This window comes from Strongylocentrotus purpuratus, unplaced genomic scaffold (genome assembly GCF_000002235.5).
Source record: "Strongylocentrotus purpuratus isolate Spur 01 unplaced genomic scaffold, Spur_5.0 spur5_contig_816, whole genome shotgun sequence".
Classification (NCBI taxonomy): Eukaryota; Metazoa; Echinodermata; class Echinoidea; order Camarodonta; family Strongylocentrotidae; genus Strongylocentrotus; species Strongylocentrotus purpuratus.
The window spans coordinates 2,207,513-2,279,601 of NW_022145520.1; the positions used below are offsets into that span (position 1 = coordinate 2,207,513).

The 72,089-nt window shown below is 36.7% G+C and overlaps 4 protein-coding genes across 4 annotated transcripts in view; 2 read left to right on the plus strand and 2 right to left on the minus strand.

The window, feature by feature from the left end:
* LOC115921547 (cytochrome P450 2J2-like) overlaps nt 1-1,382 on the minus strand; it is a 3,424-nt gene extending 2,042 nt beyond the window's left edge. The window contains exons 1-2 of the mRNA XM_030979052.1: nt 1,308-1,382; nt 319-978 (exon numbers count right to left, since the gene is read on the minus strand). Coding sequence (XP_030834912.1) covers nt 319-978; nt 1,308-1,382 — 735 coding nt within the window. The remainder of the gene's footprint in view (nt 1-318; nt 979-1,307) is intronic.
* A 9,576-nt stretch (nt 1,383-10,958) lies between these two features.
* On the plus strand, nt 10,959-18,828 carry LOC115921551. The gene is made up of 7 exons (XM_030979062.1): nt 10,959-10,980; nt 11,447-11,779; nt 12,557-12,804; nt 16,790-16,949; nt 17,487-17,523; nt 17,818-18,101; nt 18,818-18,828. The coding sequence occupies exons 1-7, from the start codon at nt 10,959-10,961 to the stop codon at nt 18,826-18,828; spliced, it is 1,095 nt and encodes a 364-aa protein (XP_030834922.1).
* A 2,236-nt stretch (nt 18,829-21,064) lies between these two features.
* Nucleotides 21,065-31,690, plus strand: LOC105436970. Its single transcript, XM_030979066.1, has 9 exons — nt 21,065-21,092; nt 21,510-21,803; nt 23,823-24,080; nt 24,560-24,895; nt 25,272-25,489; nt 27,024-27,177; nt 30,363-30,396; nt 30,958-31,256; nt 31,680-31,690. Exons 1-9 carry the CDS (start codon nt 21,065-21,067, stop codon nt 31,688-31,690), a joined length of 1,632 nt encoding a protein of 543 aa, XP_030834926.1.
* A 7,304-nt stretch (nt 31,691-38,994) lies between these two features.
* LOC585134 (cyclin-L1) lies at nt 38,995-54,515 on the minus strand. The gene is made up of 10 exons (XM_784971.5): nt 54,267-54,515; nt 52,698-52,772; nt 52,249-52,358; nt 50,765-50,885; nt 50,035-50,099; nt 44,721-44,820; nt 43,974-44,078; nt 43,105-43,255; nt 42,449-42,566; nt 38,995-42,103 (listed from the first exon to the last, which is right to left on the minus strand). Exons 1-10 carry the CDS (start codon nt 54,480-54,482, stop codon nt 41,572-41,574), a joined length of 1,593 nt encoding a protein of 530 aa, XP_790064.3. The 5' UTR covers nt 54,483-54,515; the 3' UTR covers nt 38,995-41,571.
* Between the last annotated feature and the right edge of the window lie 17,574 nt (nt 54,516-72,089).

A 72,089-nucleotide genomic window follows, 5' to 3' on the forward strand; every position in this document is an offset into this window, starting at 1 on the left:
GGGGGTAGTTGTCTGGGGGTAGTTGTCGTAGGGGGTAGTTGTCCGGGGGTTGTTGTCTGGGGGGTAGTTGTCCGAGTGGGTAGTTGTCTGGGGGGTAGTTGTCCGGGGATAGTCGTCCTAGAGGGTGGTTGTCCTAGGGGGAGTTGTCCTAAGGGGTAGTTGTCCTAGGTGGTAGTTGACTGGGGTGGTTATCCGGGGGTTGGATGTCCAGGGGGTAGGTGTCCTAGAACCCTTGCAAAGTCCATGATCTAGTGATATCATGATTTTAGTGCTTGTACTTAAACTTGACGAATAAGATCAATAAATCGATAATTATACCTTCTTCTGAACATCTGGGTGAACAGCTAGGTAGAGTATCGCCCATGAAGTCACCACCGCTGTGGTTTCAGTACCCGCGGCAAAGAAGTCCAACACAATCCTCCAGAAGGTGTCCAAGGAGTAATCCTTCGAGATGTCGTGTGCTAGAAACGCGTCAACAAAGTCCCGGATATTATCTTTCTGGAAAGTTTCTTGATGGTTGTGGAGATGAGACATGACGAAGTCCCTTAGCTTGAATATGCAACCGCGGTAGGGTTTGTACCACGGAGTATGAACAAGTGATTCAAAGACAATAACTGGATCAGTTTCTGAGACGAGACCAAAGGCATCCGCCAATGCCTCCAGAGCGCCAATAAATTCGGGATCGTCGTACTCATATCGGCGACCGAAGACCAGTTGTGAAATGACATTAGCAGTTGCTTTATTCAACAAAGCCGATAGATCCGTGGGTTCACCATGGAGAGCCCTGATTTCATCAGCCAGATAACGAGACTCAAGGTTGATCTGAGGGACGAGGCTCTTCTTACCAAAGCCGAAGGAGCGAAGAGCAGGAAGAGAGAATTTTCGCTGGTCATCCCATGGCTTGCCATTACTCCAAACAATGGAAGCTATAAGAAAGATAAAGCAGATTTGGTTAAAAATAAAACAGACACAAACAGCCTAAACTCTGTTTGCCTTCATACTCATTGAATTTTGTAAACAAGAAAAACTTATACGTTTGCAAGGTAAGTTCGCTTTTAAATCGTAAAGATTATACTTATTATATACAAATTTCATGGGCCTTTTTGAGAATCCACAAGCGGGATGCGGTACATGGGCCTACTTTACCATTCTTTTCAGTATCTGGAATTCCCCATCTGAGATGCCCAGGTATGAATCGGTCTGAAAAGAATTCTCCTGACTTCACCAGAGCTTGTTTCATACTCTCCCTGTCGTTCAAGACAACAAAGAGAAGAGGGCCTCGCCGAACGCTGAAAACGGGCCCATACTTCCTCGCCAAGTCCACGAAAGCCTCGTGAATTAGACCCGATTTGAATCGGTATCCGATGATTGGCAGCGACCATGGCCCGGGTGGAAGGTTTTTTGGACGCCGAACGAACCATAAACAGAAGAGAAACCCTATAACTCCGAGTAATACTGACGTTGATGATAGGAAAAACATATTTAGTCTTTGACGAATGAAGATGACATTAAAATGATGAGTATACTATGAATAGTGTACGAATAATGTATCCCGTCAAATCGTAGCGAATCTGTTAGGCCAACGCACAACACCAATGTTCGATATTGCCAATAAATATAACAAACACTCCAGTGCGCTGTTCAAAGTAACAAACTGGCATTGATAACACCCAGTGACATGTGATCTGGTATTTTCACAGGCATGTGAAGATGACTCCACATATTATCACGATGGACTGGGAATTTATGTCGTGTTTTTCTCTCCATTACGGATGGCACACATCATGTGCTTCATATCAAAGTCCGACTCATTAAAGTGCAGCGTGTACCAGGCAGTGTTCGAAATTATGTACGGCATCTCCATTTTACTCAGTTGTATGTACCTAAACTATATTATATGTGATCATTTTATTAATGATAAGGGATAGATTATGATAGTAATACAATCAAGATATCCATTCTTTTAACATGCATGATTTGCATACATTATTACCTTTGAAGTGAATGTCTAGACATCAGAACAAAGTTTTTGATAATTGATCATTCAAGTTTAGACGCGGGTAACTGTGGTGGTTTATTTCTTAAGTATGATTTGTTGTAATGTGTAAATGAATAGTACGTCAGAAAGACCCTAGATGTTATGACGATGGCCTCGGAAGTTATTGTGTTTTTTTTCCCTCTCCTTTATGGATGTAAAATGAGCTTTACCTATCACGTACTTCGTGTCAAAGTGCAGCGTGTGGTAGGCAGTGTTCGATTGTAGTATGTCTGCGATCTCCAGTTTCTATTTGTTCAATAATAGTTCTTTCAATTGTTACTATCATAGTAACAATTCATAATGAATCCCCTGTTCGCGTTTAAGAATTAAAAGTCGGGTTGCTGATCGATTGCACGTCGCTATACTAATAAATAGTAACACGATTTATAAGAACTTCTTACTCCACCAGACCAGGGGCCTGTTTCATAAAACTTATTATCTATAACAACTGCTAAATTTCTATGACAAATTTGCTCTCAGCCAATCAGATGCCATGATTTCAGTAGCTTATAACAGTAGCTTGTAACTTGTGATTGATATCACGTTTTATGAAACAGGACCCAGGTCCCTCTTTCGCCGTGTCATTATTGAAAATAAAGCACCTGGGGCAGTTGCCTCAGACACCTACATCCAGGCGCGTACGCAGGGAGGGGGGGGGGGTGTTTGGGGGGTTAACCCCCCCCCTTTGGTATTTTTATGGGTGTAAACCCCCCTAAAAATCGCTAAACCCCCCCCCCCTTTGGATTTTTTTTTTTTTTTTAATTATTAAAAAAAAAAAAAAAAAAAAAAAAAATACCCCATGGCTGACCTAAGAAAGGTGACCTTACCCCCCCCCCCCCCCAACGGAGCAAAATGTCAAATTTTCAAATTTTGAGACCAAAAAAAAAAAAAGTGTCCTCTTACCCCCCCCCCCCCCCCCCCCCTCCCCCCTCCCCCCCCCCCCCCCCCCCCCCCCCCCCCCCACTGAGCGACTTTTTGGCCGGCGCGATTTTCAAATTTTCCTGAGTCGTTGCGAAATTTTGGACCCGATTTTAAACCCCCCCCCCCCCCTTGAAAAAAATCCTGCGTACGCCACTGCCTACATCAATTATTCTTTACCCTTCATGATTAATTGGTGTGTACAGAGAGGAATTAGTTGGTTGGATAAGGAAAGAATAAGAGGGCAAACTCAATCTTAATGAAAAGTCCAATCTGGCATGAAGTCAGTTTGAATAAAAGCATGGCAAGACTAGAGAGACAGGTCAGAAAAATGTCTATAATACGATCCTAGTTCGTTCGTAAACAGTCCTCAATACGTCCATCTCGTTTGTACCCCGTCCACAGCCAGTTCATAGTAAGTTCAGATCGGGTAGATTAGGCAGTCCAAGCCAGTCCGTAGCCAGTTTAACTCCCATTATTAACTAGTTCTACCTCGTTCCCAATACGTCCAAACACATTCTTACTAGTTCGCCACCTGTTCTAACTAGTTTTTAACCCGACCACCCCGTTCAAAGGCAGTTCAACCATGGACGTCTAGTAAGTCCATGGTTCAACCCCGTGTGCAATCCCGTCCTGACTCGGGAGTTATAAAAACCCAGCGCGTTCTCGCCATTCCTCATTTCCGTTCAACTTCAACGCTTTAGGCTTTGCAGATCAAGACGTTCAAGCATAGGCGCCGGAAGTGGGGGGGGGGGGCAGCTGCCCCCCAATCAAAAAAGTGTGGGGGGGGGCAAAACGCATTTTTGCCCCCCCCCCCAAAAAAAAAAAAAAAAAAAAAACGCCCCCCCCCCCTCAAAAAAAAAAAAGCAGTAAAGGAGTAAAGATGGTTTGTATTTTTAACCCAAAAGAACATAACAATAATAAAAACCTGAATTAAATGACGTATGAAATTCCATTCAAAGAAAAGGAAAGTTAACAGGAATTAAATTTCCTAAACATTGCGCATGCTACCTATATTTATCAATGTAGGTTTTTATAATAGCGATACGCGCATATCGTGGACATATTGCGAGAGAATGGGAAAGCGTGTCTGTTTTTTGTTATAGGGGTGAGAAGCTTATGAGCCCCTGAACGATGGCGTACTGATGGGGGGGGGGGGGTATTTTTTTTTATTCGATACCAGTGATGTACAAAATATGTTGCTGAAATGACATGATTTTTCGGTATATTATTTCATTTTTTTTGTAAGTCATACCTTTTTATGCGTTTGTTGGAAAATTAAAAAATTCCCAACTAAGTTTACAGTCGGGCGAAAAATATGCTTATTTAGAAGCATTTATGTTAGGGTCTGCAGAACGGCCGGGCTCGGGGACTCGTGCCACCCTCAATTGTTGAAAAAGTTTGTTACAGAGAAAAAGAAAGAAAGAGAGAGAGAAAAAATAAGTGACCTGCCAATGTCACAAATGAGGTATCTAAATATGCTTATCTGACCATAATTTTAATGCCTAAAACCCCTAAACTTCTGGGGGCTCAGCCCCTTGACCCCCTACCGGGGCCCAGGCCCTGGACCCCACGCCAAAATATGCTCATCTGACCGTAATTAAATGCCTAAAACCCCAGAGCTTCCGGGGGCTCTGCCCCGGACCCCACCAAGGGCCCTAAGACGGTCCCCTGTATGCTCATCTGACCGTAATTAAATATCTAAAACCCCAGAGCTTACGGGGCTCTGCCCCCGGACCCACCATGGGCCCTAAGGCGGTCCCCTGTATGCTCATCTGACCGTTATTAAATACCTAAAACCCCTGAGCTTCCGGGGGCTCTGCCCCCTGGACCCCACCAAGGGCCCTAAGGCGGGATCCTGGATGCTCATCTGACCGTAATTAAATGTCTAAAACCCCAGAGCTTACGGGGGCTCCGCCCCAGACCCCACCAAGGGCCCTTAGGCGGTCCCCTGTATGCTCATCTGACCGTTATTGAATACCTAAAACCCTCGAGCTTCCGGGGGCTCTGCTCCCTGGACTCTCCGCCAATTAGTAATATACCTAAAAACCTCGAGCTACCGGGGGTTATGCCCCCTGGAACCCCACCAAGGGCCCTAAGGCGGGCGCCTGGATGTTCATCTGGCCGTAATTAAATACCTAAAACCCCTGAGCTTCCGGGGGCTCTGCCCCTGGACCCCACCAAGGGCCCTAAGGCGGCCCCTGGATGCTCATCTGACCGTAATTGACCCAAAACCCCTGAGCTTCCGGGGGCTTTGTCCCCTGGACCCCACCAAGGGCCCTAAGGCGGGCCCCTGGATGCTCATCTGACTGTAATTAAATACCCAAAACCCCTGAGCTTCCGGGGCTCTCCCCCCCCCCTGGAACACGTCATTGACCTTAAAGAGGGCCCCTGGATGCTCATCTAACCGTAATTAAATACCTAAAACCCCAGAGCTTCCGGGGGTTATGCCCCCTGGAACCCCACCAAGGGCCCTAAGGCGGCCCCTGGATGCTCTTCTGGCCGTAATTAAATACCCAAAACCCCCCGAGCTTCCGGGGGCTTTGTCCCCTGGACCCCACAAAAGGCCCTAAGGCGGGCCCCTGGATGCTCATCTGACGGTAATTAAAAACCAAAAACCCCTGAGCTTCCGGGGGCTCCCCCCCCCTGGAACACGTCATTGACCTTAAAGAGGACCCCTGGACGCTCATCTAACCGTAATTAAATACCTAAAACCCCAGAGCTTCCGGGGGTTATATAAAATAAGATGCACGAGTTATGAAAACATCCTATTTCGGTCATCTTTTTATTTCATTTTTATCATTCATTCAATCAATCAAAAGGCTCATTGTCGCAAAAACAATTCAAGAAATATCAGACTGGTAGGGAAAATAGTTTTTTTTTTATCTCTATATTTTTGTATTATACGTTCATTCAGCTTTCCTTTGATAAAAAAAAATTGTATTTTTTTTATTAGAAAGGGTCTTTAAGGTCCATCATCATCATCAACTTCAGTTGGCGCTGCAAAGCGCTGCTGGGGCCTTCACGAGAGCAGCCATGCAACTCTTTCACCTGCCATTTGTGATGCACCTTTCATTCCTTGTCCATTGTCAAAGTAAAAAAGGTCAATAAAAATCAGTATAAAATACAATTGGGTGTGCTTACATTCAAGATTATATTTAAAAAGTCCTCCCCTCACACACGCACATATACGAATGGGTAGCATGTAATTGTAGTTGAAAATTCATTGAAAAAACAGACCTATAACCTGATCTCCTTTATCTTTGTTACTGTCAAATGTTAATGTAATTTTATAATCATACTGGTTATAACCTGTTCCATTTGTCTAATTCTTGAACGGGGTCACAACGGATAATTTTTTTAAGAAGTTTATCCTCATCGTTCCACAGCCAGGCATTCTACCATCTACTTTACAAGTTCAGCTTTTTATCGCTCAAATGTTCTTATTTCCAATGGTTTCTATGCCTTTGGTTGAGCTTATTGAATGTGAATTCATCCGGCGTTTGATTTATTCATTTCTACATTTCATTTCACCTATAACGACATTTTTTCTCTCGAAACGATTGAGTTCAATACATTGTTAGTCGTAAATAAAAAAAAAAAACGAAACCTATTTTACTTCGTGAATTCTATTTTGTCACAAACCGAATAACAGAGAGGTTATAATAATGGAGTGTACATAATGCACAATGGTACCCACTTCAGTATTTGAAGCGATGCCAAAAACAGGCGCAACATTATAGGGGAATTTCAAAAATAAAAATTACTCTAAGAATAATAGGCAGAATTATACATTGGATTTACGAGGAGGGTCTTTACAAAAATGGTTTAATGACACATTATGGGTTATCATTACAAGAGTGGGCATGAAATCACATAAAATCATACAAAAGAAAATTCTATTGATCTGCAGTAGACTTGAAAGGTGTTTGCGCTCTTTCCAAACAATGTACATGTTTTCCTTTTGTCATGAATGACATATATTTGAATCATGATTTAGCTCATTGCATTGGACTTTGGAACTTGGACAAAAATTACAGCTGCACAATGCGAGAAAGAAAAAACAGTGTGGTGTATGCTCATGCTTGTAACATGCAAATGCAACTGGTTTATCTGCTACAAAAGATTTAGATTCTTAATTGTAACATTTCGGAGTCGAACGTTAAGAGAGAAGTAGACGATTACAAGGAACTGTTCTTTCTTCGGATGTCCGATAAACCGGTGCTTCTTCGAGTATCGAAGACATCAGCAGTTTCATGACGTAGCATTGAAGGAGTAAAATCAAAAGCACCAGAAACTGCTAAAACAGGGAACATCATAAACCAGACAAAGATTGAAATAAAAGTTTACATAGTGCGGTGAAGAAGGCTATACAATACTGAGTATCCCATGAACCAAGGTGCTAATGCCGAGAAGGCGAATCCAGACGGACAAAACACGAAATTCTTGCTGCATCAATCGGGCGCCTTAAAGCAACGAAAATTATACTCATTCATGAAGCTAATATGGAAAAAGAAGCATTATACCGCGCTGCTTTCAATGGCAATCTCGATGTCACCAAATATCTAATCAGTCAAGGAGCTGATGTAAATAAGGGAGTCGTTGACGGTAAGACGGCATTACACTTTGCTGCTCAGGGAGGTCATCTTGATGTCACCAAATATCTAATCAGTCAAGGAGCTGATGTAAATAAGGGAGGCGTTGACGGTAGGACGGCATTACACTATGCTGCTCAGGGAGGTCATCTTGATGTCACAAAATATCTCATCAGCCAAGGAGCTGAGATGAATAAGGGAGTTGTTGACAGTAGGACTGCTTTACACTTTGCTTATCAGCAGGGTCATCTTGATGTCGCCAAGTACCTCATCAGTCAAGGAGCTGAGGTGAATGTGGGAGATTTTCGCGATTGGACATTATTACACAGTGCTTCTCAGGATGATCATCTTGATATCACACAAGATCTGATCAGTCACGGAGCTAAAGTGAATGTGGTAGATTATACGGGTAGGACACCTTTACACTATTCCGTTGAGAATGGAAACATTGATATCGTTAAAGTCCTTCTGGCAGGCGGAGCGAAATCAGACGTTGTAGACATTCAAGGACACACACCTTTACAATTGTCTTCAATTCTCGGGTACCAAAGCATCGCTGATCTATTCATCGACGGTGTAAAATCGAAGGTAAAACTATTAAAACACACTTTATTTTGAAATTATCCACCTTGGTTTATTCAATACATGCTTTTGGAACAATTAAGTGAATATTAGGCATAGGCTCCCTATCATTATTTGTTCAGACTTAAACAACTCAATTTTGTATCACCAATAGTAACCATACGTAATTATAACATCAGTTACATCTCGATGCTGTTTTTATGTACTCTATAGACAAGTTACAATGTTTGCTTAGAACGTATTCGAATTATTGGATTTAATTGATCACATGAAACTACTTGTGTCCCTTGTGTTCAAAGAAATTTGGCTTTCCGAGCATAACAAATAATTAGTTATCATGTTTTCATGCTGCGTATTTTCTTATATCCAGCTCGTCCAGAAAGATTTAACTGATATCCATCTTGCTTTACAACACGGCCACACGTCCGTCATTGAGAAGTTCGTTTCGGAGGGAGCTGACCTCAATGTCCAGTCAACCGACGGCCAGATATGTCTCCATGAAGCCATTAAACTCTGCTATAAGAGCGTGAAAAATGTGCAAGAAACTGAAACACTAAGAAAGGTGAGTCTTTCCCCAGTAACACTAACGAGACCGACACCAGACCAACGAGAGTCTGAACAACAAATTAACATTACGGCCAAATATACGTCAGTTCTGGAGTCTACATGGAGTCGTTATGGCGGTGTCACTGACATAAATATACTGCTCCTCTATAGGTTATTAGTGAAAACAAAAATCTGATACCCGTGATAGGCCGTGAATGCCCCCCCCCCAATATATATGTTGGTGTGTGGGCGATTGTTTGTGTGTGTTGGGAAGTTTACAACGAAAATAGGGATTTCCACTGCCATGATTCCAAGAGGCAGCGTTAAAGGTGAAATTCAAAGAAAATCACAAATATGTCAACTACATGTAACGTATCACTAGAAACTGGTAAGCTAACAGATGGCCATCGTACAATTTTTTTAGGTCAACTACATATCGGGTGATTTATAAAAATACAAATACAACCGCCTCCATAGTAGCTGGGATATACGAGAGATTCGCCGGAAAAATAACGATGTTTTAATGACGTCACTATATGGACCAATACTGCCTAAGCAGACGACATCCCATAAAGAATGAACATAATTGCAAAGCTATTGTTTTTCAAATTATATTGAGTTTAGTGTATATAAATGTCATGGCATGTCAAACCATTCAAAAAGGGATATGACCAGATTCTAGCTGATAACTAAAATCTTTTGCTTGTAAATACACAGGATAGGGGTTAATTAACAATCAAAGAAACCAGACTTTCAAATTGAAAAACCACCGGAATGATATCAAGGACGTCATTTGTTCCCTTTTAAAACGCCGAACATACCGCGGTGTGTGCAGCTGAATATACAATGGCGTCTTATTTTGTTTTCAAGCGACAGATTCCTTTATTTTTGTATCGCTGCATTTGTCATCAAAATAAAACCATGCGCGGGGTTTAGAGTGAGGTAATAGATTATACATTTAGCCTGACGGTAGTGAAGTAAGAGAAAGAACTCAAGAGAAGATGAAAACACAGGCACTGAACATGTGTGAGATGTCATGGGACATCGTCTGCTTGTGCAAATCATGTCCATACTGTGATCTCACACATCTCAGCAGCGTTCGGAGAGCTCTTCAGGTGCTTTGCCGGTCTGTATTTAAGCGTTTTGTAATTTATAAAAATCATTACTTCGAATGTTTCCAAGCATTGAATTTTGATAACCTTGTGGAATTAAAGTTTCAACTTTGCAATAATGAAAATAAAGTTAATTTTTAAAATCAATGAATATCTACTTTAAACTGTGCGTATGATGCTCCTCCACCCTGACTATTGATGAACAAAACTGTTCTAATAAAATAAACATTATATATGTTTGTATGTTTCAGATCTCTGATGACAATTACAATGGGGAACTATCTCCTGAGCATGCCTTAGTGTTTTATCTCCTAGAGAATGGAGCCAAGTTAGATGTGAAGGATGAAACAGGCAACCTACCAATCCAGTATGCCAAGGACGAAGTGATCAAACAAATGATTTTGTCTAGGTGAATTGTTCAGGTCTAACAAATAACATTCCCGTCAGCCATGTCACTTGTAAGACAGGAGATTTATCAAAAAGCAAGGAAATAATGCGTATTTCCATCTTGCTCTTTTGAGATTAGGTAACGGAATGACATATTTAAAAAAAGAAAAGTCCACAAAGTGTTACTGTCAATCTTAACAGTTGGTCGTATATGTTTTGTTCGGACAATAGAATTGTACATTATGCGACAACAGTGACAATTAACATGTTCGGAGCTATGAATCAAGTGTACTAGGTCGACTACTTCAGCTTTGTTTTCCTTCTACTCTTCTACTCAGATAGACGATATACATTTGCTTCCAAATTCGTTTAGAAGATATTATCTAACTGTGGTTCTTTAAATGTTTGAATTTGGGTGAATTGTATTTTACGGCATTACCAGATGTAAAGGTATGTATCATTTTCCTCTTTTCATGCGTAATCGAAGATTAGAGCCTCGTTTTTTTAAATTAATGGGCCTCGATTAGCGTCTAACATTCAACAGTTGTTCGTATTTTGCCAGTATCATGTACATGTATGTATTTCTGCTTTTGGTGTGAAAAAATACAAAAAACAACCTATGCTTAATTTCAGATTAACTTCTTTAGAGGAGATCCAGTTCTATCGAGGTAAGAGCATCATTCAAACACAAACAGCTTTTCTTAGTATGATAGCTAAAAAGTGATTCTGATATCTTTTTTTCCTTCTCCGATCCATTAAGTCACGGATTAATGTCTAGCGATGATTAAATACGACATTTCAGGTGTTCAATCAGAAAGAACAAGGGATTTGACAATTCATCGTCTGGGTATTATACTTAATTTTACTACATTCGTGTTCATGTATGTCAAAGCCTCTCTTATGTTTACATTAATTAACTAAATACGAGAGATAAACGGATAATGTGCCCTAATGAAAGAAAAATAGGAAAAACAGATACATATTGTTAAAGAAGTGTTATGGATAAAACATTATTGATTTGTCATAGGCCCTAATTAAAATATTAGACACAAATATTATATATATCAGAGTTTGGGTAATTAACATAACCTTTGGAAACGGTAATCAAGTCAATTACTTTTGTGGAAAAGATCGAAATGAAAACTATATTAATAAGTTATTGTTTTTCCATTTCAAAGATTATCCCAATGTGCATATAAATTGAATGTTTATTTTTATATGTTCTTATTAGCGTGTCATTTCCTTATCATGTTTGAAAAAAAAAACAGATGAACCATCAACACCTGCCATTTTCTCTGTTGAAGTCGAAAGGAATACAAGTACGGAAATCGAACTAGAAGACCATGGAGTATCACTGTTTATTCCTCCGGAGGCTGTTCATCATAATGACCCGTGCAAGATCACCCTGACCCTCCTAAGGGATCCTCCTAGTGTTGACATCCAAGATGATGAATCAATGGCCTGCTATGGGATCAGATGTGATCCTCCAAACATGACCTTCCACCAACCTCTTAAGATCAGGATACCACACTCTACCTTGGCCATCAATCCTGATCAAGTGAAACCAGACATCGTTTCTCATGTATGGGATTCAGTGAACGGTAAGTCCATCTGGTCAGATACATAAACCTACTCATTTTTTTTTTTTTTTACTGCTGGAGTAAACGAAAATTGATTCCCTGAGATCCCTTTTCAGCAAACCAGGCAAAGCACATTCGGGACAACACTGAGAAGTTGCGATATTGCTAAAGTGGAAGAGATTGGTCTTGTAACCGGGTAGTTTCCGGTTTGAAATCAAGTCGATGTGCTAGTGCCCTTTGGTAAGTCATTAATTACTCAGTGGACTTAAAATGCCTTAAAGATGTTTGTCTCATTGCCTTTGTTTAAAACAAAACCAAGCATACTGCTTTCCTAGCAGTCGGATAAAAAAAAAGCAAAGCAAACGTATATATATTCTCAGTATGCTATGCCCTGTTATGTTCTACGTTTCCATTGCAGGTGCATGTAATAGAAAGCAAAATATTCATGGTTGAGGACTGTGAACGCTTACTAAGTAATCGGGGGTTAGTAGTTCCAGTTCTAGGTATCGTTGTCATCACAGCGCCATGACGTCGTGAGGAACAATTTATAACTCCAATTATTCTGTTTAAATTTTAATAAAGGAAAACGGGTGAAAGGGGAAAGTTGGTGCTTGTTACGATGGCTTATTAAACTTAAAACCATTTGAAATAATTATTATCCACAAGGACACCATTACTGATAGAAATATTAGGTGTCACCATATTCAGGTGCTACAGTTTAAATGACAACTTGGCCCCATTGCGCAATAACACATCTTAAAACAAACGCATTTTTGTTTTGTTACCCACTGGCAATAGATCTACCAAGAACATCAAGAATGAGATCATCCAGCTCACCAGCCGAACCACCATACTGCAGATTGTACAAGAGACATCTTGAGCTGTACATTGGTCACTGTGCAGAGTGGTGGGTTCTTATTCCTCTTGAACAGCAGGTGATCCGACACCAACTTATGTGCACTCCATACATCCCAGAAACCGTAGAAAGAGGCAAAGAGATTGAAGTTCATCTCCATGTGCATGCCGATGTTCCTGGCATTGATGCGGTCAGTACTGTTAAGGTGTTCGATTAGTAAATTGTTAATTTACAGTTCTGTTAAAAGTGTCAACTACTGCACATTTCCGGAAGAGCAATAGGGTGGTTGTTTAAAATCCGTCTCTCTGGGGTTATTATGTGCAAGGATTCACAGCTTGCTTACACCAGACTTGATGGGATTTTTCTTGAAGTGTGATTAAAATTGCTGTACGCCATTAAAAATGTCTTGAGACATAATTTCATTAAAAATTACTCCGAGCATGGCCTGTATGCCAAAGCCTATACAATTCATTTCAATTCAATTCATTTATTCAACAATATAAAAATAGTAAATGTACAGTACAATAGAAAATACATACAGATCATAATCATAAACAAGGCGAGATATGGTGCCATAATCATATATAAAGTTAACATATCGTTAGGGGCAGCCCAAAAAAATTGAGATCTTGTGTACTAGTGCCCCTTTAACAAAATTAAAAATCACACGCAGACACATCCAACACACACACACCGCACATACACACACACACACACACACCACATACACGCACACACACACACACACACACACACACACACACACACACACACTCATCCCATTTTACTCTAACAAAAATGAAGAGAAGGGAAGGAGGAAGAGAGACTACATGTACAGTATACATAAATAAGGTAAATTAACATTATTATTTTAAAAAAAATATGGAAATCAAAATGTATATCGATCTATAAAGTAACTTTTAAGTAAAAGTTTAAAGCCGGGAGGAAGCTGTTGAACACGGTCGAATAATTGTTTTTAATTCATAAATAAATGCTGGTAAAAAGCTGAATTTTCTCTGATAATAACAAGATAAAGTACAGAATGACATTCTAATGTCCTCAAGAGTTATCCATTAGCGGCCTATGGGTTTTTCCGAAATGCCATCTGAGTAAAAGTTGGGTGAACTCTAAATGTTCACCAATCGATGTTTTTGAATTCCATGGAAATAAAATCAAATGGAATCACGATAATGATTCTGAAAATAGTGTTGTTTATTGGACCCCGGGATTAAACCCAAGACAAATAGCCATGAGGACCCGGGACACTTTCCGATTCATTAGGCCCGTGTTTTACTAAACTGCTGGTCCTCCCTTCTTTGATAAAGGAAGTTCTACAGGAGGAGAAGCTTAAGTCGTTCCGCAAGGCTCATCGCTCGGTCCCATTTAGCATCATTTCTCATTCAGGTGACGTTACAGTGGCACGTTATTGTAAAGGGAAGACGGCAGAAACTAAGGTACGAAAATAAGTTTGTCCTTAAAGAGGGAGTCACTGATATGAAGTTGGGTTTAATGGAAGCAGAAAAAATAAAAGGACAAGTCAGTGAAAGTTGAGCAAAACCCGATTAAAATCAAGAAAGCCATGGATATTTGAAATTACGACCAATCGTACACCAATTGTCAACTATTTGATGTATCTTGCGAGATCCCTTCTCATTTTCTCTGTATTTTAAAACTAATCAGGACTTTCCTTATTCTTTAAAATTTCATATGTGCACCCTAAAAACAATTATTGCAAATATGTTTCTGTACAATATATGCATATAACAAATCTACTCCGTTTTCAATCACTTAGAAAATGAAAGTTTATGAAATTTCAGTAAAGAGCATGTTGGATAAAACGTCACAATGTTGCCGATTTGTGTATCACTGATGACATTACTTCACAAAATCAAAATTTTCCTATGGTTAATAGAATATCGCTCAAAATCTCACTTAAATTTGTGTTTCTCTAATTTTTAGGCTTTTATCAATACCAGCTATTATCAGGGTCGACTTCCCCTTTGATAATCTCCCTGCTTGATGTTCTGTTTTTAGGCACTGAAAAAAAAAAAACGATTACAATTTTGAGTAAGGGTTGCAGTAAGGTTTGAGGTTAGATTAGTGTTGGGTCCATTTAAAGGTACTTTGTCCCATTTGCAGGTCAAACAAAATGTAAAGGTTAAATTCCAACGGTATTTTAAAGGCAATACTTATTTAGAACTTCCCTCAAAACTAAAGGGTTTGAAAATGTTTTTTTTGTGGGAAAATACCAACCATAAGTTGTCGAATCAATACAGGTGATTGCAACCACCGAAGTAATAGTATGATTTTTAGACCCTTGTACTGAATGGTCGTACATTTTATGCTGCACAAAGATTCAATCAGTTTAATTTTTGCCATTACAAGTAGTGGGTTATTAATGAAACAAATGCTCATGTACCTGTTACAGCTCATTTTATGTACGTTATTACCAATAAAAAAAAAGGAAAACAAAGATGTCAGTCAGTCACTCAATAGTGCCTGACAGTGAAGTCTAGAAAGTAAACAGGTTTCCTTGCATAATTTGAATACTAGGACACTGCTAACGTATGAACTTCACAGATAGGATATACAGGACATATTCATAATTCCTGCCAAGTTCTAAAAAATTGATGTTGGCTGCAAAAGGGAAATAGTATCTTTAAAGTATAACAATAACGTAACATGTATTTTGTGTACAGGTAGAATGTATAAAACTAACCTGACTTTTTTTACTCGGCTTTTTATGTTTTGTTCAACATTAGGGTTCCGGCGCAGCAGGCATGGCAAGACGCGCACGGCTCGGCGCGCTTGATGAAATTAGCAACTCGATGATTGTACGGTGTCACCAAGTTATATCAGGGGGAAAAGAAATAAGTCCCCCTCGGAGAGATTTTTGACATTTTAGCCTTTCAGAAACTCAAGTTTACAGTTTAAGGCTTATAATGAAGGAATATAGTCTAATACTTAGGGAGTATTTATTTGGAGTCGGGTTTGAGTCATCGGGCAAAAATGAAGATTCGTTAATTAAAACATATCCCACAAAATTTTAGAAACTATTATTGTTCTTTCAGGCTCCTTATTTTCAAACAAATTATCAATTCCTGTAGGTCGACCTGTTATTGAAATATGATAATACTACAGCCCTATCCGGAAAACTGACCCCCAGGACAAACCCCACCCCTGACAATCTACCCATGGACTTTTTTACCCCAGGATAATTATCCTCAGGCAAAACATAAACGGGAAAATTACCACCCAAGGCAATGATCCCCAGAAAATTACCTCTAGGGCAACGAAACTCTAAGACGAATAGCCTCATGACAATTAAGTGAGCATGGCTGAGTCTTTTGCATGATGATCAATTATCAGGTTTCCAAATTATGCAAGCGAGCGAAGAGGCTGATTAAATTCTTACACTCATCGAAAGAAATTTCGTCACCAAGAACTGAGTATTATTATTATTATTATCAAAAAGACGTATATTTGACAGTACCAGGGAGAATTGTAAAAAGGGTGCAAAGAGACCTTCTGAGTGTCTGTAGCAGGGGCCAATATTGTCAATTCGAATTCGGGGGGGGGGGGGGGAGAGGAGATTTTATATGTAAAATGTCAGAGTTGAAAATGCCAGAGGTATTATTATTTTCATATAATGCTGTAATTATAGGTGTAATTGTCCCGGGGTAAGATGTCCAGGGAGGTAATTGTCGTGTGTGTAAATATCCGCAATGATTGCCCGGAAAAGAATTATTCTTTGTCTTTTGTCATGAGGGTAATTGTCCGGGCAGGTCTGCAATGTTTTAAACATGTTTGTCTCAATAACATAAGAATAATAATAACTCAGTTGTGTTGGAAAGGTTCTATTTAACATTTTTTTTTAATTTTCGCATCTTTTAAACATCTTTCTTTCTTATATAATGCAATAAATCTTTACTGAATATCTGAAACCCTGAAATCCGGAAAAAAATTCCGAGTAGGACAAGTTTTATAATTTTACCCTGATACAACACACTTGAAGGTGCCATACACAAAATTATCAAGGCCAATTTCGTATGAGGGAAATCAATAATGACATAAAATCGCAAACACGGATACGGAACCCCTTTTCTTGTTACATTTTAGAAAAAAGAAGAATGTTATTTGTTTCTGAAAAATCAAATTTTCTCGTCCTTTATCAGCTTTCTCTGAAGGAAATTCACAGCCGAATGAGACATAACGTAATCTTAAAAGTGCCCCCGAGTGAGGACGATACTCCATTTGACGTGGTATCCATCTCAGTTACACAGTCTGGGAAGCTAGGGGTGTCTCGATCAATGGCATTCGGCATTAGATACGAAGGTTTGTCTACAATATGTAACCCATCCCGGTATTGAAATATGGAGAGATTGACTTTAAAAAAAAATTAAGAGGTATGATTTTACATGAAATAATGAACGTTATTTTCGTCCACGTTTTTTTTAATCGGCAAGTTAATTTTCCTTAACATTCTTAGCTCCGGCTGTTACTTTTATAAACTAGACTTAACAGGAAAAATTTACTCGGGAAAATGAAAGTAATTATCAGTTTCGTATAAAAATATACTTGCGCAGGCATATCATTATATTATATTTCTTATCAGCTATTGGGAGAGTTTCTTATGATACACAAATATTTTGATCAATTGGGACATACACGCATTTGAAATTAATTGGTTTACATTCCATATTCATTGATATATATATATATATATATATATATATATATATAATTTTCATCGTTTTTCTTCGGAAATTTACTTGGGAACATGACTGTTTTTAAAATAATAAAGATTTAAAAATTGTCTTTATGTTTTCACATTTTCTTTTAATATCTTTATCATCGTATACATGATTGTAGATGAAATCAAGAGTCCTGAGTTTGCTCCAGTTATCCGGTAAGCATGTCGTTATAAATCTATTCACCTTTTTAAAAATAAATGTATGTTAGATTAAGGTGCGTTACGAATTTTCCCCGCAAAGTTCAATTACAATTTCGTTTAAGATATGAAGTGAGAGACAAGGCCTATTGTCTGAAATATAAGGTATTCATATTCTTGATTTTTTTTCTCTTCCTTTAGTAGGAAATTTAGATGTAATTTGGAATATCAATAACATTTCATAATGCAACACCATGCAGGAAATGCATGTTAACTAAGATACAGATACAGTTACATGTATTTGTTTTACAGAGAAATCGAAGGAGCTTCTGGAAATGATCTCCGAGATAAAGATATCCGGAAAATTGGTGAAAAGCTTTCGATAGACGACTTTTATGACCTGGGAGTTGCACTTGGTTTCCAAATACAACAACTGGATGCAATAGAGTACAAGTGGCTCAAAGACAGAAAAGAGGCCATCTTCGAAATGTTGCTAACATGGAAACAGAGACAACTACTAAGTCAAAACGTGAAAGAAAAGCTTCTTTCAGTCCTGAAGTCTGCAGAAACAGAGGCAGAAAAGACGAAAACGACAGGTTTTTACTGTTACTCATTTAGATTTATCAGCATATTCTTAACAGTCTTAAGCATACCAAAGATAATGCCTGATGACTCGAACCTGACTCCAAATAAACACTACCTAAACTGTGTATGGATATGTACTCATCTTTTGATTTAGTTATACATTGGTAATTGATTCTATGGGGGAAACAGTTTGACGCCAATGATGATCTTAGTCATCATTAGTGTGGCGCAATATGTCTCTATATAACAACATTAAAAGTCGCAGGCTCCTATAACAAAATAATTTTATTACGCTTCTGCGAGATGAAGAAAGGATGGAAAACTCTTCCACAAAGAAGGAGCAATGGATGAAAAAGGGTGCAATGAAAAAAAGGGAGAAATACCCTGATATAAAAATATTGACGTAGGAACCGTTATTATTAACAGTACAAACACTGCAATATAGACTTAAATAATATTAAGAACAAATTACGATTATAATGATAAGAATTCATAATTAACAACAATAATAAATAACAATAACAATGAAAAAAGTATTTACATATTTATAATGATGATTAATAATAAAAAAATAGCAGTATAAATGATGATAGCAGTTGTAATTGAAATAGTAAGATCCATAAAGTGCAAAGATTTCATATATTTCAAAAATACATATCCAATTATGAAAGAAGAAAGATTGTGAAAAAATAAATTTAAAATTATGCTTTCAAAAATTTATTATTAGTTTTTCACTGAATCATTTGTGATTATGCAGAAGAATCTAATTTGACTGTACCTAATTTCTTTTTTTCATGCAACAATAACGTCCTTTATATTTGGTCACCATGCTTCAGATAATACTCCAACCGGGTAAGATTTTGTTTAGTCACTAACCCTTACCGTAAATGTAACCTCAAACCCTACTGCAGCCCTAACTGAAAATTCTAACCGTGTGTGTTTTATTTTTTTAATGAAATAAACCAAGAGTAAGTGTGGCAGCGTCACAAGTCAAAACATCAAGAAAGGAGATTATCAAAGAGGAAGTCCACCCTGATAATTAGCTGGTATACTCATAAAAGCCGGAAAATAAGCGAAACAAATTAGGGAGAGCTTGAGCAATATCCGATTGAAATAGGAAAATAACGTATCTTTTAAGTTGTCACCAGTAATACACAAGAAGCAACACTGTGGCATATTGATTGATTGATTTTATTCATTTCATATAACAATTGTTTACACAATAAAGAATATAGTTGACAAAGTAAGATCAAAATTATGAAATGAAACAGGAAGCCAAACTACAACATTCTTGAAGCATATACTAATACTCGCTATTCTGTATAGTTAGTCCAACTAAATCGCTAATTAACACATGCATATGGTGCTTTTTAAAGGGTTTGGTGAACTTATTTGAATTGTCTTTGCAAATACAAAATAGGAAGAATTAAAGGCGATTTTATATAGAGAGTTACAAGAGGTAATAACGTTAAATATAAAAGGTAATCTTCTGCTCTATGATGGAAAATACAATTGCATACATCTAAACTTACAGGGAACCTTCTGATAAATAAGATAAGTGATATATCAGTGAAATAAATATAGTAAAAGTGTTTTAAAGCTTAACAAAATTACGAAAAAATAAAAACATAAATTTAATTTGATTTTCAAGGATTCATTGCTTAATTTGTTTATATATGCTTTGCTGGTCGAAGCAATCGATCTATCCTACTGAATGGCAAAAATCCGATTGACTGGATGACTTAGTTCTGTCGCAAAGCAGTTCAATAACCAGAAGTCGAGATAACCTTTGATTCTAGTATAATGACATCATTTATTCTAAATATATTTAGTGACATTTCAGACCAAGCCTTGCTTAAATTGGCTCGACATATCAAGTGGACGGACTTCATAGATATTGGCAAAAAGCTTGGCTTCAGACGGAATGAGCTTGAGAACATCAAACACAAGACAATGCAGAATCGCAAAGACGCTAACATCCAAATGCTCTGCATGTGGAAAGCATCTCAAAGATCGGATCCTAAAGCGACGGAGACGATGACGCACATTTGGAAATCTGTCTCCTTGGCATCTACGGCAGCCGCTGAGAATGCAGGCAATTGTTCTTTTCCATTGTTAATAAATAATAGCTCTATTACTAGTATATATTGTACATCATATAATTGGTAATTCTAATAAATGTAGACACGAACAGGCATCTTAACTTAACTTTGTCTTCAATGGAATTGAACGATTACATGTTTAGTAGTAATAGAAATGGTTTTGAAGCTCCGGCTTAGGGCTGAAAATGTCGTTCATAGCAGTCATTTTGATGTGTCAAAAAACCTATCTCACGTGATAAGACGAGATAAGGTGGAGTCATCTTTATACTCACTAATAGCTAGGGTATAGGAGAAAACTTATGTAGTATATACACACAACTTAAAGAGAAGGTTGAGTTCTGGGAAGAGGTGAAAAATAATTTGTGAGCGTTATCATTCTTATTATGCAAGTGTGGAAGAACATCAGATAAGACATGTTCCCTGAAAAGCATGGCTCTTCAAATGCCTTTATATTCTAAATATGTCATGTAACTCGTAAAACTCGGGGGATAGGTTTTTTACGCCACGTGTTCGTGTAGTCCCATATACATCTTTCTGTGTACAGTGTTTGTAACTTTACCAAGACTTGGCCAAATTTCTTATCATTTTGATGATTCTGGAACCTTGCAATACACACAAATTCTTATATGCTAGATGATGATCAACCTTTTCTCGTCGATTTCACACCGTTTCTTTCACAATGCAATCGCATGACCAGAACTCAACTTCATCTTTAAAGCTAAAGCCTTAACTTTCATTACTGATAGGACTGTCATGAAAGACACACTGTTTAATATTTATATATTTTACTTTCAGACGAAAGCTTGTGTATGATCTCTTCAGCGACTCCTGATGAAATATCCACACCAAGCGAGCCTATAGAGCCTGAAAATATGGATATCATTGAAACATCAGATACAGGTAGATAACAGAATGATAACATCATATGATTGGGACAATGCTAGCATTATACACATACCTTTTGTATAACACAATTCCAGTGGGCAAGATAAATGAAATGAAATGATTGATTTTTTATTTCTCATGCAAAACATAATACAAAAATAATTATATCACAACAAATATGTAATGAAACGACAAACATAGCGGAAATAGCACGAGAAAAGAGGATCTAACTTGAAGCAGAGCTTGTTGAAGTGTTAGTTCCTCAGATGCAAATTTTACAATAAAACATGGACAAAGTATGCTTACAGATCAACAAATAGACAACATGCAGCCAGGAAATATCAAAAATATCAATATCAAATATCACATTTAGAGATTAGAAAATTGATGCACTTCTTAGATGATTTTTTTCATCGTTTGATTTTGATGTAGAGCGAGAGGAAAATCATGATGACCTTGACCAATGTGGGGGTACACCAAACACAGAAGAGCTGTGCCGCGTCGCTCTATCAGTGAAAAGTCTGCCATTAGCATGTTCACTTGGGAGAGCCCTCCGTGTTAATGATGACCTCATTGTTGGATTCATCGATCTACCCAGTTCGTCATTACTCTATAAGATCGCACGACAGCTCGTAGACAGTTGGTGGAATGGTTTGAAAAAGGAAGAAAAAGAACATAAGCTTGCTAAGCTTCTCTCGGAGTTTAACATCCAAGATGTCAAAACAGGTTCGTTGGAACTACAACGCTGAGTTCAATCATAATCGTGTTGATAAGGAAATATCATTTTTACCTGTAAAAGAAAGTTTCAACTTCAAAATTTCATTTTATTTCTTTTTCACATTCCATTTTCCCCATTTACTTGCGTTAAATAATAAGGATGTACAGAAGTACAGAAGTTTTCAGTAGGTAAAGATTTGTATCAATATGTATCTACAAATCAAGGACATTATTATTATTATTTTTTATTTTTTTTTGGACCCTCCAACAGGCCATTTATTGAAAATCAATCTCAAGATAACATATTTGAACACATGTTCTAATGAATATCATACAATATTTCATAATAAGATATACATAACGAATATCAACCATAATACTGTATATACAGAACATACATGTAGATAAAGGAAAGAAAAACAAAAATTAAATAATAATGCAACATCATGACTGAAAATGATGTGGGAAATTCAATATACTCCTATTAAAGGATCAAAATCCTCTCAAAATTTATCCATTTTTTATCGAATTTGTCAGTTTTGTTAGCAAATATACTAACTTGCCTCTCATTTGTGTAACTATTCTTGATATATTGTTTTATTGTCCGAAAGGACGGTACAGACTTTTGTATTCGAGAAAAATATAACTGTTGTTTAGTCCAAATTATTATACAGTTTAAAGCATCATTTCTTTTTTCAATGAAACCTAACAAAACATGTATTAAGGACAGTTTTATTCTACAGCGTGTTACAATAGTTAACCAGTCAGTCAAACGACTCCAAATCAATTTGGTCACGTTACAGGAGAAAAAAAAGTGTACCATATCTTCTTCTTCTCTTCCACAAAGGGAACAGTTCTTATTTAAAATTATGTTAATTTTCACAAGATCTTTATTCAAATATAGTATCTTATTCAAAAGTCTGTACTGAAAGTACCGAACTGTTGTATGCGTTGTACAGCGAAACATAACCCTGAAATAATATTGCATATATTTATCATCAAATAATACACCATCTGCATGCCATTTATTACATAATTTATTCAAATGTTCATCCTTTTCTTTTTACATAATTTGATAAATATGTCTACATCCTTTTTCATCTTTCAACAAGCATGAAATATATGCAGGGCACAATGGTCCATTTACCTTCATATTACAACTTTCCAATTGGGACTTGTATTTGCATTTAATTATTTGACAGAGTGCATAATAATGAAGAAACTGTATTTTGATTGAAAACTTTTTTTCACACTCTTCTCTTGCTAAGATGTGTCCTTGATCATCTAATAAATCGTTTAAAAATTGAATACCTTTATCACACCATTCTTTTAAAAATATACCCTTTCCTCCAATTTTAATCTCAGAATTATACCAAATAGAAATAGCTTTCCAAAAAGGAGTAGTAGTACATTGAACCTGGCGGACAAAATAAGCTAGTATTTGGAAAAGTTCTTTCCAAAAACAATTTCTTAGCATAAATGATAATTTAGTGAAATATATATCACCTTTACCCCATTCCAATGATGATAGTGGACGTAAGAAAGCGTACATTAAATGGGTAACGTCTTCACATGAGTTCAACAATATTCTTCTAATCCAGGTCAGTTTCAAAGCTCTAGAAAATTGTACAACATCAACCATTTTCAATCCACCATTTTCGTAAGAACAAACCATCTGTTTTCTGCTAATCTTATCAGGTTTCCCTTTCCAAATAAATTTAAAAAAAGAAACATTTATTGCTTTTAAAAGATGTTCAGAAGGGTTAGGAATGGACATAAATAAATGGTTAAATTGCGAGACTAGCAGTGATTTCAACAAGACCACGCGACCAAAAACAGAAATGTTACGTTTCGACCAAGATATCATTTGCCTTTTGACATTATTTTTGGTTTCTTTACTTGTCCCTATATTCATCAATGTTTTACAGTTTTTTTTTTCTTCATTATTTCAGACGGCGTCAATGTCCTCATTCATCACCATCATTATGCTATGACCATTAACTTAACCTTGACTTATGCATTTGTCAGTGTCCACAGGCCTTGACGAAATTTCAAAAGCCATTGGATCCAAGACAAACCTACTAGACTTGTGTCATCGCCTGAGTGTGAAACCTTCTGACATCTTGCAGATCATGAGCACATCTTTGACCTTCCCGCCTCACATGATTGGCCGTAGTGCTTTGAAGATGCTTAAAGAGTGGGTACATCAAGGTGGGACTAGGGAGAGGCTTCTGAAAGTTGCTCAGGCTTTTCGCTTCAACGACGCAGCAATCAAGATAGCAGAAGGTAATGCCATTTCACAACTCCACAGTGTTTCATATTACACTGACTGGTGTAGGCCTACTTGATCAGTTAGGGAAAACATATCAAAGATTCACCATGTTTACTTACGATTGTCTGGCTATAGGAGAAACCAACATGCCCCCTTTAAAAAAATATCATAAATTTGGAGGGAGCTTGTGCACTTGTAACTTTTTTTAAGAAATAGAAATCATCAACGGTGTTGCTAGATAAACACGAAATTGAAAGGAAACAATCCGGTTACCAGTTAACTTTCATAACTTAGAATCACGTTATGCCACTAAATATTACACCTTGTTTCCCAATCGCTTTACAGTAAAAACACTCAAAAGGACTGCTTTTGAAAAAGCTATGAACAAAATTTTTTTTTTAAAGTATTTTTTAACATAAATAAACTGCAGTTTATTTTTTGTCATGTTCATATGGCGATTATCGATGGCTTTTTACCTTCTTATCCTTCTAAGGCATGAAATGCCAACCAAGCTATATGCCTTTCATCTCGCATGGCATCATCGATCACAAGGGTGGAGAACTGACCCTCGATGAACTTGGTATTGCCGTATCTATCCCTGAAGGAGCTATACCAAAAGGGATGAGATCAGTCGTGACTCTTCGCGTTCCAACCCATGATACTCCTAGGATTCCTGTTCGGAAGGGTGAGGTAGTCATCACTCCAGTCATAGAAGGTTCTCTGACACAACAACTGCTCAAGCCTGCAACAGTGGTACTACCACACTGTATCATTCGCCATGAACGTAAAGACGACCCTTCTGTTATATTGTACACAAAAACAGAACCAGGTACATATAATATTTGTTCTTGTTCTGTTAACAAAAATACACCATCACTTGAAATGTAAAACAATTTGACAAATGAGGAGAATAACTGATTTCAAATCACATATAAAATATTCTTCTCGTCATGAGAATCCATTTTGAGAATGATAAACTGATGAGAGATATTATTTAATAACTAATCAATAATAAACAAAAATAATACCATTATGTCATATGAATCAACTCGCTGAACAATAATTGAATCAAGTCAAATCAGAACATGATTATGAGCTGAGTCGAAATCAATTCTCGCTCGACTAATAGTCATTGTTTTATAAGCCTATGTAATCAGGAAGTAAGTTTAATCTACATTTTTTTCTTCATTTTTCTTAATTCAAAGGAAAATTCGGTCGTATGAAGCTGACACCGCCCGCGTCACACATTTTGAAAGATGAGATCAAGTTTCATACACGTCATCTTCAAGTCTGGGCTCTGTCATCGACCGATCTTCAAGGACTCCAGTTGAGATGTGCAGTCTTCCAGCCTGTCTCCATGAGCCCTGCAGAGAAATCAACTCTACGTGTGTACATACTTCACCCATACAGGAACTACATAGAGGTAGTTATATCATATAATCTATATCCATCTTTAGCGGACAACATTCAATAATCTGATAATTAAAAGATGATCTTTCAAGCTATTTAAGTTATGGAAGGCCTATGGTAACACTTTAACATTCACCGAGCAACGTCAGCTTAGAATTTCTTTCAGATTAAAATTTTCAGGGCATAATTTTTAAAAAAGCAAGGAAGGAAAGGGAGAGGAAGTGATGAGTCTTTGGGAGGGAGCAAAGTTAGGAGGGAGAATGAGTGGGAAAGAAAGTAGGAGGAGGGATGGGACAGATAACAAAAAACGACGGGAAAGAGGGAAGGATATGGGGTTAAGGGAAGTAAGAAGGATGTATGAGGAAGGGTAGGTCCATGGTTCGAGGGATGTACGGATGAAGAAGTTAAATACAACCATGAGGAATGAGATGGGATTAAAGCAAAGATAGAAAAGTTTGAAGATGAGGGGGGGGGGGGGTAGAGTAGAGGGAAGGGGTGTTACGCTAAATATTCAGGTTTAGTGCAGTGCATTAAGCTACTTGATCACGTGGATATTAGAAAATTAAACCATAAATGTGAAACAGATATGTCACATATTTTGGGACCGAACTATTCATTAATAATACTAATCTTTTGACTGGGTTTTTATGATTTCTTTTCTACCATTCAATCGTTAAATAAAAACAAATCTAAATGAGATGTATATATACGTGTAAATAAAGGTTATTGATAGGCCTTTTTTTAAGGCCGCCAAAGATGACGTTAATCATCTGCATGAAATTTATTCATTTTGCAATATCTGGATTTGAGTTTTATTTGTCCAATTCCAGGATTTAACTAGGAAGGAAAAGAGTTCTTCTGTGCCCTACTGCCAAGTCCTGAAGGAACTCAGATTCTCTATAGAGTCAACAGCAAAGGATCTAAAGATTTTGTTCCACGACGGGACAAAAAGTAGCCAAAGAATGGTAAATATGCACGATTTTTAACCCCCCCCCCCCCACTCACTGTTATTAAGGGTACGCGTATGCATGTTCCCTCTCTTTGAAAATGAAAACACCCCCCTAAGTCTGGTGTGTAAAGTCAATACGGGCCGATATTGTGTGTGTGTATGACGAGCCGGACTTCGTTGCGTTAAAAGTACCCCTTTATCGGAGATTTCGGGAACATGAATGCGGTCCCTCCATTCCAGGAATGTAAAATCAGCATTTCGTATCGAAAACGGACTATTAACACTCAGATTACGTGTAGTGTGTGGAATCTCTTGATCATTTTCCCCGAATCATGCTAACAATTATGTGTATACCCTGCCGGTGCCCATCGAGAAGTTTGACCGCATTTCAACTGTATACGCGACCGCGTATCTGATGGATGTAAAACTGGCTAATTGATTTCATTTATTTATCATAACATATATTTACATAAATATATCATGTTAATTTTCATCATCATCATTATTATTATATCATTATTAATGTTGTTGTGGTTGCGATTGTTGTTAATGTTATAAATATTATCATTATTATTAATATTATTTTTCTGCAACCAAGGTACCCATCAAAAGTATACTAAGTGGAAAGTGCAGCCCTCTGAACTTCGAGCTTCAGTTCTCTCCTGAAGAGAAAGGAAAGAAGAACGTCCATATCGACATACTGCAAGGATCAGCAACACGTGCAGAAAAAGAATATAGCATTTCAATAGAAGGTAAGCCTATATTATCAGCAAGTAGGATAGTTTGTCTATTTCACTTCATCTGTTGTAGCCAGGTACTTCAAAGACCTTACATAAAGATTCACGTAATAAGTGACCTCAAAGACTGTACTTTACATGAGTCATTTCTGTAACAAGTGACCTCAAAGACTGTACATTTGTCTTTTTTTTTTTATAACAAGTGACCTTAAAGACTATACGTTTGTCTTTTTGTTTTCGTAACAAGTGACTTCAAGGACTGTACATCAGTCATTTTTTTCCTTCAAAACAAGTGACCTCAAGGACTGTACATTAGTCATTTTTCGTAACAAGTGACTTCAAGGACTGTACATCAGTCATTTTTTTCCTTCAAAACAAGTGACCTCAAGGACTGTACATTAGTCATTTTTCGTAGGAAGTGACCTCAAGGACTGTACATTAGTGTGTTTTTTTAATAGCAAGTGGCCTCGAAGACTGTACACTAGTCCTTTTTTTTTTATTTTTTATAACAAGTGACCTCAAAGACTGTACATTAGTCCTTTAAAAAAAAATAACAAGTGACCTCAAAGACTGTACACTAGTTATTTTTCGTAGAAAGTGACCTCAAAGACTGTACATCATTTTTAATTTTTTTTATAACAAGTGACCTCAAAGATTGTACACCAATCCCTTTTCATAACAAGTGACCTTAAAGACTGTACATTAGTCATTTTTTTTTAATAACAAGTGACCTCAACGACTGAACATTAGTCATTTTTTTTAATAACAAGTGACCTCAACGACTGTACATTAGTAATTTTTCGTAACAAGTGACCTCAAGGACTGTACATCAGTCATTTTTTCCCCTTCAAAACAAGTGACCTCAAAGACTGTACATTAGTCATTTTTTTAATAACAAGTGACCTCAACGACTGTACATTAGTCATTTTTTTTAATAACAAGTGACCTCAACGACTGTACATTAGTAATTTTTCGTAACAAGTGACCTCAAGGACTGTACATTAGTGTATTTTTTTAATAGCAAGTGGCCTCGAAGACTGTACACTAGTCGTTTTTTTTTTTTTTATATTAAGTGACCTCAAAGACTGTACATTAGTCCTTTAAAAAAAAAATAACAAGTGACCTCAAAGGATGTACACTAGTCATTTTTCGTAGGAAGTGACCTCAAAGACTGTACATCATTTTTTAATTTTTTTATAACAAGTGACCTCAAAGATTGTACACCAATCCCTTTTTATAACAAGTGACCTCAAAGACTGTACACTAGTCCTTTTTTTTTTTTTACAACAAGTGACCTCAAAGACTGTAAATTTGTCAATGTTTATAACAAGTGACCTCAAGGACTGTACATAAGTCCTTATTTTTATAACAAATGACCTCAAAGACTGTACATTATTATTTTTTTTTTAATAACAAGTGACCTCAAAGACTGTACATTTTTCATTTTTTGTAACAAGTGACCGCAAGGACTGTACATTAATAGTCATACTTGTTATAACTAGTGACCTCAAGGACTGTACATTAGTGTATTTTTTTAATAGCAAGTGGCCTCGAAGACTGTACACTAGTCCTTTTTTTTTTTTATATTAAGTGACCTCAAAGACTGTACATTAGTCCTTTAAAAAAAAAATAACAAGTGACCTCAAAGGATGTACACTAGTCATTTTTCGTAGGAAGTGACCTCAAAGACTGTACATCATTTTTTAATTTTTTTATAACAAGTGACCTCAAAGATTGTACACCAATCCCTTTTTATAACAAGTGACCTCAAAGACTGTACACTAGTCCTTTTTTTTTTTTACAACAAGTGACCTCAAAGACTGTAAATTTGTCAATGTTTATAACAAGTGACCTCAAGGACTGTACATAAGTCCTTATTTTTATAACAAATGACCTCAAAGACTGTACATTAGTTTTTTTTTTTTAATAACAAGTGACCTCAAAGACTGTACATTTTTCATTTTTTGTAACAAGTGACCGCAAGGACTGTACATTAATAGTCATACTTGTTATAACTAGTGACCTCAAGGACTGTACATTAGTGTGTTTTTTTAATAGCAAGTGGCCTCGAAGACTGTACACTAGTCCTTTTTTTTAATAACAATTAACCTTAAAGACTGTACATTAGTCCTTTAAAAAAAAATAACAAGTGACCTCAAAGACTGTAGATGAGTCATTTTTTGTAACAAGTGACCTCAAGGACTGTACATCAGTCATTTTTTGTTATAACAAATGACCTGAAGGACTGTACATTAGTCATTTTTCGTAACAAGTGACCTCAAGAACTGTACATTAGTTGTTTTTTTTAATAACAAGTGGCCTCGAAGACTGTACACTAGTCATTTTGTTATAACAAGTGACCTCAAAGACTGTACATTAGTCCTTTTTATTTATTTATAACAAGTGACCTCAAAGACTGTACATTAGACATTTTTTGTTATAACAAGTGACCTCAAGGACTGTACATCAGACATTTTTTTTGTTATAACAAATGACCTTAAGGACTGTACATTAGTAATTTTTTATAACAAGTGACCTCAAAGACTGTACATAAGTCCTTTAAAAAAAAAATAACAAGTGACCTCAAAGACTGTACATGAGTCATTTTTTGTTATAACAAGTGACCTAAAAGACCCTACCTAAGTTATTCCTGTAGCTATCTACCTCAACTACTCCACAGTAGTTATTTTTGTAAGTATACGTGTAGCTACTTCAAAGAAAAAATACAAATTTTCATTCCTGTAACTTTAATGTATATTTGTTTGTTTCCCCATTCACAATAAAAATTACTTGGATGAGGTTTAAAGCATTTGTGTCAGATCCATGTTTAACGTTAGCGCATACTAAATGCCCTTTTTTGAGGATGTGTGGAAAGAGATGGAGAATTATGATGCAAAATACAATACATGTCACTTCCCTAGTTTAAGTCATTAAAAGATTTAGCTGTGGGGTAGACCTGTTTGGATATAAAATTTGTTTTTAACCAAAACAAATCTTCTCGTATCTTCCTCCCCCTCCCCTGGAACGGGGACATTGTATTTTGTGACACTCTTCAAACCTTAGAAACAAAACCATTGAGTTATGATTATTTTCTCTCTTTACACATCCTTTATACGAAATATACAGTAATTCAGAATACTGGAAAACAAAAACAAATAAACGCTTAGTCATATTGTATTTCTTTATTGCGTTTGGTGCAGATGAACCGGATTATGCTGTCGATCACACCGATTCGTAAGTAAACGAATCTTATCATCCATGAATGTATATCGACCATTCTTGTAATAATGCGTATTAGGTGAAATTTGAGTCATGTATATCATAAAATACCACATATCAAACTTTGAATCAAAATCATGGCATAGAACAAATTCATAACGATTTCTGACAGGGGACATGTGACCAGGCATTTATCATTCCTAACGAGTACCCATCACTATAGAGTTATAATTAATTGTAATTGTAATTGGTATGGCTACTGGTCGAAAACAAGCTTTTAATGATTATAATACTCCTCGTTTATACAGCGCTTAATATTCATCGACAATGTCTCTCATTTTATTTAGTCGACTCTTGGTCTTCAGATAAACGCTGTTTATCAAAGGAGAAGGATTCCTGTCAACATCTTACAAAGGAATGTACCAAACCTCCATCAACTAGTATTTTATTTATTAATTTTTTTTTGTTGCAAGTTTTTCCTATATAATGAGTAACAGATGGACACGATTGCGCTATACATTTCGATATCTTCAAATATGATTTCCGGCCAAATGTTATGAATTTACTTTTCTGCAGGCAAGGTCGGTTGCAGTATGTATCCAACCATCTTCTCGAGATCCTGACAGATGTGATCTTGATCACTTCACTAAAGGACTTAAAGTTCCTTGGCTACCAGCTTGGCTTCTCTTATTCAGTTGTAGAGAAACACCTCAACCACCCACACTCGTCATTTGATAGTGCCTCAAGGTCAGGCTTTGGTGAGATGCTCCGTGACTGGAGACGGAGGGTTCGACCTAGTGAGCAGGTAGATGAACTTCATCTAGCATTACAAGATGCTGGGTTAGGCCATGCTGCTGAGGTCATCCTACCTGAACGTAAGTACCATTATTATCCTCTATCCCACTTTGTAAAACTGCAGTGTTTAATATTTCCCTGACATGTTGCAGAGTTCGGAACAATGACATATTTTCGATCTCCCTTTTACTAAGCCATAAACACAGGCACTAAGAAAAGCTTTTCACTTTTATTATACTGCGAACTTGACCGAAGCGATCTGGTATGTGCTCGAACTATTTTAAATACTGCCCAATTAGTGTTAGGTGCCCATTAAATACACATTGAAAGAATCATAATGACTTGGGAAAACAAACTGTTCCTATATTGTAAGCACCCAGCAAGGATGCAACCTGGGACCTCTCATAATCATGACAGTCCAGAGTCATCAATCTACCACAGTGCTTCCACGTATATCAATGAATGGGGACGTTAATTTAATCCCGGTTCCTTTTTTGTAAGAGCAGCAGCATAGAATGCCTTGTTCTGTTATCGCCCACATTGAATCGCCCATACTCGAATTATTGTATTGTAATTTATATTTACTCTTAAAATAAACTATCATTGAGTAGCAGCTCCCATTTGTTTTCCCTTTTTCCCATTTCCTGTGTGCATTACCAGTGAGTACCAGTTCAAGGAGGCACTTTGAACAAGTCAGAAAAGCATGGGAGTCAAAGAAGTAGGCAATCCTGTCATTGGAATGTTTATCATCATCTCACGACGAAGAAGGATCCATTAAATGTATGCATTCAGCTGAGAAGACCACGTCTTCAGAAACATGTATTCTAAGTCTACATGATTCTCAGCCTAAATCTCAAAGTTGCTTTTTCTTCCCTAGCCAATGGTGATGGGAGTCATGTAGGTAACCTACATATGAGAACGATTTGTTCTTAATTATATTAAATGATTAAAGGGAAATCTAACCTAGTAAACTAAACAAAAATAAAGCAGAAAAATTAGAAAAGTAGATTAGTGAAAGTTTGAAGTAAATCGGACAGAAAATGAGTAAGTTATGAATATTTACGTATAAGCACTTCAAATTTGCTACAAAGTGCTCTCGAAATGCCCTCATATTTGGGAGGTGCCAGCAGCAACAAAATTAAAAAATTGACTAAATATTGAAGCCAGATAATTATGTGCGCAGTGTTAACACTTTCTGAATAATTGAGTACATTTTAAATCATTTCGATTTGATAAAAATCCTTATAATTTAAAGCGTTTTTGATACACCCTACACTCCCAAACAGTCCCAATAATCTCATGACAGTTTTCTTTTCAATGCAATGACCAGTACTCATGCCTCTTCAAGATGTATCAAATTTGGTTTAGTTGTCGTATTGGCTGCAATTATATGTTCTTTGTGACAAGCCTGTGTGGAAAGCGTTTCAGTTTTATCGCCACAATAATTATGTGCCTAGTATAACAACTATAGAAATTATGTTTTTGATATTCATGTTGCATGAAAAATGTGTCAGTTAACTTGCTAAAATTATCATAAGACAATTGATAACCCCAATACATTTCCCATAATGTAAGCTTGTTTCAGTTCTATTAGTACAATTGCTATATACATGGGGTAATTACTGTAGTAAATATGAGAGTTGTTATAATGTGTGTGTGGAAACTGTTTCACTTATATTGCAACAATACTAATAAGCATGTGCTAATGATTTATACAGAAGATATTTTCTTTATTGCATGTTGTATGAATATTGTTTCATTATGTTGCTGCAATAATCAAATACTCTATGGCGCTCTGCTTTTAGCAGGATATTATGAAAACCACACCATTCTTTTCTTTTTTTAAGCTCTTTTCTTCATCTCTTGGTATGTATTATTTGCTTTGATACCATCAAATATTATCATTTTTCCCTTTCCCTTCGTCTTTTCCCTTCCATCCTTCCCTGAATGATTTTTCTCAGCAGTCTATCATGCCTTGGGATATGCACAATTAATTTATTCTGTCTCTCCTACCATGTTGTTACTAATTTCAGCCCCCCCCCCCCACTTTTTGTAAACTTGATCATTTTGTCACCCTATCCAACAAACTTATCTTTGCCATCTTCCTCCACAGTGGAATTTCAAAAGTCTCAAAGATGTTGATACATCTGCTGTTTTCAGAGTCCATGCATCCGGTCCAAAGAGCAGTACACTCAAAAACATATGCATATGATAATAAATGGAGAAAATATTTTCTTTATTTTATAGTTGTATATGAAATGTGTTTCAGTTTTGTTGTTACAATATCATACAGATGATCATTATATCAGGAGATATTTCCTTCATTGTAAGGTTTTATGAATACTGTTGCTACAATAATCCTATACATGATACAGTAATCACAGTACCTTTATATTTTTGTACTGTAATGTTGTATGAATGCTATTTTAGTTCTATTGCTACAATAATCCTATATAATTTGTTTATGTGATAATAATTACAGAAAATATTTCTCTTTACGATAAGGTTGTATAAATACTGTTTCAGTTCTATTGCTAGAATAATCATGTACATACATGTAGGATAATATTTGCAGAAGACGTTTTATTTATTGCATGAATACTGTTCAAGTTCTATTCCTACAATAATAGTACACATACATTGATAAAAACAATGGATATGTGGCTCATCATAAATAGACTTGAAACTGTTCAATTGGTATTGCTAGGAAAATCATGTTAATGAGACAATGATTACAAATCAAATTAAGTTTTTTTATGAGGCTGTACAATTAGCGTTTGTATTGTTAAAATCGTCATGTACATAAGACAATAATTACAGAAGATGTTTCATTCATTGCAAGGTTTTATGAAGACCGTTCATTTGTTTTATCTTTTACTACAATGATCGTATACACTAGGTAATAACTAAGATGAATATTTGCATTATTATAATGTTGTATGAAAACGGTTATAGTTGTATGGCTACAACAATCATGTATATAATGAAGCGTAATAATTTTCAGAGGATATTTTGAAATTGTTGCCGTTCTATTGCTACAATAATCATATACATATAATAATAGTTACAGAAGACCGTTTCTTTATTGCAAGGTTTTATGATGTCTGTTCATTTGTTTTACTACAATAATCATGTACACTATGTAATCACTGAAATGAATATCTACGTTATTATGAGGTTGTATATATGAAAACTGTTCTCGTTGTATGGCTACAACAATCATGTATATAAGGTAGCTTAATAATTTCAGAGGATATTTTCTTTATTGCAAGGTCACTTTTGTTTGAAAATGTTGCTGATCTATTCCTACAATGATCGTATACTTGGGATACTAATTTAGTAATTACAGAATAAATGTTTTAGGTGTGTGAATACTGTTTTAGCTCTATTGCTACGATAAATATTGCTACAGAAGATATTTTCTTTGTTGCAAGGTTGTATGAGGACTGTTCATTTGTTTTAATACTATGATCATGTACTCTATATAATCACTGAAATGAATATCTGCGTTATCATTATGAGGCTGAATGAAAATGGTTTTCGTTGTATGGCTCCAAACAATCATGTATATAATGTAGCTTAATAATTTCAGAGGATATTTTCTTTATTGCAAGGTTGTTTGAAAATGTTGCTGTACTGTTGCCACAATAATCATATACATATATGATAGTAATTACAGAATACATTTTGTTGTTGGATGAATATTGTTTCTGTGTTTTTGTCGTACAATGATAATGAAAATAAGGTAATTCATACAATAAATAGATGCTTCATTCTAAGGTGGTTTGAAAACTGTTCAGTTTGTATTGCTAGAATAATGTAAATATGATAATAATTACATACCGAATTGTCTTAACTATATAAGGCTAAATGACTAGTGTTTAATTTGTATTGCTACAATTGTCATGTACATAAGACAATAATAGCAGAATATATGTTATTAATTGCAAGGTTTTATGAAGACTGTTGGTTTGTTTTACTACGATGATCATTTATATAACTGAAATGAATATAGGCGTTTATATATTAAGGTTGTATGAAAACTATTATAGTTGTATGGCTACATATAATGAAGCTTAATAATTTCAGAAAATATTTTGAAATATTTGTCGTTCTGTTGCTACAATAATCATCATGATAATAATTACAGAAGTTTTTATGATTACTGTTCATTTGTTTTACTACAATGATCATGTACTCTATATAATCATTTAAATGAATATCTGCGTTATCATTATGAGGCTGAATGAAAACGGATCTCGTTGTATGGCTACAACAATCATGTTTATAAGGTAGCTTACTAATTTCAGAGGATATTTTCTGTATTGCAAGGTTGTTTGAAATCTTTTGCTGTTCTGTTGCTACAATAATAATATACATATGGTAATATTTACAGAAGATGTTTTCTTAATTGCAAGGTTTTATGATGACTAATCATTAGTTTTACTACAATTGTCATGTACACTATGTAATCACTGAAATGAATAACCGCGTTATTATGAGGCTGTATATATGAAAACGGTTCTCGTTGTATGGCTACAAACAATCATGTATATAAGGTAGCTTAATAATTTCAGGTTACGTTTTCCTTATTGCAGGGCTGTTTAAAATGTTTTGCTGTTCTGTTGCTATATTAATCATATACATATATGATAATAATTACAGAATACATTTTGTTGTTGGATGAATATTGTTTCTGTTTTTTTCTTTCTACAATGATAATGAACATAAGGTAATTCATACAATAAATAGATGCTTCATCCTAAGGTGGTTTGAAAACTGTTCGATTTGTATTGCTAGAAGAATCATGTAAATAAGACAATAATTACAGACCAAATTGTCTTTACTTTGAGGCTAAATGATTATTGTTTAATTTGTATTGCTACGATTGTCAGGTACATAAGACAATAATAGCAGAAGATATTTTATTAATTGCAAGGTCTTGTGAAGACTGTTCATTCGTTTTACTACAATGATCATTTATATAACTGAAATGAATCTAGGCGTTAATTTAGAAGTATGAAAACGATTATAGTTGTATGGCATACATAATAATGAAGCTTATTAATTCAGAGAATATTTTGAAATCTTTGCCGTTCTGTTGCTACAATAATCTCATACATATGATAAAAATTACAGAAGATATTTTCTTCATTGCAAGGTTTTATGATGTCTGTTCCTTTGTTTTACTACAATAATCATGTATATGTAATCACTTAAATGAATATCTGCGTTATCATTATGAGGCTGTATGAAAACAGTTCTCGTTGTATGGCTACAACAATCATGTATATAAGGTAGCTTAATAATTTCAGAGGATATTTTCTTTATTGCAAGGTTGTTTGAAAATGTTGCTGTTCTGTTCCTACAATAATCATATACATGGGATACTTAATTACAGAATATATTTTGTAGTCGTTGTATGAATACTGTTTTAGCTCTATTGCTACAATAATCATATACATATGATAATAATTACAGAAGATATTTTCTTCGTTGCAAGGTTGTATGAGGACTGCTCCTTTCTCTTATTACAATGATCATGCACAGTGGATAATAACAGAATTGAATATATGCGTTAGTATAAGCTTTATATGAAAACGTTAGTAGTTCTATTGCTGCTATGATCATGTATATTGGGTAACAAATTCAGTAAAATTTGCTTTACTATCATGACTATAAAGTTTGTTTAAACATTATGATTTTAGTTGTATTACTACAACGATCATTTACATGATACAATAATAGCAGCGGACAATTTTGTTAATGTAAATATTACTACAAATTGTATGTATACGAATAAATGTTAAATTGTGTGGTATAAGCAAACATTGATTTGTGACCTTTCGTTTTCATTTTATATAGGCGAAAAATATTATAGAAGAAACGCTACTTGAAGATGACTGCTCATAAAATGTTATCAAAATAGGACAAAGTAGCTTTAGTCCTTGAACTAGGCATTAATGCCATTATGTGCTTTCCCATATTGCCACATGTGTGTGCACTGTTTTCAAACTGTATGCAGTTTTCAGGAAGATTGCATATCGTTATGATTTGTATATATATTCTTTTCATTGCAAAAGTTTGTAAAAGTTTATATGATCCTTTTTTATTTTATTCTACAAAAAGAATTGATATTAGTAAATATTTTATATACTTTCCAATTTCTTGTATTTAAAGGTAATACAAAGTTTTGGGAATATTTCATCAGGATTGGATCATGAAATTTAAAATTTGCATTACTATTGTGAATACATGTCTTTACTGTCGATTTTGTCATTGTTCTAATTATAATATGTACAACAGTACTAAAGCCAATCGTATAATCCTCTATAAATACATTTGAAGAAAATAAAAAAATATTTCTAAATGTAAAAAATAATCATCCCGATGTCTTGAGAGCATTGCGGTGATGCCGGGTTACGAACGAGAAATATTGTGAAAATGATGTTGCATCTCGCGAATCTTTATATCAGCCCCAATTAGGTAGCAACATTTTTTGTTGGATAGTTTGCCTTTGTGTCGTTGAGGTTTCTGTTTCGTTTTATGTACTCTACATGTTCCTATATTGATGACTGTGTTTTGCTTTGGTTGTAATAATAGCGATATTCATTTTTATTGAATGTAATATGTGACCATAATTATGTACAGAGTCTTATCACAATTTTTTCTTTGTTTTCTTGAGTTGTATTTTGTTTTGTTTCTATCTAGCTTGATTAAGTTCGGTTTTCTTTTGTTTGATAATAATGCTATCCTATCATGCTACAATTTATTTCAGTCAATTATTTGAATTTGAATTTGACTTTGCTTCAAGCATTTATGCACCACGTAGTTTGATACATTAGAAATCGTCCCAAAGGCCCATTTTTTAAAAAACATGGCTGACTTGAATGATAAGTAATGGACCACAAAATCAATACTGACTCTTTATTTTGAAATGGAAAAAAAATATTTCATGCAAGCATATTTTTATATAGATTGTAAGCCATATCAGAATACTGAATATAGAATCTCGCCCTCCTTGTGTTTGCTCTGATGTATCATTTATTTTGTTCGTATCACTGACAGGGCTGCCAGAGATGTGAATGCAACTTCCCTGAAGTCTTTTTTCGTTGATTGATTATAAAGTGCAATTATAATACAGAAGAATTTTTTTTTATATCATGCAGATATCATTTTGGGCAGTCGTATTATCATACTCATTCGATAGCGTCATTTTTAGTGATCAAAATAAAGGATATACCAACGAAAAACCAGGTAGAAAATAGTTATTTATTTCTAGACCATTTAGAAAAAGCAAATAGTCTTTTGAGGAAAATAATTTGAAGCAGTAAAACTAAAACTTACAGAAATTTGGTACATGATATTATAAATGTGCTTATGTGGGGCGTAGTGGAAAGAGTGTGTGTGAGACTGTGTGACAATCTGAAATGTTCACATCCAACCTTCGAGCTATGTGTTTACACCTACACAAAACGTGGATGAGGAGATGATGTTATATAGTGGTTGTGCGAGGGTTATTCGAACTGTGGGGCGTTTCACAAAGTTGAACTTAATTATCTTTAATTATGGAAAGCCGTTAGCATCCTTGAAATTTTGTGTAAAAGTAATTTTAAAAGGAATAAAATTTTGAATCAAATTATTAATCAAGGAGATTTCATGTTCTTGATGAGGAATTTATGAAAAGTCTAAAATACTTGAATTTTTGCTTTTGAATATATTGCATTTTAAGGCTACAACGTATGCATTAAATTTGGTTATATTATGAAAATGCTTGTAAGGTACAGAAATGAGGACACTTTTGGTTCTATGTATATATATATTTGTCTCATTCACAAAGGGAAGTGATGACTTTATTACAAAAGAAAATTCAATACAGTCAAACAGCTTGGCAACAGCAATACTAGTTATCTTGTCAATTCACAAAACTCCTTAAAAGTAAAATTCATGTTCAACTCATAACAAATAACCGTACACATTGATTTGTTCGACACATAATATGACCAAACTTGTTTTCAGTAACCTTTATATAAAAATATCGTGTACAATCATAGGAAGAGAAGGGACCCTTCGACATCGTTAAAAATACAATAGGAAAAAGAAATATCAGAAACGATCAGGAATTCATAACTATATTATTGTGAGGACAACAAACATATTTTTTCCTTCATTTTTGGACAATCCAACCAATGAAGAGTAGCTAATAGGTGCAGATATTTTACCAGTATGCAGACTTTAGAGTAAATTTGCAGATCAAAGTGCAAGTTGTAGCCTCGTTCAGATTCGACGCGGCAAAAACGTGGTAATTTTTTTATGATGTAAAGTGCGATACGTTTCACATTTCCTATCTTGCAATGCAGAGTTCAGTAAATATGCACAGGACCTTTGATGTGCGGAGTTGCCATTCATTTACATGTCAAATAAAGCGGTGTTTTTCTTCTCCGAGGCAGTTTATCGCGTCATATCTGATCAGGCCATTAACAGCAATACTACACATTTTCTTCTTTCTTAACTATAGATACAATACTACATCATGAACCTTTTTTTTTTTTTTTTTCTTTAAATGTTAAATTGAGGACACATCCAAGACACATATCCATGCAGTTCTTCAATAAAGGTCCAAAGAAATATTTAATTTAATTTTCTTTTCTTTTTTTTAATTGTTAAATTCAGGACACATCCAAAACACATATCCATGCAGTCTTCAGCAAAGGTCCAAAGTATTATTTAATTCGATTTTCTTTTCTTTTTTTTAATTGTTAAATTCAGGACACATCCAAAACGCATATCCATGCAGTCTTAGCAAAGGTCCAAAGTATTATTTAATTTAATTGCATGACAAACCAGGGTAAAAACTTTTCTCATGAAATTTTAATCATGCTCAATTGCTAAGCAGCTGTCTGACAAATAAGAAATTTGGAGTTATCCCAGTCCAGTCTATGAATATCTATATATAGTTACTACTCTCTTTATTTTAAGTTTTTTAAAAAAAATATTCTGTGAAGTTATGGGCAAAGACGAGTTTCGCTCTCATTCCCCTTATGTAAATTTAATATGTTAATTAGTACCGTTAAAATATTGTAAACATAAGAGGTATTGTCGAATATAAGCCACTGCAGCATTGCTAATGAATCTGCCATTTGAAGTAACAGATAACACAACATAACAGCACAAAGTATAATAGTATAGCTATCAAACAGTTACCTACTGTCCACACAAAGAAACAACATCATGCATGGGGGAGAAATAAGAATATAGGACAGGAATGTTCTCTTTTATCAACAAATGAAACAATTTTAAATCTTAAACAGATAGCAACAGTGCCAGACAAGACTGCATGATTTAATTGATTCTTTTAATTATCCCTACTATAAAAATGAAAGAATCTTGTGTGTATCCTATTTCTAGAATCCATCCCCCCCCCCCTTTCAAATATCATGCTAGCCTGATTAACGCATCTAGAACATTTGTTACAAGTAACAAAATGCTAATATACAATTCTTTTCTTCTTCATTTGATATCAATTTTTTTTGATGGGGTGAGGGGAAACTTGTTCATAGTCTCATAGGGTGCGTTAAACATAAAATTCAGGGGGAAATATACATTTGAAAATACACTGTAGCGCATTTGGTATTATAAAGGATACAATCTTCCAAATTGCTGCTCCCTCTCTTCAGGTCTAACCAAAGATATCAGGGGGGGGGGGGCATTTCATAAAACTTGTCATCAGTGACAATTGTAAGATTTTGTTATAAGCTACTGAAATCCTTGCTTCTGATTGGTTATCATCAGATTTCTCACTGATTTTTGTCGTTTGTCATTGAAAAAAAAGGCTTTGTGAAACAGATCCCTGGTAGCTAAAAGAAGAAAATGTTCACAAAGATTTGAAAATAATGGTTGCATTTACCAATGTATCCAGATATATTACTACCAGTACAGGTCCTGCATGAATTTCTATCACTTCAGAGAGTGATCTACATGTATGTTAAAATAGTACAATTACATTCTTCTTCGATTCAAGTAAGCAGCATATTTCAAGATCTTTACCTTCCTTTGGCATTTCAGTTCTTGATAAAGAGATACATGTTATATACCAATTTCTTTTAAAAAAAAAGTGATACCAAGGGTGAAAAACATGTTATCAAATTTTCTTTAAACACACAAAACACAAAAAAGTTATTTTCATCCTGAGCAATGTGACAATGCACGCCTCAACATGTAGAATCCAGACTTTCTACCCTTCATCTCATCAAATCTTAATCTTTACATTAATTATAAATGGTACTGTATTATAAAGACGATCCTGTTTATATCTTTACTTACACATTATAAAGTCATTGATAAACATCGATGATACAACATATTCTTCATTCAAGGCACAGTGATAAATTGACGTCACCTTCTCCGATGGTCATTGGCATGGGATCTCCCAGAGTCTCTTTTGGATGATTTACGGGAGCGCGATATAGGGGATCTAGAGCGGGACGTGGACCGCTCCCTTCTGTGTTTGCTCCTACTCTTGTGGCGAGAGTGGGAGGATTCTTTGGTAGAGTCATTGTATGGACTATAGTGGCGCTTGTGCCGACGCTCCCGCGACCTGCTCCTCGATCTCGACCTGCTTCGGCTGCTGTAGCCTCGGGGCGGGGTCCGGTTCCGTTTCGTCTTGTGCCCGTGGCGGTGCTTGGGGCTGACGGAGCGGTCCCGCCGGCTGCGCTTGTGGTCGTCCCTCTTGCGCTTGCTGCTGGATTGCCGTTTGCGGTTATTGCGAGGTGAGGTGCTCCGGCTCCGTGAGCTTCGGTCCCGGGAGGAATGCCTGTCCATGGCAGAGTCGTGGCTGTTGGATCTTCGACCACGACTTGAAGATCGGCTCCTGGTCGAGATGGACGAAGATGGGGTTCTTTTGTGTTTGTCCGCTTTGCCATTTTCCCTGTAAAAAAAAAGAAAAAGAGAACAGTGATCTCTCTGAATAAATGAAACTTCTTGTCTGTTGAAAATATCTTTTTATTACCAAAATGAACAACAGTACTTGGAGCCATTGAAAGAGGGTTTGCTGAGAGAGAGGTTAATCATTAATTATCTTTCAACAACAAAAACGCAGGATATGGGAGAAATTCTTTAGATATAAGTTTGGACTTTGGAGGGAGATCTTTCATTTATTCTCATGTAGTAGCAGGCTTTCATCTTTTGCAAAATCATCCAATCCAGGATGAAAGAATAGAGATCAAACGCAAACATTACATTTAATTCCAGAGACTCAAATCTCTAAACCTACCTGCTCTTGGTGCTTCCTGAGGCCGATCCAGAGTGAGCTTCCTCCTTGATAGAATTAGAGTTGACTTTATACATCTTAGGCAGACCACTCGGAGAGTCGTTGTTCAATTTGGGCGAACCTGTGTAGGGGTGAAGAAAAAAATGTCATTATAGTCAGAAGAGACTCGGTATATGACAGCAATAGGAAGGAAATACATCAAAGATTTTTTTTTTTTTTAAAATCAGTGTACGTAACAAAAAACAGCAGCACTGGCTAAAAGAATTAATGAACAAGAAGTAGATTGAAATACAATATTCACAATTTTTTTTAAATAAATATTGTCATAACAAATTTGACATAAAAATATGATACATGAGAAACAGAAGTAATGGACTCATCTGAAAATAACTGTATGAAGCCTAAATACAAGTCAAGTTAAGAGCGATGGCCATGGTAAAAGATTCATTTGTTTTTGATAAACCAAATCATATCATCATAATTTAGATCAAATCAAACTAATAAATAACTAAGGAAATCTGTAGAGCCACGTCTAAAAAACAAAACTGCAGATAACATAGAAATCATCTTCAGGAACCTTATCTTTCAAGAAAATATAAGAGGAGCTTCTGTCAAGAAAATTGAACTCTATCAGTGGACTAAACTAGAGGGATACTCACTCGGTCTTGATGTGTGAGGTGAGAAGCTGCTGGGTGTCCCTGCCTGACTGTTGGCTCCGGACTCCGCCAGGTGACCTTTGGCCCTGAGCTTGGCCTCTTGGATGACCATCCGACATCGCTCCACCTTCTTGTCCAAGTATTCATAGCTTTTCTGTAGGGGTCAAGAATGGAGGGAGATGTACTCAGGGCAAAGCAAATCACATCATAATATACAGTGAAACCTGTCTACAAAGACCACCCAAGGGAGACAAGAAAAGTGTTTTTATAGGCAGGTGATCTTTAAGTACAGGTTCCTTTAGTACATGTATCAATGAGAAACCATTTTCAATCGAGACAAAAAAATGTGGTCTGTGTAGACAGGTGGTCTCTAAAGCAGGTTTGACTGTACATCCTTTATAACTAACTAGATCAAATGCAGACGCTGTGTTCCATCTTCAACCTATGGAATAACAAGCACTGGATAACTAGATCAGCAAATCGTTGATAATAGAAATATGATTAACTGAAAATTATTGAACAAAAAGGCATATATTGCATCAAATTCTACAATTATAGCGTCATATACATGCACAAGAAAATACTGAGCAATTACAATTACATCTGAAGAATAATATCTGTTTCTGTAAGTATTTGACTGCCATGCTGTAAGCTTTGTTAGACCTTACATTACATCGTTTGCTAATAAAGGAAAACAATGCAAAGTTAATACCTGTGCCACACCAGGACAACATGTGAATTTAAAAGTTCATGACTTTTAGTCCAAGATTTAGCTAGGTGTTATTATCCTGAACTACAGCAAGATAACAGTGTAGAAGGCTGAACATTTGCAACCGTACAATAATGTAAACAAGGTAGGGAGGGTTACTTACGATCTTCCTGGTGTACAATCGGAGGATGATGAGGGAGATGTCTTCTACTTGTTCATCAGTGGCTCCCATAAGTCCATACCATGGAGGATTGCTAGGCAAAGGTAGCTGAGGATATAAACAACAAGAAGATTATTAATTAGTTCCATCTTCTGTAGAAAGAAACAGCTACGGTAAGTTTTCGCCTGCCATGCTGTCAGCTTTTTCAGACCTATGTCGTAGCTGGTGCAGATAAACCTCTTTGGTGTGATACAGACATGTTCACTCAAAGGCGCTCCGACACAGGCTATGTTGACAATCGCTAGAGGTACTTTTTCCAAAGATCAAGGGTTATGGTTGAAAGGAGGGTCTGAAGTTTTTGTAAGTGGTCAGTCCAGGCTTGAGGTTAGGCATTTAAGTTGTTAGGATATTGACCAAAGGGCGTTTGTTGCCCATAGCACGTCCTACACCCCTTTAAGGTACACATATGGATGCCAGATCAAAAACAATCCCATACATTTCTTTCTTGATAGTTAAATCATGATCACTATGGAACTCCTTAGACTAGGAACACTATCATGAATCCTTGTCATGTCAAGAAGCAAACCCAACAGAATGCAAAGAACTTAAACTGGCATAATTTCTTTTGAGAGTTTTGTGACAACTGCTCTTCATAACAAGTTCCACTCGATATCCTCTACCATTTTCTGGAGAAAAAGAAGAAAAAAAACAACAAATAGGATCTCAAAATTTTAAAGCATTAATACTTACTCCAATTTGCCTAGCGGAGAGGGATATACAAGCACAGGCCACGGTCTCTGGGGTGTAGCGAACAAAGACATCAGTCCTTAGACTGTCATTCATGTAGTTCCTGCACAAGAAGAGCAAACAGAATGACAGAAATTGAGATCAACGTCTTCAAGAAGAATAATATGTGGTGCTAATCGATATTCTACATAATATGAATCAGTTCTAGGCAGTCTCCTTAACTCAGGAATATGAAGCTTTTGTTTATTGTGAACAGAAAATTGGAGAAGTTGCTCGAAATTCCTGCAACTTTACAGAATGCAACTGCTGTCAACTGGTCATGGTAAATTTTGTTTACTGCTATAAGAAAGTCCAAGTTGGAATCTCCAACTTCATGCATCTTTACAGAATACCGACCGGTTTTGTGGGCGATTGTGTTTGATGCAGCATATAAAATCAAAGGTTTCTGCTTACCAAGCTTTGGCGTTTTACCATCCACACGCCCTTCAAATCACCCGATCACTCCGCCAGTAGAAACTCTCTGTCTATATTTTCGTCATCGTCAAAGAAATGAAGAGTGCACTCCTGGTTCTTTCCGTGGGACCATGGGGGAATGGTTTCACTTGCTCAGAGGCTTTATCGACCTTGCAACTGCCTTACACACTTGGTTACATGAACTCAACACTACAACTACACGTTCATACATACCTAGTACAAAGTATTCCATACACAAAACTTTCTAGTTCTAAGGGTGCGTTCAAGCGACACTTTTTCACCCTAGAAACACGATTTTTAAAGACTTCTAGTGTAAAACACAGTTGGTCGTAAAAATTAACCTGTTTAAAAATGCAAACATGAAACGCTGAAAAAGATGCGTTTTGAATCGCGATTCTGCAGAATCACGGTCGCTAAAAATCGCTTGAACGAACGGAGATATCAATCATGATTCTATAACGTCATTATTGTAGCCTGCTTCCGGTTTGGCCGACAGTAAACAAATTCAGAAAGTACGCGGCGAAGTTGACCTATACTTCCTGGGTCAAACTGCAGTGTGATGAGCAGATGTTGGGCTTGAAATGAGCGAGAATCAACGTTGATGAAAAATTGCTTGAAAGCTCTCCCACAGAAATTGGGTTTTTAACAGCGTTTTGTTTTGTGATTCTAGCTTTTAAATATCGCTTGAACGCACCCTTAAAGTACAAACCAGAGTGCTTGCCATCAAAATACCTGCCCAAAGACCAGGCGCAAAGAACTTGAGTGAATTTTACTTACCCATATCAGGTGAGCATAACAATACTATTCAAAATTTGAGGGATCGGCACACAAAATACGGATAGTAGTATTTATGTCATATAAATTGTTGTTGTTGTTTTGTATGGGGGAGGGGGAATGAACAATTAAGTTTGATCAAATAAAGAAGCAAGTTGAAACCACAGAGAGTAAAAATTCCTTACTCGATTGATGGCTGCCTGGGCAAGTACTTTGTAATGTAGCAGCCTGGTTAGACTTTCCTTACTTAGTTCTAATAGTTATTACTTAGAAACAATAGTTCTAATGCAATTACAAGGAATATTAACAAGAGGGCATGAGCCAGCAGTATGATAGGGATTGTGCCATTTTTTTTCTCAACCATCTTCAAGAAATTAGATAAATACTAGACTGCCTATCAGTATCATGTGCCGAGTAGACATGATCTAATGCATTTATTGCAAGAGAAAATTGCTAGCAAACAGATGTGTAGGCACATTGCCGTTTGGGAATACCATTTTACTGCCCATTCGTTCAAGCCCTTAAAAAACCTGATCACGACACATTCTGACCCTTCCCCCTTTTTAATATTACGTTTTTGAAAGCTTATACCTAAACTAGGGTGTATGTGCCACAATAGCTGGCAGCAGCAGCCATGTCTTTTGTTCAGTCTTCCTGAATACCATGTTTCGATTTGTGATTCTGCTAACATTATGCATTCTTCAACACCACTATCTTACTTTATTGTGCCTCATCAATGATGATGATTATCATCAAATGTGCTGTCTTTCCTAAAAATGTCTCTCCATCCGTCTTTGACCATCTCTTGAGGCGAGTGTAGGTTATGAAGGTTGTCCAAATTCACTGTCTGCTATCTGCAAGGTTATATAACTTCAAGAAAGAACAGACACCATTGCACAATCTTTAAATCAACACAAAGAACTGCATCCGTGGGCGTATCAGTCACATCCAGTTTCAAGTGATTCACAGTTTGTGAAGACGATGATCATCTACTTCTGAACAGTCTTTCTTCTGAACAGTCAATGTTTCCTCCAAAGAATTTCCTTGTATGGTCTACATCTCCAGTCTAGTGTCAGGTAGGACAAAGATCTGTCATCAGGTTCTCAAAATCTCCACATCTGCAAAAGTCTACAAAATCATGTACGGGTACTGGGACATGAATAACACATGTTTCAAAGCACGTTAATACATTTGCAATGGACATGGAACTTAACATCATCAATAAATCTAAATCTCTAGTAACAGTGTGTTACACAAGAAAGATGAATTTGATCATGCTTTTGTGTAACAATAATCAGAAAACATGCATATCTTCTTCTTGGAACTCGTTCATGCAACCAAGCTTTGAGCTCGATTGTGACATGCTGCAAGTGATGTGTTTTTTGGTTCTGAAGTTCTGGCCTAGCACTGAAACAGGTTCACCTATTTCGTACCAAGCTTTGTGTGAACTGTGATGACAAATTGTTGGAATTCCAGGGGCAGGTCGTTTGAAGCTCATTCTTAAATGAGCCAGGTTGACCTTCAATCTGGATGATCTCTGGGTGACCTTGCATTGTTCCACTCCAGTCGTGTCCAGAATTCTGTCAAGGGTTCGTTTCCAAATGTCTTGATATTGTTCACATAAGGTCCAACGCCGATGGTTTCATGGAAGACTTGAAAGGTTTTTAATCACCGATCTGTAAAGAGTCTATAGAAGAGTCATCAACACAATTGAGCATGTGCGATGGCTATTTCTAAGCAACTGTACCTTACTTAAACTCACTTAAATATGCAAGAATATGTTTAAATTAAACATCCAATTTAGCATCTACACTAGAAGCATGATCTCTTGTATCATTTCCTTGAAACTGCTGAGTAACTAATAAGATTAAAGAAACAATGTCATTCCAAACCTTTCATTTTTCAACCAAGTTTTACATTCTTTTGCCTACATATACATGTAGAAGCAAATCAATTTGTGTAAAATATGAACATTCCTATTGCCTTTGTAAATGGAGCTTAATATTCAAAAGATTTAATTAGATGTACTTAATATGACAACTGAAATACTCTGTAAAAATCTACTTTGATGTCTAATTATCATATACCACCCATTTGCTCAATTATTGACATCTTATAATAAGTAAACACATTTAAATACGTTTTGAAAATCAATTTCTTAACATCTATGCATGAGGAAATTCAAATCATCTCCACCAACTACAACTTACTGTACTCATCACAGTCCTTAAAAGGGCAACAAAAAGAATTAATTTTTTAATGAAGCAAAGCAATTAAACAAAATAAATAAAAACAAATAATGAAAGAACACCACCCTGTGGTATACCGTACTGGTATACCTGACAAAAGTGATGTCCTCTTGTGTGTAGACAGGCAGTGAGAAGACCATTCTGTAAGGAACCCACGAGACCAACGGAGTGCACACCTCCTTTACTCAGATGACTGAGAGGAAATGACCAGGGGGAGAGCTTGGACGGACGTAGCCACATGCCAGTCGGTCAGCTGTCCAGTCCTTGCGGGGCAAGGCCCCCCAGCTGGCGGGCTGGCTGGCTGAAGTGACCTGGTGATGTTGAGCGGGCGTGTGCGAAGGTTGTGTGCGTAACACACGCCGTTTGGAGAGAAGTGATTTTCTCTACTTACCAACCTACATCTTTAGATGGAGGGGGATAAAATAAAATAAATAGGCATTAACCACTATCCTATATTTTCATAGAGCCTATTTCCATTACAACATGACTTAAACAACTACTAGAGGTATACTTGTGAAAGATAAGTAGTAAATGGTTATGCAAACTCCAAAGAACAAACATTACATCTCTGGAACACGAAATACAATAATAATCCAAACAACATTAGGGCAATTGTCTTTGTTACTCCCCACCCATGGTTTTATTTATCAACAGCAACAAAATAACACTTAATTACAGTGTAACTAGAAGCATGCAAACAAGAATTGATCATGAAACACTAAACCGTTCATAATTAAGCGATTTTATCTGCCATAACACATTAAAAGAGGATAATAATCCATTATTTCCTGCCCTAAAATGTCAAAGCACACACAATTTAACATTTTGAAAATAGTTTAAAATTTCTTTTGATAACCCTTTAATTAACATTCACATAGCTTCACAGACTCATGTTTATCTTCTAAGCAATTTGCATGACCATACAAAAGCAAAGCTGTCAGAATTTTAGTAAAAGAAAGATCTTTTTTAAACAGAAAATATGTAAGGCACATTTTTTCAAAGAGTTGTATATTTGCATGGGTGGTGTGGTCAGAAGTGAATGGAACCTGGAACATATACCCTGAAAAACCCTTCGTAAATTATCATGAATTAACATCTATGAAAAATGGTTGTAGCAAGCAGTTCCAGTAAGGAATTCTAAAACTCAACTATCAGATGCCAAAACAAACTATCTATTTGTTATTTTACCAAAGTAAGCTTAAAGCCCAAATAACAAAATGTCTTTCTTCAACACTATTGATTGAGAATGGTATTTTTCCGATACATGAGACTTATGTGTAAATTGCTGAAGTTTTTCCCATTAATATTAAGCTCATGATTTTTAACTACGCTACATGATCTACCAAGTTCAGTGAGAAAATAACCGATTTGTACATGGGAGGCCTGAAAGGAATATTTAACTTTTACTGCCAAATTATCTCTGTAACTATAGATAACGAGTTCATTTCGCCCACCCATGACACCAAAATCCTTCCTTCCTTCTTTCCTAAAATCACAATTTGGAAGCTATATTATTCCTATCATTTTACTATTCAGCTGCATGTCGGTTTGTTTGGTCCTACATGTACACCATTATTCCCACCTTAAATCTTTCATAAACGCATCATGTTGAACTAAAATTAATCATCAAACCGATATTTACTGAAGGAAAGTATTACCATCCCATCCCCCTGTTCCCTTTAGAGAAAGTAGGACTCAAAACAACCCGATCCTTCCCTTTCTTACGATAAATTTAATTACGATGCCTTTATTTTGGACATTATTCACTTCTGATCACAACACCATATGCGGGGCAAAGAAACAAAGAGATGTGTACTCACCATGCTGTGCGGACGAGCTGAGTATTGGACTCACACTCCAGCGCCTGTATGTACGTCACTATCATCTTCAGTGACGAAAGGGCAGGGAGGGAAGAAAAGGGCACACAAATCAAGTTAGAATGGGATCTTCAATTAAGATGGATACATGAGCCTTCGACTATCAACACATTGGAATATAATAAATACTTCATAAAAATATCTGCTAGTGGAGAGAAAGCATGTTATTGGTGCAGGTTATTCAATTGTTACACAATACATGAGAATTACTGTCGTCATGAGCATGAAGAAAAGGTAACAAATCATTAAGAAACAACCAACATGATGAAATGATGGGAGGAGAAAAACAAGAGATTATTGGTTATTCAAGGGTAAACAAACATCAGAAATACATGTAAATAGGACGAGGGTAGCTTGCATAGATATTCGACTTACACACAACTTAAAATCTGTCTATGAAACGGCATTTAAATTCTCAAGATATGGACTACAATTTGTTTTCTCTTATAACATGTGTACCAAGAATTGTTATCTCATTCATTAGGTATTAAAGCAAAGAATATAACATCAGCAAACAATTTTCTCTTTTTTTTTTTCTTCCATGAAATACTTTTATCTCTAAATAAATCCAACGAAAAAAGAAATTGAGTTCTCATTCTTGTCGCAATCACTTGTGATTTGTTGTAAGTTGGTCAAAATACTTTGCAAGCAACCCTCTAGTATTGATATTTACCTTGTGCGGATGCTTGACGTGGACGCAGAAACCAAGTTCCTTGAGTAATCTTCGTTCAGCCTTAATCACCTGATTTTTCAGGTTGATATATTTTTGGTCGGATATGATAGGTTCAGCGGCTCTGGAGGGGGAAAAGATGGGAAGAATATATATCATACTCTACATGTTTCATGTAATATGACAAACTAAATGCATCATAATGACAAATGCTGAACAAATTATTACAATCATTGAAATAATAAACACATCGTAATTTAATTTGGTTACGACAGACTGCATGTATTTCAGCAGAACCCATATAATATTGAAATAACACTGCTAATTTTAAAAATGGCAAGTGCAACAATGTCTTATTGTTGTATTGAAATGCTAGAAATTGTCAGTGAAGTTGTTTGCATGGTGCTCATAGAGCAAAGATAGGAACTGGGACCCGTTGCATATAACTTACCATTATTGGCAACTCTGCCATCAATATTAACTATTATATACCTCACTTAAGTAATCCAGCCATCTGATTGGTCGAAATTGCATTCATAAACTTCAACTGTTCCTGTAAAATTCCCGGTAACCATGCATAAAACATTTAATATTTTTAATAACCATGGTTATTAAAAAAATAGGTCAGCCTCCATGGTTACCCCATAGGTTTACATGTTAAAAAATGGTTTGAGCGATCGAGGATACCGTATGTGTGCGAAGGATTGGTCGGTAATTTCAATACAATTGAATCTCGATCGATCTTACCGACAATTTTATCTTGCATTGTTGACATGAAGACGAAAATAAACTTCCAAAAACAAAAAAACAACATCTGCCGATAGATCTTGATCTAAGTTCGTGCCAATATGCATTGCAAAAGTAAAAGAAGGGTCCGTTTAATGGAGCTTTTGCGAAGCATTCATCACGCCGAAGCCGGTTTCAATCCATTTTAATGTATATATTGTACAAAACTGCCAAGCACGTGAACATCGCGCGATGGACGAGTGGTGTAAGGCGTTGGTGTAAGATTCATCACTCATTGTACGCAAGGGTTCGACTCTCACCTTCGACAAAAAAAAAAAGTATTTTTTATTTTTTAGTCTATTTTTTTTCGGCATATAAAAGTATTAATGACTGCTTTAATATTCGAGAAATAGTTGTTTTTATACGCTCTCGGGAAGGTTACAATTGGGCTATTCCCCTCGGCACGCCTCGGGTAATAGCACAATTCTAACCTTCCCTTGAGCTTATAAAAACAACTATTTCTCTCAAAGCAGTCATTAATACTATACCATGGCAACATCACTCAACAGTCAATCAAATCAAGGTTTCCATGAAAGTTACTGTTAACGGCAAGGTTACCATCAATGCTACGTGTAAGTTTTAAGCAACAGGCCCTGATCTTATAATGGAGCAAACATCATTGGACATATGCCTATCCTTGCTTTTCACAGTATCCCCTGTTGTGTTTTTTAATTGACAAATAACATGTATAGCATACTTACTTATTGTTCCTTTTCTGTCGTATATGATGGAACACATTTATGACATCTCTCAACCTCCTAGGTGCCTCCTCTATCTTTGATGCTAGATTGATGCAACCCATGGCAACCGTCTGCAAATGAAAAGAACACAAGAGAATCAATAAAACAGAAAAAAGAAATTGTTTTAGAGTTACTTAAAGGATACATTACGAAAAGTTTGACTTAATTTATATTTAGAATAAATTGCAACAAATCAATAAGGTTTACTGTTGCAGATAATCAAAAGCATATTTTCTATTGTTTCCTTGACAGCTTCAACTTTACTTCAACTTTAGCGCTTAGAGACTTCGGTGGTAAGCGCTTTATAAGTAACGTTTTTATTATTATTATTATTACATGTACCTTTGCAGGAGAGTAGGATGCAGTCTAGAAAATTGTCTACCAGATAAATTAGCATGGATGCTACTCACCTCCATGTTATGCTTGACCAACGACTTTGAGTAGTAGAACCTCTGAAACAGTACCTGTCCTGTAGCCATAGCAACCTGGAGAAACATGAAGAAGAAAAAAAAAAACATGTATGTCTTAGCATCAAAGTTGGTCATTTATTCATTCCTCTTCCTGAATGATAATCATGACATGGACATCGACCATCGGACACTTTAACTTCACGGAAATGATGTTCTGATGTCAGCCTACGTGGAGGTCATGGTTAGCTAGCCGTGTAGGCTGCAGGCGCGAAAGTATGGGCCCACTTGTGAAGTAGCGCTGCCATACTTACACACATTTCAGAAAAAGGATTGCATGGTCCTGTAAAACGCATTAAATTCAACTAATTGAGCTCAAAGTTGACCTAGAACTAGTTATTTTGCATCAATGCTATAAGATGTTTGCGCGAGGAGTAAGCTTGCGATTTTCCGGTGTTTTCGCTACCAAACTTATGATATTTTAGTCAAACCCCCTATTTGTTATGATTTTTTCACTTATGTATTTCACTTAAGTTTAAGTTTACTTAACTATTTTTTAAGTTTGAACAATTCTTATTTTCGTCATATTTAAGGTACTAACTGGAAATTTATTCTGAGATGTTCAATAATTTTTCTATTTTATGTGTTTGCAATGCCGTGTGCGTCAGTTATGTGTGAGGTGCGTCACCTGTTTAAAGCAAGACGTGTCAAAATCTCTGTGGTGTGACGTATTGCCTTTTCCATTGAACTTAAGTTGCGCTAAGTTAAGTAGGCCCTCTCTCACTTAAATTCGAAGCCACTCGAAAAGATCGGCCAATGAAAGCGCATAAACTCACTTTACTTCACTTAATGCACAAAGTTCTCCATGGGCCGCTGGTCCGAGAATGAGGATCATCCGCTTAAACGAGGATATCCTCATGAACTTGCGTCCTAAAAAATAAGGACTGTCCGCATTTTCACAGACATTTTTTTTCATCCACGCTCTTCCGAAAGTTTTATTGCTCATAACGCAAGTCTCTGACTCAGTAATATTAAAAAGTCATGGTGAAATGCATCAGGAAAATTATCGCAGAATCTGTTTTTCGCATCGGAAATCAGAATCGTCAGCGAAAATGCGGATGATCCTTATTTTTGCAGACGCGTCTGTCCGCATTAACGACGACGATCCTTATTCTCGGACCAGCGCCTCTACTGGAAACTGGACAAAAATCTTCAGATCATGATCATTGTCATTGATTCATTTAAATTTATTGTCACAATTTGTTTCTGTTTAACAATAACATGAACACAATCACATTCACAAATCTAAATCACAACATGTTTTGAAGTTGAACAGTCTTACTGATGATGGACAACACGGTCTATTATCAAACGTGATGAAGTTCTAACAACTGACAGATCTCAAAACTGAAGTCAAGACTATAAAGTATATAATTTAAACACTGAACAGTCAGTAGGCCTAAGTTTAACAAAATTTAAATTGGGATGCACGCACTAAAACTGATAAGTCGATTTACATGTAGTTTTACATAGGCCTACTACATGCATGGTGAATGGCTTTTTAAATTTTACCTGAGGAAGTTTGAGAAGAATCCCAGCCATCTGAATGAATTCACATCCAAGGATTCTCAGATCCATTTCTGTCTCCGTTTCCAGGCCATCATTGGCAGAAGGGGTTTGCGAGAGTTTTGCGTCAGGTATAAGGACATTGTCAAGCGTAATAATAACATTTCCATAGGATATTTCTGACGATTTCGCTAAAGTTGAAGGCTTGTCGTCGTCCGCCATACTTGCAATCGCTGACTAAACGTTGAAGCGCATGCGCACTAGATGAAACCAGTGATTGCGGATTAATATCGGAAAATAATTTTATGTGATTCTTCCATTCAATGGATAGGATCTCTCAATTTTATTCCATTTGGGGTTTAAATCAATTAAAATATTGATCATCTGTATGTTTACGTTTTCATTTCACATTAATTTTTATATCAATTACCTATTTTTGGATGCAATGAAGGATCTCTTAGACGATAGTGATAGAACTAGTTTAATTGCTCACGGAATATATAAGTGGAAAACGATCGTGACGTCACATCTTCCCGGTAACAGATCACGTGGCCGGACATTTTCAAACAATCGTAACAAAGAGAAAGCAGAGCTGATTCATAAACTGAGTACAGGAATTTAGATTAAATAGCTTGATCATATCATAGAGTACGGATGCCAGTAAAATCCATGATTAGAGCAAGGAGCTTCAAACATTACACAATAGAGCCAGTCGCAAATTTGGTGAAATGAAGAGAGGGGGGGGGGGGGGGGGGTACGTGCTTGATCTAAGGGGCGCATAAAAAAGTATGCAAAAGTTCGAGAGAAAAGAGGGAAGAGAAAACGGAAACAATAGGGAGATGCGAGATGATAATGAAGAGTAAAGCGCAAGCGCCCCAATGTGTACTGCTATGATGTGTATGAATAAGCAGAAGCATGAACATTACATACAACAAAAATTGAAAAGCAAACTCAGGCATTATTTGCAAATCGAGAGCGCATAATTGAGGCGCATCGATGACGAGAATTTCATGGAAAGATATGAAAACTAACGGAAAAACAAAAAATCATAACTTGTTAACTATTGTGATCGATATTCCTTTAATTGTAGCAGAATGTGACGTAAAATATCTGACTAAAACTAATAAGGAGTTCTCGATGTGGAATTGCTTTTCAAAAAATCGTAGCTTGGATTGTATGTTCCAGGCATTTTTTTCTTCTCCATTTCATTTATTTTCATATTTCTCATGTTGCATATACATTTCAAAATAAAGTTGTTTTTGTGTGATACAATAACAATCAATGATACATAATAAATAACATAAAGATAAGTGGTCAATATAGAGTACTGATTTAACTGAGAGAAATATGATGGGACCTACATGAAAGCAAGCTTATAAAGATGTAGGACCCAGTAGTTTGTGGTAATGAATGGAGGACGGATATAAATAGTGACCAGTCCAAATGAATCAAACAATTAAAAGGGAAATAGTAAAGAAACATGGGGTGGTGCTGTTTATCCCTTTCTTACAATGTAGAAAAAAGTACACGTCCTTAAATTGTTGTACAATGGGTGCTCAGCTGGTAAAACGAACATCACAGATAATAATAAAATGATTACATTTGTATATTACATTCACATATTAAGCATAATAACAAAAAACGTGCTTGAATTTGAAATATGGTTTATAACCGTGGGTTGGAATTTTAAGCTCAATTTATCCATTTTTCTTTGCTTTATCCTTGGATCGTTAATCATATATTTTTTTTTTATATAGCTTTCATATAATCATTCAGAATAAAATTCATTTGATGGTATGAGAATTTATTGTTTTATCTTCAACGATGGAGAGTGCACTGACGCTCGAATCTCGCTGGCCCAAACTCTGGAAATGAATACTGCCCTCTTACGTTGTACCTTGTATCATCTGCAACTCTCTGAAACATTGCATCATCGCTGTCTTTGCACACATATCCAGTTCAGTGGAATTGGAGTGTTGTGATTGGCTGTTGGGGGAATCGACACGCGACAGTTGGAAGAGCTTGATCCTGATTGGTTGAATTATGGATCTGATCGAGAAAGAAGAGATTGTCGATATATATTATATATACAGTCATGTTACAGCCTTTTCACACACAGCTAAAATTCATCGTATCTAGTGATGATTAGAATCATCGTAAAATTTTAAACATGTTTATAGACAAAATTTCCCAGTGTGAACATCGTTTATACGATGTTGGGATAGATACGAAGTCGCGATCCATACGCCCCTAAAAGCAGGCTGCAGATACGAAGTTCGTATCTAGAGAGCTTGACATTTTGTGTGTGAAAGGAAATTCTTGTTTAAACGTGTTTAAACTGGATGGAGCGTGCGCTTTGATTGACATGACATGACCTTCAATGCGCAATGGCACTACTGCGCATTTTACGAGCAGTAGTTAATCACGAAACAATTAACGATCGCACCGAAATTTCTGTGTGTGAAAGGCTCGTGATTAGTTTAAACACGTTCGAAACACGTTTATACTAGTCATGTTTATAGAATTTTAGCTGTGTGTGAAAAGGCTGTAGGACCAATAGATTAGGACAAAAAACTGCATGCTGATTTTTTTTTTTGAGTGAATCTATATTGCGTTTCCAGTAAACTCGTCTAGAATTAAAATATAATTTTTTTTTTATACGACTCCGCTGTTTTCACGAAGTGACGGTAGTGAAAAAAAATTGCATTCTATGTTAGCTACTTTTCCACAGTGACTGTTTATTGAGAGAATTGTTCTAGAAGTGTCAGATTCCGGGGTCAGATTAGTTAATTGCTTCAATAAAACAGTAATTGTTTGTGATAGCAAAAACTAAATTCAGTGAAGTGCTATGGCATGATTATAAAGACATTAATTATGACTGAAGAAGAATGAAAGGAAGAGAAAATGGGGAGAGGCATGAGTCACAGAGAGAGAGAGAGAGAGAGAAAGAGAGAGCATGAGGGGCGTGATGGGTGGGGGGAAGAGATAGAAAGGGGTAGGAACTAGCCTGGATAGAGGGTGACCTGGGATGGCTTTTACAGCCATCTATCTCACTTGAATCCTAGAATATACCCCTATGAAAAATTATGACAAACCGTACTGCATGTGCTAGTACTAGTAGTAGGCCTACTATATGGGCATTACACTCTTGCAAGCACGATCTAAATTCGGTATTGACAGTACACTGCAAGTTTCTAATGACCCCATATCCTCACCCCCCCCCCCTCTCTCTCTCTCTCTCTCTCTCTCTCTCTCTGACCATGAAGTATAGAGTATGATGTGCATTATATACAGTCATTCATTGACCGACCACGCACGCAGCACGTCAGTGCGTAAAATGTTCCCCCGCAGTTTTTCTCCTAAACTCTCACTAAATCGTTAGATTTGATGATTCATAATTGCGATAATCATTTTTACGCCTTGCTTCTGTTGAGACCGGAACCTACTTCAGATACCAACATTGTGAGCTCACTTCATTTTCATCATCTCAGGCACAAGAGTATATATTTGGAGTCACTTATTGGTGTGTCCACTTTTGAACCGCGCGGGTATTTGGAAAGCGTCGTCTGCTACGGGAACTCTCCAGCTTCGATCAGTTTCATACGGACTGTCACCACTTTACCAACCGGGAAGTTACCGCTACCTCATTGCTCGACTCACCGTTCAGAGCACGTTCAACTATTTTTCTAGTGGCTATAGCTTTATACACATAGTTTTACAAGCATAATGGATTTTGTGATCATGGAAAAGGCGACGGCCTTCATATTTCTTCTTCTTTCGCTCTTCCAAGTACTTATATCAGCTCAAGGTAAGTGCCAATAAAAATAGATTTCTATTTCAAGAACAATTCATGAACAACAAAACAATGACTGCATGCCAAAAACATAAACACATGATTGACACAAATGATAAAGACAAGAGGTACCAAAAATGATTGCAGAGGTGTTTCCATCGGTGTTGCTCTGTTGATGTTGATATTTATTGTGTTTGTTTGCTTAAGACTGTTGTGTGTTTTGTTTTCTAGTTGATTGTTCCATTTCGCTGCATTTTTGCACTGACCTGTGCGACTTTGTAAATTTTTGGAGGACATGTCGTTTTGTAAAATGGCAATTATGTATCTTAAATGGAATTGTTGCCTCTGTAGAGTGCGGACCATAACTTGAATACAATAAAATATGTATAAACCATATATTCTCAAAACAAACAATATCATATACATTGTATCAAAGTTTGATTAATTAAACATACAGGTATATGTTTTATGAAGTGGCTCAATGATTCATAATTATTATTCGGGAGAATTATTCAGCTTTCAATGATATAATGTCAGTTATTTGCCTCTTGGCAATAACTTGGTTAGGAATCAGCTTGACATTATTTGTATGCATGTTTTCTATGTGTGATACATTGTATGCCTTTGACATTTTAGTATATGACAAGGCTCAATTCTGTACTATAGTTTTTAATGAAAATAAGCAACGAATTTGACATGACAAAATGTAGCCTATATAATGCACTGCTATATCATACCACAGTTGTTATATTCAAGACCAAATTTGCTCAGATGTTACTGCAGGCTTATCTTGCATACCACAATAATATTTTTGTCTACGTGGGTTGCAAATTGATATAGGCTTTCCACCATTATTTTTGAGAGAGAGAATAAAGCAGGTTAACATATGAAAAAGAGGTGATTGTGTACGTTAAGGCATCAGCCACTGAATAAATATTGCATTATTATGTAGGCTCATAAATCATCTACTTTGCAACTGAAGTACATGTAGTATTGGTTGAAATGAAAACTTGCGGAGACCACGATCTCAGAAATGCAAACGGCCACGATTAGAAAAACTTGCAGTTTTTCAAGATGATAGTGAACAAATTTCAGTCCATGTAACCAACAAAAGCCCTTATAGTAAATGTGCGGGCTTAATTGCAGAATACCCTAATATTTGTAATGAATAACCTTCAAAATTTGAACACAGTTTAGAACAAAATTCCACAACGAACTCAAATGAAATAGTGAAACATGTAAACAGGACCCAAAATTTGAAACAAAGTGGGGACAAGATACAAAATACCTATAGTCCATAGGAAATTGCAAAAACGTGTATAAAGTACGTAAAACTTGTGTTGTTGGCCTACATTTCATTTCTTTTTCAGACACCAAGCGATGACACAAAACAGTTTTCCGATCTACACGAGACACGTTTCCTTTTGTTTCTCGTTAATCCAGTGATGGAGACTCCTAAAATAGGCCTGTATTTGTTTGTAATATTGTTGCGGCCTGAAAGAGTTCACAATGAAATAGTATTACTATTGTTGTGGTTTTGGTGTTTTTCAGTAGTGGACTGTGGAACAAGTTCGATAAGTTCGATTTCTTCTCCTTCTTCTTCTTCTTGTTATGATCGATCAGTGAAGTTCTGAGAAGATAATAATTCTATCTATCAAGAATCTTACTGTCACAACTATTTCATTAAAAGACGTATATTAACATAAAATTTACTAGTCTAAAGCTCTATGGAAACCAGTGTGTGTACAGTTGGGCCAGAAAGTCAACATACACCGGGAAGAAACATATTTTACTCGAATTTTCACAACTGCACTCATTCCTATCAGGAGTCAAAACATACATTAATTGTCTCAGAGTGATTGGTGACGTACATACTAGTATGAACATTGTCAAGGACCAAACTTGTGAAGTGAAAAGTTGGCAGGAATGAGTGAAGTTGTGGTAATATTTCTTTTCTCTTCAAGCCAGGTGTATGTAATATCCTTAGCCACACACATAAATAAAACATGGACCTCGGTAAAGACCACTCGTGCACCCATGGGCAGAAATCCCGGTAGCTTTATAGTGGAACGCCCCAACCCTCCTCCCCCATCCACACATACTGCACATGATTTGGAAAGGGGGTGAAAACCAAAGACGTTTAAATATAAAACGATATAAAAAATGACCGCTACGATTGTTAGGGGGCTTCAATTATCATTATGCGAGATTTGAATAACTCATAACTGCATCCCTAAAATGTGATCCTAGCAAAGCGAGTTATTCAAGAGAAAAAATGTGTTCACCGTGCATAGTTCATCGTGTCCCGATGTAAATTATTGCATGTATTGTCAGTGGTCAGACTGCCATACTGGTCAACTTTCTACGATTTATCACCGACCGAAATAGTACAAGAACAAACCAGCCACTGATCGTAAAAAGAACACATTTCAATATAACCATGGCGTCGCCCATGGCCATATTCTTGTATAAAAATGCCATTTGTAGTATTTTATGTGGTCTCTCTGAACATTACATTGCACTGTTTTTATGCATTGTTAATTCAGGAAAACAGACATTTTTTTAACGATTTATTGTGTCTCCATATAAATCCAGAACGGAAGACCAAGGACACTTTATTGCTTTCAAAATAAGTATTGCCCTTCCCCCTTTTATCTAACGATTTATTGTTGTGAATTGACACGAGGTGCATTGTATTGGAAATCGTGTTTTGTGATATTCGAATAGTTATATTATAATGATATGATACAGTTGTTGTTACGATTAAACTGGGCAATGGTAATGGAATTGGGGGCATAATGAATACGGAGAACGACATAGAAAGGAAATAGAAGATGTGGAAAAAAGAGAGGGAGAGAAAGACCAAGAGATGAAGAAAGAGGAGAGAGAGAGAGAGAGAGAGATGTAGATTAAAAGGGACGAAGAGGGAGAGAGATAGAGAGGGAGAGGGAGAGGGGGGGGGGGGTACTAGGTCCATGGTTATATTCCCTGGTGGTCGATGTCACGTTTTTATTTGCCGTGAAATACGCTTGATGACCTTATATCCTGATTCCATTCGAAACTAATTACAAACGTCATTGAATGTATGATTAATTTAATTTGACATACAAACCACCAAATTCGTCATATCAGACTTATTCCAAATTTATGACACATAATTATAATCACCCTTTCGACTTTCAAACAATAACTTACGAACAATATGAGTATTAACTTTTCAGTGACCTGTTCATTTCCCCTGTATAAACAATAACTCCTAAACCATGAGTGCGTTATAATTATGATTACCTAAATTTGTCCTTAACATTTAAATGAACCCCTTAATAATGATTAATAAAAGGGGCGGATTGTATCATAATATCATCGTAAATGGCGCCATTTTTCGGCTTGTGCACTTTTTTTCATGATCTCATTTCAAAACTAAAGCGAGAAAAAAAAATTGTTGAAATGTAATCTATTCACTAACTAATTATACATGTCAACGGATGTGTAATTCATTTCACCAGCTTCGTCATTTCAAACCGAGTCCGAATTATAATTTGCATATATCAATCTTTCAACCTTCAAACAATAACTTCTAAACTATACACAATAATGTAACAATATGAGTATTAACTTTTCAGTGACCTGTTCATTTTCACTGTATAAAAATAACTCCTAAACCATAAACATGTGCTTAATGATTACGTCAATGTATCCTTAACATTTAAATGAACTCTTCAATAATGATTAATGCAACAGGCAGAATGTATAGTATTATCTTATTTTCATTGTAAGTGGCGCCAATTTTCAGGCTTTTGCACTTTTTTCTATCATGATCTCATTCCCAAACTAACAAAATTGTGTTGGAATGTGATCTATTCTCCACCTTCCGGGAAATGTACTTTCCAAACAATACCAAAGTAAGTAGGATTTACCAGGGTTTACACGTCACTTGACAGATTATCATCATTATTTTTTTCTTCGCATTCATGCAAAAGGAATGAACAGCAACGATCCGACATTATTTTGCTCCAGAGACAATCTCTTAACCATGCAGTGAGGTCCTTTTGTAGGTAGAAGTTGGTAATTCTATTCGTGTAAGAAAATTACAACCTGACTCGATTGAACAGATAATGCTACACAACCCTTTCACTTTCGCCCATCCATTCCCATTATTTATTTCGACCACTTTTAGTGAGAAACTTCTGGCAATTTTCACATTATTTTCTATTTCAATTAAGAGTGTAGATATTAGATTGTGTGGTAAATTTTGAATATGAAGAATTGTTAAGTTATCAGCGGAGAAAATCTTAACGAATTTCAACTTGTCAGCGGTGAGTAATAATTCGGGTCCCTCTCCTCTGTCAGGGCGTGAAATCCCTCTCCTAAGTCATCAACCTCCGTTATATTGAGATGTCTGTCATCCACCAATTACATCGATGTGAGTTTTTCATGGTTCTCCCTCACTTTTTGCCCCTTTCTCTCATTCTCCCCCTTTTAATCTCTACTTCTGACTCTCTCTCTCTCTCTCTCTCTCTCTCTCTCTCTCTCTCTCTCTCTCCTCCTTCTTTATCCCTCTCTCCCTCCACTCTCTTCTTCTTTCTCCCTCTCTCCCTCCTTTCTCTCTCTCTCTCCCTCTCTCTCTCTCTCTATCTCTTTCCCTCTGTCTCTCTCCCTCTGTCAATCCTCTCTCACTTTCTCTCCCTCTTCCAATTTTGTACTCTCTTTCATCTTTCTGCAGCTCTGTGTCTTTTGCCTCTAATATTGTACTCTCTCCCGTTCTCTTTTCAAATCTCGAGTACTCTCTTCTGCCCCACCCCTCTGTGACATGAGTTAATCACGACTTTCGTTTTATAAAGGGGGGGGGGGGGGAGTTATGGTACACTAATGACTGAGTTATACACCTATTTAACTAAATAAAAAAAGGAAATGCCAAAACAAATGCCCAGTATTATACTAATATGTGTCAATGATTCTTAGGAGACGTTCTTATTCGTCTCGAAAGTTATGATGTTTTTTTTTTTCTTTCATGATTTTATATGAATATGAACAAGGCCTACGTTGTCAACGAGTCATCCACACACCCGCAACAAACTTTTCATGTACATTCGATCAATATTCTTAAAAGTACTTTTAGGATAGTTTTTGTCCATATCCCACACAATAGTACTTGCACCGTCATTATGAATTCTCATACCGAAACTCGATTGGACATAACGTAATCATTAATATTTCAGTGCTAATTCTGGTTTGACTCGTGAAAATAATGTCAGGGTCGTTGACTCGTTGTTCTGACTCAAATCTAGAACATATTTTGACTTGTGACATCCTCTCGATTCTTTGCGGCTAACTGATCCGTACAACAATGCCCTTACATAATCACTTCAGCCCTTCTTTTTTGTTAATAATTGAGAAAATAAAATACATCATACGTTTGTAAAAACTGCAGACTTGTTCGAGCCAACTTCCATCTCGTGTCAAGATAAAAAGTTTTCCGAGGGCACTATATGGATCAAAATAGCGGTTGTGGCCAGCAGAAACAAAATAGAATATTGTTATGAATTATGATGAGTCATAATTTACAATATCCAAATTAATGCCGCTTTTATCCTTTGTCTGTTTGCACGTGTTTGTATTATATAAGTAAGCTCTTAATTTTCGTGTCTGCTGTTTGCAGAGCTGTAAGGCGAATAGTTTCAAAGTCATGAGTTGACTTGTGTCATCCTTGGTAATGTCATGTGGAAGACTGAGCCCCCACCCCAACCCTCCTCCGCCCCCGACGTGTACGGAGGTCGTCATCGTTGTAATTGTTGAGTGACTTCTCAAAAAGCAAGTACATTGTAGATCGCTTTTGATAACCACCTATTGGACCAACAACTTTAAGACCTATCCGAGAGATTCATAATACCAAAGGGCAGTGTCGACTGCATCGACTTGGATTCGAACCCGAAACTTTCCAGTTTCGAGATCCTGCTCTACCAATTTGCAATGGTCCATGCTTATTTAGTGCCCATCCTAGGAGTTATGAGAGCCCGGGCCATCCTATATTTTTTTTTCATTCCAATTAAGCCTCATATTCTCCATCCCTCTCCGCATCCCCTCTTTCACTCTCTTCCCATCTTACTTTCTTACTTTCTTCCTTTTGTTCTCATTTACTTTCTGTTCTTCGCATCTACAATCGCTCAACACTGAATACCACATTATTTAGCCAGGATACGATAAGTTTTCATATCAGTCTATCAAAGAAACAGCAAACGACAATCGACGTATCTCGTTTGTATGGACATGCTATGTTTGCACGTGGCCAAGTAAAATATTATTACGTAAGAACCACACACGGTAGCACAATATTACGACTGATTATGAAAGCAAAACTATAGATTAACATACCAGTTGGTATTCTTATTTGTTTTGGCCAATCATACTGACCACACATCATGTTTAAGTGTTTGCTAGATAAATGTTGGCGTATGATGAGAGCTACAATCATTGTGCCACATGTTTTCTTACTTGGAATAGAAAACACGATAGATATGACTACTCGATGCGTTTTCCAAAGGAACATCGTTTTTATCATATAAAATAATAAATAACGGACTTTTTTAAATGGGTGACTGACTGACTGCTGTACTTTCTCAATGAATGTTACCATCAAGAGACTAATCATTGCTGTCATTACTATTCACAGTGACGTATTTTTATTTTTAGGGGTGGGTGCAAGGGACCTTCTACCTTTGATGCTTGTGCCCCTCCCCTAATCGAATGGTGATAAAGAGGGAAAGGGAGAACAAAGGGAGAAGGGAGGGAGATGTGAAATGAAGATCAGATCGAGAAATAGGAACGTATCATCAACCCTTTCCCTCTAATCGGCGGACATATTTTGATAGCATTGTTATCCAACATGAAAGACAGATGCCCCCCTGCCGCCAAAATGATGCCAGTGCTCCCTCAGTGCTATTTAAAAAAAATTAAATTAAATTTATTTATTTCATGTTTGATATCGTGTTATTTCTTCCTATCAATTTGTACTAAATAACAGTTTGACCTGACCATGTAATATTGACCCTCATACTTTTTAGGTTCATACACAATTTTCTGAGTACTATCCCATATTATAAAAAGTGCATGGTGTGGATATTTTCTCGGCTCAAGTCAATATAACTGGAGGGATACACAGAGGATCAAGAAGGGGGCAAATTGTTACCTCTCCCATAGACCGGGGTCAGATTAACCTCTCGTCACCCTCCGTGGACAATATTGCCATGTCTTTCAATCCACCAAGCTCCAAGACTGTAATATTTTGATTACCACTTCAATGAAAAAGTGTAAAGCGACAGAGAGAGGAAAGAGAGAGAGAGAGAGAGAGAGAGAGAGAGAGAGAGAGAGAGAGAGAGAGAGAGAGAGAGGGAGATGGAAAGGGGGAGGGGTGCGTTCTGAGAGGAAGGGGCTGGGGACGAATCTGATTCATGGGAGGCTATGGACGGTGAAGAGGGCAAAGGAAGAGGTGTGGAGTGAGAGAATGAGAGAGGAGAAGGTTGAGACTGAAAGAGAGAGAGAGAGAGATAGGAGAAGAGATTCAGAGGAGGGGAGTGGAGAGAGAAAGAAGGAAAGATGAAGTTAGAGGAAAGAGAAAGGGGGCAATGGGAGAGACAGGAGATGGATATAGAAGAGAAAGAGAGAGAAAGAGAGAGAGAGGGTGAAATAATCAAGTGAGAGATAAAGAGAGGGAGAGGGAGGGTGGGGGGGGGGGGGCAACGCGTCACACAATTCAAATCTGTTGTAGGCCTAGCCTATCAAATTGAGAAGTAAAAAGAAAAACAATTTCCTTGATGCCGTGCGCAAGTTTCTTGAACTGAAACCTCGACACAACTACATTCGATGAGTGAGCTAATCTGGGGGTAGCCCCGGGACCTCGTTTGGCAACTATAATCACCGGATTACAGGGCTAATCCAACTGTTGCCGCGCAGTATTAAGCGTCCTTGACAACGGCCCTTGGTTACATCTATCACTTCGTTTCAGGGTTCTACGAAATTTGTTCCGACAAAAAATTGTATCGAGTTTTTTTTTTCGAAACGTCGCTCGCCATTCGTTTCGTTATAGGCGAAGTAAAACCAGAACAAATACAGCTGCACGGTATTCATATATTCAGTTATTCATAAGATGAAATTTGGTAGTCTGGTCGGGGAATAATCGAATTCCTAACTTCCTGTTCAAGCTGACTTAATTTTGATCTGTCATTCTTTAACATTGTTGTATGTTGGAGGCTTGGCGAATGAAATCAATCAATAACTCAACCTATAGACCAAACAAAATACACCTAACCACAACCTATCTTCTAATTGCAACCTTTGATGCGAATAAAGCCTCGATGAAACATTGCTGGAGGGAAAGTCGGGTCATCGTTTTAAGGCTCTAAATCTGTGTCGACTCATGATTATAAATAAAGACTGACTTACATCACAAGTTTTGAACATTATTGCTCACTTCTGGAAAAATCTTGAACAAATAATGAATTAAAAAAAACAAATTATGAAGTTTAGTTGAAATCTAATTTGGAATTGATAACAAATACCATTTGAATCATCAATTGCCAAAATAAGTGCTAATATAGACATGTTAAAACTGACTTGATGCTCAAGGATGAATGCTCATGTTCGGTACAGCTAAGATGAGAGGTTGCGAATGTCAAGTTCTTACACACCTCATGAATGTTTTAACATCGTCTGAAGATGCGGAAAGCAAAGTCATGGGGGAGATTAATCTACGGTTTATGAGGTAGACGGGCGTTGTTTGAAAGTTAGCCGTACTACCAAAAATACATTGAGGATTCATCGAAGACTCATTTATTTTGTCGAAAGAAATACTCTGTTATCATGATGTTGAACTTTCAACATCTGCGTATCTTTAGCAGTTGTCTGTTCTTTTCTGAATGACTTTCGAGAAGCGAAAATAGATATTCAAGAGAGTAACGCGAAAAGAAAGTCCCCTTTTTTAAATGATGGTGTTCTCCGAACATTCTTAATATTTTTAGTAGTTGTCAGTTTGAGAAGCTTTTTCAAATGACTGTAAGAAATGCGAAAAACCAGATTAGATAGTAACGTGACTTACGAATTAAATCTCTTTTATTGTCATGAGATCTAGGATAATCCATTTTGTTTCATAAGCTTCTCAGAATGACTTTTAAAGAACGAAGACAAGACTCGCAAAACATGCAAAAGAATGAATGACGGGAATAAAAAATGGCCACATCCTGGTCATAATGACAATTAGAACTGCTGGTATTGAGGTTAGGCAATTCGTGTATAATAAGTAAATGAACGGAAGATAGCAGATACATTCAAACCCTATATAGTGTATTCCCCATCATTCAAGAACGGTTCAAAGGATCATTATTTCAAGAGCTATGAACCGTTAAAAGTTCTTAAAATAATGGGGGATTACATGCAGTGTGTATGTTCTTCCGCTATTCTTATTAAGCATCCTATTGTGTTACTGCCCTCATCCCGAACATCCTTCTCTTTGTCGCATCCCCTCAGTAAAATCCTTGCTCATCCGTGTCCAGATGAGGAATAAGGGCTATGAGCCCTCGGATTTCCTCGAATATAAAAGAGACGCTTCTAGTCGGTCCCACCCATGTACTTTCTTTCTCACCCGCTCATGCTCCTGTATCTGGGCCCTGTTTTATAAACATGTCATCAATAACAATAAGGGAGTTTACAGATAGCACATGGTACAAATGACCCCAAATATCCACAGATCTTGTACACATGGAGAAGTTCCACTTTGAGCATCTTAGAATAATAACTGCCAAAGTCCTAGATGTGCTTCATGAAAACCTTTTGTTTGCCCTCTTGAAAAGAATACTTCCACCTGCGTATCATAGAATGTACCGTTGGTGCATAAATGAATAATGTTACATAACTTTCATGAGCGCATATCCAGTATTCATCTCTGTGGGTATTACCTTTTTGGTACAAATGACCTCCATCTGCCCATGCGCATATTCTATCTGTGAACTGGCTTATTGCTAAATGTCTATGACCTCATTCCTCTCAACCTATCAAATAACTCGATTTCCGTAGCTTATATTAATTTTATAACAGTTATTGCAACTTTTTATTGATAACACGTTTTTTTTAATGAAATATGGCCCTGTTCTATGTCGTCTTGATGATATAATATCCGCAGGAACAAGGGACAGACTGACTAGACCCTGGGGTTTCTCTGATTACTAAATAGGTGCCCTTCGTTTACTTGCCTGGATGATAATTCATTGTCTGCATGACTAAAGGTTTATGAGGACACGGGGGCCGTTTCTCGAATTCGTCATAATTATATCTTCTTGGATATCCCATTGAAACACGTTTTTATAAAATTGTATGAGACGATCGTATAAAAGTGCGAATGTATGAGACGCTACGGAATTAAAGGTAAAGACCAGTATTGGAAACGCCCCAATTTCAAAAAATGAAATGGAAGCTCTCATTACCAATCATGTGAAAGAATATGTTTTGACTAATACATGATGATAAAAAATTTGCCGGGAAACCGCCTACTAATTTATATATTTGGTAAATTTGTTTCTCTCATGGTCTGTGAGAGATATAGGGTAGTCCCATATACATCTTTCTGTGTATAGTGCTTGTAACTTTACAAAGAATGGGCCAAATTTCTTATCATTTTGATGATTCCAGAACCTTGCAGATGCTAGATGCTAGATGATCAACCTTTTCTGATCGATTCCACAACGTTTCTTTCACAATGCAATCGCATGACCATAACTGGTCTTTACCTTTAACAAGCGTTTCTATATGGAATGTCCACGAACTTAGACTTATGAGAGTTTCGAGAAACTGGCCTCTGGTTTCGCTGAATACAGAAGTGGGAGAAACGTCCTTGTTAAGCACCTCGGCCACACTGCCGAACCGACTCTAAAACGATTCCAAGTCTTGACTTTTAGGGGCTTTCGATCTCGGTCTCGTCGGTGTGACCACGGATGTTGGATAATTTAGATTCTGTCCGTATTTATGTATTTTTTGATTCTTCAATCATCTAGTCCTCCTCCCTTACACCGCATACAACACAGATCTCGCGATCCCCGAAAATACACCTGTCGAGGGTGATAATAAAGGGCAAGGACTGTCTCCGGTTTATAGCAAGTGGCTAATCCAACGAAAAGCTCAAAAAAGAACACCTTAATTTATTAAGACTGATAATCTAATAAAGGAGCAACTGTTTTTATATCTACGCCCGAACTTTAAAGGACAACAACACAATCCCCGAAAAAGGGGCGTCTGCAATCAAATATCGTCAAAAAACACTTAAAAGTTAGGAGGGGGGGGGGTGACCATTACTATAGCAAGCACTGAAATTTATTAACATTTATTGGTGATATTACTCCAAGGTTTAGTACAAGGGGCTCTAAGACCAGCGTCGCCATGGTCCGTAAAGACAAAGGGCGTCCAACAGTGGCATGTTGGCGTTTCTTTGTGAAGTTCATAATTTGCGGAGTGATTGGATTTAGGGGGGGGGGGTGGAATGCGCCACGACCTTCGCGAGCTGGGCCTTGCGGATTTTCGTTTTATAACGGGCATTATATGCGTCACTTTACGTCTCAGGGTTAAGATTATATTTTATGAATTATTTGGATTATAGTGCAGCAGCGAGTGATTAATGGGGAACAAGGATGGGAACAGCTTTCGAATATCCGACCAAAAAGATTGACCATCTGTCTATTGCTTGACCAACGCTTCACCACTGGATCTGTATCCAAAGATTCATTACAGTTTATAAGCCAATCCCAACTCTAATCATAACCATAATCCTAACTCTAACCCTAAACTTTACCCTAACCTTTATCCTATGTTTCGATCTTTCACCCAGGGTCCATCTATTGTTGAGATATTCTAAATATAAGCCAAAAGTGGAACAGCTGAGCAGGCTAATTCTCGTGACTAGAATGACAAATCGCTAAAACAAATTTCTGTTCCACTTTTTTTATTCGAGGGGGGGGGGGGGGGGGGGGGGTGATTTGATGCTGGCTTCCCATACGCCCTGATTGGGTGTAGGGGGATAATGCACCTTCTCCAAAACGGACTCACATACTCACATGGAGCCATTTCCTCTCCTATTAAAAAGAAAAAACAGCCATGACAAAGGGCTGTAAATTTGTAATCTTTCCTAGGAGTACATGTGCTTGCCATACTTTTCACAGATATTCCGATTTGTTGACAAGTTATGGAAGTGGGACGGATGCAATTGCGGTCATTTAGGATGTTTAGGTCAAGTAAATCCATTCGTAGCTTATCGACAGGACCTGTTGGATATGTGGAGGAGAGGTCGAGGGGGTGGGGTCCTTAATATTTGATATTTGATAATTGCCTGTACATACAAATGGCATTGGGCCACTTTTAACTCGAAGATTCTTTCATAATGTTCTAAAGAGGCTAAAAATAAGCCAAGCTTAAATTGATTAACATTAATGAATTTAAGTTAATTATAGAAATAAGAGGATGGCCGATATTCGATATAGGAAAATGAAAAGAGGACGAGAACCAAGAATTCAATTTTACTTGGCCTTATCATGCGGGGTTTTCTCTTTTGTTTTGTTTCGATAGTCATAGGCTATGCAAAATTATGTAAAAGGAGACGTATAGCCGATACAACAATTTCTTCTTCAAGATGCGTTTTCGTCACCACTATATAGTTACACGCATTCTCATATTTACAGTCAGTTCCGATAAAGACAGAACCATCTCGAAACGGCACGGTGCATTCGAACAGTTATCCGTCTAAAAGATAAAATATCACACCTGTCATCAAAACGGTCAAAACCGGTATTAGTTTGTTGATAAAGCGATTTGACACGGGGATATAAATGACTTGTCCCTTTCTTTAGATGCATTTTCTAATGATGTTGCAAACAACATTTACGTATTGTACACACATGCTAATTATTAAAGTACGGTCAGTGCCGAATAAGATGGAACCGATGAATATTCGACTATCTCGAAACAGTTCGGCGCATACTATACCGGATATCCGTCTGAAAGGTCAGATATCGCACCTGTCATCATACGGGGTATTAGCGTGTTGATAGAGCGATTTGACACGGGGATAAAAGTGACTTGTGTCAACCGGTGTGCATGATCGTATTGCACATGTTCCGAATACCTTTTCACAACTTTTATATAGGCCTGTAGTCTTGATTACCTTACCCGAACATAGCTGCCAACCAGTGTTGGACCTCTACAATAATGGTCACCACAAATAATGGGTCTACAAATTAAAATAGGGCTATCCAGTCGTCTTTTTCAATAATTGTTGAAATAGTAACCTTTTTTTAAATGTCGTCAACTTGCGAGTTCACCGATTTGGAACTATGGGAAAAGCAGAGCCATTTTTCAGTGACATTGATGGCTCTGAATAGTGCTATCCAGTCGTTTTTCACACACCTACACATACACGCACGCACACTCCTACTTTGTCATCTCCTTCGTTCGCTGCGTTTAAATTTCCTTATAGAGGTGTTGGTGATTGCATATTTATAAATGTCTGTCATTTGTAATCTAAGAAATCAGAAATACAGTGAAACATGCTTTAATGACCACTTTCCACCTGTATAGAAAGGTCATCTTGCTAATGACAGCTGTATTTTCGTTTCCCTCGAAGAGGATGTTTCATTGAATCATGTACCAAAGGAACATGTACTTAAAGACCACCTGCCTATAAATACATATTTTCTTGTCTCCCTTGAACGGTCCTTATGCACAGGTGTCACATAGTGTAATGGGAAAAAAAGAAAGGTAAATAACGCAGATTTCTTTCAACACCTTCACTTATGACGTTTCGTATTTGATCGGGAACAGAATGTGTGCCAAGCCAAGACAGAATCATATATCTTATATCAAGTTCAGCTCAACCAATGTTAGTAGATTGTGTTTCGCTTTGCTCCAAATACCACGTCACAGCATCCAGGGGCGGATAAGGTCTTTTCTAAAGAGGGAGTGGGGGGGGGGGGCAACATTCCTTAAAATGAGTTATCAGGTGTTTT

Excerpts from the sequence above, each read along its gene's own strand:
- LOC115921551 (XM_030979062.1), top strand. The coding sequence starts at position 10,959 with ATGATTAAATACGACATTTCAG. Across the intron at positions 10,981-11,446 it reads GATTAAATACGACATTTCAG|ATGAACCATCAACACCTGCC; the intron begins GTGTTCAATCAG and ends AAAAAAAAACAG. Across the intron at positions 16,950-17,486 it reads ATTCGGCATTAGATACGAAG|ATGAAATCAAGAGTCCTGAG; the intron begins GTTTGTCTACAA and ends ACATGATTGTAG.
- LOC105436970 (XM_030979066.1), top strand. The coding sequence starts at position 21,065 with ATGGATATCATTGAAACATCAGATACAG. Across the intron at positions 24,081-24,559 it reads AGCAATCAAGATAGCAGAAG|GCATGAAATGCCAACCAAGC; the intron begins GTAATGCCATTT and ends TATCCTTCTAAG. Across the intron at positions 24,896-25,271 it reads GTACACAAAAACAGAACCAG|GAAAATTCGGTCGTATGAAG; the intron begins GTACATATAATA and ends CTTAATTCAAAG.
- LOC585134 (XM_784971.5), bottom strand. The coding sequence starts at position 54,482 with ATGGCGGACGACGACAAGCCTTCAACTTTAGCGAAATCGTCAGAAATA. Across the intron at positions 44,079-44,720 it reads TCTCCGCTAGGCAAATTGGA|CTACCTTTGCCTAGCAATCC; the intron begins GTAAGTATTAAT and ends TTATATCCTCAG. Across the intron at positions 42,567-43,104 it reads ACCTCACACATCAAGACCGA|GTTCGCCCAAATTGAACAAC; the intron begins GTGAGTATCCCT and ends ACCCCTACACAG.